The 71228-nt window shown below is 43.3% G+C and overlaps 3 protein-coding genes across 4 annotated transcripts; 1 reads left to right on the forward strand and 2 right to left on the reverse strand.

Annotated features, from left to right (window-relative positions):
• Window positions 1-1095: 1095 nt before the first annotated feature.
• Window positions 1096-6753, forward strand: LOC117042311 (nicolin-1-like). Its single transcript, XM_033141859.1, has 6 exons — window positions 1096-1259; window positions 3379-3567; window positions 4607-4720; window positions 4893-5065; window positions 5390-5461; window positions 6630-6753. Exons 1-6 carry the CDS (start codon window positions 1131-1133, stop codon window positions 6751-6753), a joined length of 801 nt encoding a protein of 266 aa, XP_032997750.1. The 5' UTR covers window positions 1096-1130.
• A 960-nt stretch (window positions 6754-7713) lies between these two features.
• On the reverse strand, window positions 7714-37325 carry IP6K1 (inositol hexakisphosphate kinase 1). Of its 2 annotated transcripts, none has more exons than XM_033140531.1 (6): window positions 37184-37325; window positions 21413-21759; window positions 17938-18148; window positions 17445-17605; window positions 15454-15629; window positions 7714-13329 (listed from the first exon to the last, which is right to left on the reverse strand). In XM_033140531.1, the coding sequence occupies exons 2-6, from the start codon at window positions 21633-21635 to the stop codon at window positions 12823-12825; spliced, it is 1278 nt and encodes a 425-aa protein (XP_032996422.1). In that variant the 5' UTR covers window positions 21636-21759; window positions 37184-37325; the 3' UTR covers window positions 7714-12822. The 2 variants fall into 2 exon arrangements, with proteins under 2 accessions (XP_032996422.1, XP_032996421.1); XM_033140530.1 differs by having other exon boundaries at window positions 17433-17605; window positions 37184-37324.
• Window positions 37326-40134: 2809 nt separating this feature from the next.
• CDHR4 (cadherin related family member 4) lies at window positions 40135-61431 on the reverse strand. Its single transcript, XM_033140532.1, has 20 exons — window positions 61287-61431; window positions 60495-60515; window positions 59383-59564; window positions 58496-58658; window positions 58031-58122; window positions 57597-57692; window positions 56844-56947; window positions 55583-55719; window positions 55245-55428; window positions 54274-54427; window positions 53840-53942; window positions 50805-51011; window positions 50218-50357; window positions 47810-47948; window positions 46440-46654; window positions 45237-45376; window positions 44893-44934; window positions 42803-42887; window positions 42106-42139; window positions 40135-40515 (listed from the first exon to the last, which is right to left on the reverse strand). The coding sequence occupies exons 1-20, from the start codon at window positions 61339-61341 to the stop codon at window positions 40460-40462; spliced, it is 2349 nt and encodes a 782-aa protein (XP_032996423.1). The 5' UTR covers window positions 61342-61431; the 3' UTR covers window positions 40135-40459.
• Between the last annotated feature and the right edge of the window lie 9797 nt (window positions 61432-71228).

Consider the following 71228-nt stretch of genomic DNA (forward strand, 5'->3'; position numbering starts at 1 on the left):
ATACTTAACATGCTTTCCTTCCTCCTCCTCCTGATTCAGCTTCACTGCCAGCCTTTCCTGGGATCTGAATGAAGAACAGTCCACAGTACTTCAGTGACGCATTCCAGTAGCCATGTTAGTGGCACCAAAGCAGCAACAGCAGTGAGTTTTGCACCATGTTAAAGGTTGACAGATTGTGGCATAACCCTACTTTCGATAAAGCTGTCTTTATGCTCATTCAGGCCATTGGTCTTCTGTCCAGAACTGTTCGTTCTGCATAGCTTTCCACAGTCTCAAGCAGAGGATTCTCAAGGATCCTTTAGTAGTCAGGAAAGCACACAAAAAACCTTCTGTGTGCAGGAGCAGAGCCTGCCACTGCCCAGTTAGAATGGGGTGGGGGTGAGGCAAGATTTGCGAGTGAAGGTTTTTTGTGACTAAAATCTTCCCCAAAAAGCCACCTTCCTATACACAAACACACACACACACTTTTTAAACATTTGCTTATTTTATCTGTTTTTCACTGATAACTGTCTTTTTGTTTTTATGTCCACCGCTTAGAGGGTTTATATTATTATTAAGCGGTTTATACATTCTCCTAAGTAAACGAATAAACTCTCCTCATAAAATGCCGCTTCAAAGAGCGCAATTCAAGGCGTATTTACTGTACTGAGAATTTGAGAGGCGGTGTATCCTTCCGCCCATTCACCCCCTCCCCCCAGGTAAAAGGAGCGCCGGCTCGCCGCTTCCGCACTTCTATGCGCACTTCGAACACCGCAACCTGATAGGCGGTCGGGAATTCCCCGCAACCTCCAATAGCCTTTCCGGCCTACTCTCCCTTCTCGGACAAAGAACCAAACCGCGGTCGTTTCCATGGAGATTTCGAACGCCTTCGCGTCACGTCCTCCTTTCCCAAATCAGCGCTCGTTTGTGGACGAGAGTTTCGCGCGCTCCCAGAACGCTCCCCCCACCCCCACCCCCACCCCCAGTGTAGGGGTTATAAGGGCGCAGCGCCCCCCCCCCCCAAAGAGGCCACTGGGTGGGCAGGCGCGCCCGCTGCCGCCATTTTGGCCGTGGAGGCGACGAGACAGGAAGCGGGGCCGAGGTTGTCCTTGCCGTACCCACAGAAAGCCTGCGCTGCTTTCGCAGGGGACATGGCACGCGAGGCTGCTCAGTGCACGGTCAGAAACGCGGTCGCCGCGCAGGTGGACGGGCAAGTGTGGTCCTGGCGATCCGGAGCGTCAGTGATCGACGTGCTGCTGCCTCGCCGCCGGCCCTTCTTTGTAAGTGCGAGGGGCGCCTCCAGCCTCCCGAAGTCCCATCTTGGTCCGACCTTTCCCTCGTGTCCCTGAGTAGGGAGCGAGAAGCTGAAGTTGTTTTCCGTTGGAGATTCCGGTGGATCCTGGACCTTCTGCGCCCAAAGCACGGTCTTTCTCGCTCTTTCATCAAGCTTACGGCCCTGCTCATCTTAGCAGCCCCCCACCCCGCACATTACACAGCATTCAATGGTGATGGCAGAGGGAGAGGAAACCTCATTTTCCCAGAGACAAAATATTAAGGGGGGAATGTCATTAAAAAAAAAAAAAACCATACAGGCAGGAGAGTGCGAGTGGAGCAAATGTCTTAACAGATGTATTGTACAGCAAATGACTTAGGAAGGCCCTCAGGGACACAGAGATGCTTGCCTTATCAAAGCATCCTCCCTTCTTCATAGCACTCAAATCTGACTTCATGTTCAGGAGTGATACCTGTCACTCCTTATTTTCCTAATAAGCTTGTGAAATTGGTCACTGCCTTTCACAGTGTAGATGCGGAATTGATGTTGACACTGATTTGCACAAGACCCCCACCCCCACCCCCAGTGACTCCACTGCTAAAGTTCAGGGGGGAAACAGCAGTTGGGTATACATTAGATCAGCAAAGCACAGGAAGTATTACTGAGAACATGTCTCCCCACCGCCACCTAGTCTGTTGGCAGAGTAGTGCTGGTACAATGACAAGTCACACTTGTGGCAACTGATGCTGATAATAATAATAAATTAATAATTACACCCCCCCCCCCTTAATAACACATCTCATGCAAGAGGTTGATCTCTCAGAACCATCTCCTCTCATCATTCAGTTGTGGATAAACTTACTTGACTATGAGAAGATAAAGGATGGTAGCAGCCGCAGGATATTGTACTTCAAAATCAAATGACCACATATTTCAGGTTATTTTCCAAAGCAGAACTGGATGACCGAGCTCCACAATTAACCCACCACCCTGACCTGCAGAATTTTGTACTATCTTCCTGGTCATCAGATCTATTATTTAATGTGCAGAGAGGTTTCAATAATGTCCTTTCTCAGTTGAGCCACATGGATCAGCTGGGGCTGTCTGTTTGTATAATGTGTGTGTGCATGCTAGAGTATGTGTACAAGACCATGGGGTGGCTACATCTACTTTTCATGACACCCACCACTGGCCAACGGCCAGAGGGTTAGCCAAGGGTAAATTCAGCTCCTATGGGAAAATGTTGTTGTTGTTGTTCAGTCGTGTCCGACTCTTCGTGACCCCATGGACCAGAGCACGCCAGGCACGCCTATCCTTCACTGCCTCTCGCAGTTTGGCCAAACTCATGTTAGTAGCTTCGAGAACACCGTCCAACCATCTCATCCTCTGTCGTCCCCTTCTCCTTGTGCCCACTCCTATCCTAAGAAAAAGAGTTTACCCACTACAGCTACTGGCTTGTGAATGCAGCAAAGATTACCCATCCTACCTGAAACAGTAGACCCAGGAATGTCCTCTTCCACAGAGTTGTCTGGTTCAGTTGAACAACCATCAACATAAGCATTAAGAATTGTCAAGTGACATTTTTCTGAAATTGCTTCAGCAGCAAAAAGCCCTCAAGTAGCTGACCTTGTGTTCTTGTATTGCTTACCCTCCACCTCTTCTCTCAAGAAGGTACAAGTCCTGGATAGAATGTTTGGGGTGACTGGAGGATGGATATTTCTGCTCTAGCACCCCCTCCCCAGGTTTTCACCATTTTAAGCCCAGTAGAATGGAAGTTACAGCATTAACAAAGCACAAACTATGCTATGTATCTTTGCTATTTTCATGTATTTTTGTAATCTTTATTATTATTATTATTATTATTATTATTATTATTATTATTATTATTATTATTATTTTTCTTTGTAAACTTTGAACTTAAATAAAGTCTATTTTATTTTTTTTTTTAAAAAAAAGAATGGAAGTTACAGCAGAAAAGCATTTCCATAAAATTCTGCTGTTACTCTTTGAACAGTTGGTTGCTGTTTTGATTTTGATTTTCTAAATGTAAGGCACAGGCTGCTTGCTTGTTAATTATTATTTTATGCAGAGGGAGCTGTGTAATTAACTGACAGCCTTGTTTTCAGTTACAGGAAATTGTGTTCAGGAATTATTACACAGCTTTCTTGACTGTGCGGATGCAGCAACAAAACTTCACAAACAAGGGAAGCAAAAGCCGTTCCAGCTGGGTCACCTGCTTACGTAATTATTGCCTGATGCCCAACCCACACACAGAGGAAGGCTCCCAGGATTACTTCTGTTTCTCCAGGAATCAGGTTAGGATAACTGGGCTCCCCTGGGAGCTGGAGGTGAAAGGCCAGTGTATCGCTTCCTTTCTATTCATTTATAAACAGCTCACTTGGCAGACTGCAGTCTCTTTTTCTCTAGGGAGCAATCTCTGTGGAAACTGATATCGCACTTGAAATGCAAGATCTAAAATCTGACGAAGCTCTCTTTTCAAGACAGTGCTCTTACAGGAGGATGCCTCAGCTGTGGCTGTTACAGAGGTGGAGCAGTTGGGAGCAAGTGCTCATTGCAAAGTGCAAAGTTGAGCCCCTTGAGCACTACTTACCAAGCAGCTTTTATTATGAACCTGTGTTCCTTTGTACTTTCTCTAAAGCTGGCTCTCGTTCCCCACACTTATAGGAACTGTACGTTAAACATCCTCAAAAAATATCAGTTTAATTATTAATATGGGATAAGTGCAGTGTTTATGTCCAGATTTCCCTCTCCTCCCCCACACTACTTAGTAGATGGGGACTGCCAGTGCCACTAGTAGCTACTCCAACAACCCTTTGGCTTTAAGAAAAACTTGAGGGAATGGTGAAGATAACAACTTACAGCAAGAGCTTCTCCCTTGAAAATGTTTTCCAGTTCTATTCTTGAACAAGATATTGTCCATTAATGACAACCATTTATAACTTACTAGGCCAGGTGGTTTCTGATACAGCTCTTAGGACTATGTACTAGTCAACTGAAGGCTTATCAATGCATCTATTTATTTATGAAGTGATTCTTACTGCACCCCAGCATAAGTGCTCTTAGGGCAGCTAATAAAGCCAAGCATTCTCTCCATCCTCACAACAGCCCTGTGATGTAGAGGATGCTGAGAAATAGTCATTCTCCCAAGGTAACCCAGTGAGCCTCATGGCTGAGTACAGATTTGAACAGTCCTAGTCCAGCACTCTTACCACTTCGTAAATGGAAAGGAGGAACTCCAGCACCTGCAATGATTCAACACATTAGTCTTGTTTCAAGTGTCTTGTCAGCAGTTGTTGCAGGTGCTTGTTTTTTTAACAGCATATATTCTTTTAGATGCTTTGCAATGTGGATCGGGCGATTGCCATGCGGCTGATTCTGCGCCAGCCTTCTCCAACATGGCTGCGTTTCAGTATTGAAGAGCTACAGCTCTGCCCTGGAGACCAAGAGGTGTGTGAATTGCCATCTCCTTCAGGTACTCTTTCCCAGATCCACAGGGCCAGTGTTCCCTGTGTCTTACGATAACAGAACTAACAGCAGAGGATGGGACTCAATATAATATTATTCAGAGGGAGCCAAGATGATTAGTTAGCTGATGTTAGTCTCTCTCTGCAACACCTAGATCTCTAGCTGTGATCCATGGTTGCCAGGCCAACTCTCTCTCTTACCCACACTGGATGGTATCAGCAAAGATTTGCAGTGGCATCAGGAACATCAAGCAGCTACATCAGAGCACCCAGCAATACCACTTCTATGTATTTCTGATACTAGGAAAGACAAGAAAGGAGTTTGGAGGTATGTGTATGCCTGTCTGCGAGTCAAAACTTGCAGATTTCCTGCATCAGAAGGGAGCTGGATTTGTTGGCACCTGAGGTCCCTTCCAACTCTGTGATTTCACAAAATCATTTCCAAAGCAGCCCTCATTGATCTTCGGCGCACATACATAAATTAGGTTCAGGTTTTGTTAGACACATGCCTGGAAATCCCTTTCCCATGAAAGCAAGCTGGTCTGCAAATCAAGATGAAGATTGGCAGTAGTTCGTTGACCTACCCAGGGTGAGGGGCAGGGGGAGAGGAGGCTTTCTCCCCAACTTTGTTTTGTCTTTTAACCCACTGTAGAACTTGCAGAAAGGTTTCTCTGTCTGACTCCCACATCCATCACCCAAAGTCTGGCCAGGAAACCTTTGTTTGGTAAGTAGAGTCAGTAAAAGGACACTGCAGCTTAGAAAGGAGGTCCCAAAATGTCTGGACCCAGGGACATAGTTGGAAATCTAAGAAACTTGTGGGCACAAAATGTCCATTGTGTGGAAGAACATGCAATGCTCAGAAACTTCTCCCCCAGCAATAGGCAAAAAGCCTACAGTCCCCAGATGAACATAAGACAAAACAACAGGCTTCACAACAAAAATGCAAAACCCCCTCATTTAATATGAGGGGCATGGGCACCAAATTGGAGACCCCAGCTGTAGAAAGACTAGAAAAAAACTGTGTGCCATATAGCTCAGCTGTTAGTCAGGACTTGACCATTATTGATGGGCTGCATAGTGTGCAGGCCTATGAATACTCTGCACTAAAAAAAGTTCAGCATCCCAAGAAGGTAACTCTTTTAACCTGCATAAAATATGTATATTTGCATGAAATTTTATTTTTCAAATGCTGCTTTATATTTTTTACTATTTTGCATAATGTATCCTGTCTTTGTAAGTAAGCTAAGGAACCATGCAATCTACTAGAACCTTAACCTGTAGCTACTGGAAATCTTGAGTTCTGAGATTTTTGCAAGCATTGCCCACACACTTTCAGAGTGTATCTTCACAGTCATAAGGGTTGGAAATTTATAAGAAAAAAAACCCAACATTCTCAGGAAGCTGAACACTGCATCCCATGTGACATGCTGTATTCACACAGAATCATAGCAGTAATGCAAAATGCATCAACTGTTGGGGTGGTAGTTGAACCAGGTAGGAGATAAATTGCTGCCCTTTTCAACAACAGTCTCTTCCTTTCAGGAGTTCCCCAATGCTAACCAAGAGTTTTCAGAAGTCCAGTAAATGTGGGTGCTAGCGGAGATACTTCAAACCAGCCAGCAGTGCAGATCAGGCATTTCAATGTTAGTTGACAACTGTTTCTATTTTCTACCAGAAAAGTAAGGTGCAGCAGGTATTCATTGAAGGGATTTCTGATGTTGGCTGGGCTTTAAGTGGCAACATGTATAGCTGTGAAATATGTGACTGAGCTTCCTAGGAATCACTAAGGAAAGATTCACAAAGGGAAAGGGAGAATGCTCAGCTCCTACTCTTTAAACTTGAGGTAGTGCTGTGTTTTTGCCAGAAACTGACTGTTTGTGTTTTTGTTTCAGGTGGATGGCTGTTATTATAGTAGCCTCTTCTACACCCAAGGAGATGTGCGAGAACCTGGCACATTTCTTAGGAATAGCACTGTTTTATGCAGATTGGTGCAAAGATGCTACTAGAAAAAGATGAGGAATCCATCCATGTTGGTTTCCTTCCCCTTTTAGAGCTGCTAGATGTAGCCTCATCCAGTGGATCTGGAGGACCTTGTCATTTGAAATGTTTTATAAGTTAGTGCAAGAAGAATGAGTTGTATCTTATGCTCCTTTCTGGGGTTTCATCAGCTGTGCTCTTTCTGACTACTCTTCTGGATATGCTTTTGCAGTTCCACAAAGTCCCTTACTACAGCAGAGAGATGCGTCCAGCTTCACAGAATAGATCAACATTAGCTGATTTATCCCACGTCTTCCATCCTTTAGTCACATCTTTTCCATCCTTTAATCACATCCTTTGTTCTTTTCTCCTCCTAATTTGAAAGCACTTTCTTTTGGTGCAGCCACAAAAGTAGAAAGGAATGTTAATGGAATGAGTAGCTAAATAAATGCATATATTATTCCAGACTAACTTTTTAAAAAAGTTTTGAAATAATAATGGGAATTGATCGAACATAACTTCAGTTTAGTAAGGCTGTATTGCAGTTGAACATGGACTAAATATTTACATTAAGCAACTGATATTTGTGAACCATTTTTAACTCAGCTTTGTGTGAGATGAGCCCCATTAAAATAACATTTTTCCCAAGGGCAAAAGAACTACTAGTGCCTAGAAGTAATCTCCTCAAGTCTTACAAAACTGGAGGAAGAAACAGAAAATATGCTAAAGTGAAAGAAAGCCAGCCAGAGATTTCATGGAGTTCCCTAGACAGTCAAATTAATTCACATCCATCTTGTACCTGTTCTCCCCGGACACAGCCATACTGGGATGGATATGCACTTGATTATGTATTTTGTGATTTTACATTTTTATTTATTCTGTGAACTGCCCTGAGACCTCCAGGTATAGGGTGGTATATAAATTCAATTAATAATGTGAACTAGGTTATTAAGCTCGGTGGAGTGGAAGAGACCCATAAAAGACACTTGCCCCCTCAGCTAAATGTCTAGCAGTTTATTTATATACACATAGGACTTTTTATACACAACAAGAGAGCTAGGGATGCAGTGTATGGAGTACAGATACTGTTATTTCTCATGCCCAAAAGCTTGACTTGGCCCAACAAAATGGCACTGGAATAGACTATGAAAAATATACAAGTTTGTAATGCAATGCTGCGTCCCTCCCAGACAAGTCAAAATGGACAGATAGGAACCATTCCTGTAGGGTGCAGTACTGCTCCCTGCTCTCATAGTAACATTTCTTCCCTTTCTGGCAGTTCTCATAGAGACCATTCTGCACCTAGACTTTTCAAAGTATAAAAAACAACATTTTGCTCCTGAGATAAGCATGCAATAGTAAGTACAAATACAACCAACCAAAGTTTGAACCTGACTTGGATGACTCTTTCCAGACTTGCTGTAAAACAAGCAAAATACATAGGCCTATAGTCTCTCTCTCCCGCCCCGCCCCCGCCAGTCAAAAAACAGTCCATGAAACCACCAAAGCTTCTGTCTCCTTTTAAACCCAAATGGTCATAATATTCTGTGGTGACCCTTTCACAGCAAGCAATAAAGCAGGTTCCCTTGCACTTGTGCAGAGCAGCATATGCCCACAGATTGCACCTCCACATTTTTATACCAATAGCAGCAAAATGTGTTTTCAGGTGCACTCCAAGGGTTCATGGCAAGTTGCGGGTGTAACTCTCAGTGAGATAATTGGCTAGCTAAAGCACCCCCCCCCCCAAGCAGAAACTAGTATTTCTGACCTAAAACTACACCATCAAACCCAACCTGTAAGCAGCAGGCAGGCAAATGTGATCTGGTCTAATTTGTGGTTTGGTCCTCTGATGAGGGGCAGGATTGATATGGAAACTTAGCTGCACGTATGTTAGGCTAGGGAAATCGAAACTGACATTCAGCCTCTTTCAACAGAAGCCAGGCTACATTTCTTCCACAAAGTTCCTTCAGGTGCAGGAACAGATATGGTAAGAGTTGAATACCTTCCCCCTGTGACACACAGTGAGCCTTCTTTGGGGTCATCTAGACTGAACGTTATCCAAAGTGCAACTCTCCATCATTCATAGGGAAATATTTGAGCCGATATTTCTGAAATGTCATGCAGCAGGTCCAGGCTACAAAGGTGCTAGTAAAGAGAAGGTGGCTCCTATTCCAACTGAAAGGGCAAGATCAGTTATTGACAAAAAGCACAGTGCAGTAATAACCTCTAGGTGAGAGGAGGAAGAGACACTTTCAAGGCAGCAGCTGCCACCAATACAAAATAAATCCAAGTGCTTATCTGGTGAACTCTCATTTGGCCCTTAATGATAAGGAACCCCTTACAGTGTGCATTCACCAACACTAGCAGTTCCTATGTATTGCTAGAGAGATAGCTGGCTATGTATTCCAGAAGGCTGAAAAGCTGATTCATCATCTACATGAAGGCAACTACACAGTACGTGCAAAGTCCTGCTAAAGGAATCAACACTACTGGACATAGTGTCAGCAAGCTGTAAGGGCAACAAACAGGATGTGCTGCTCCAGGAGGAACAGACTGGAAGGATTATTTACATGAATGTCCAGCAAAGGACCTGAATGTATACAATGCATACAAAATGGCTTTGTTGGACCCAGCGTCCAGAGCAGCACCTGCTTTACAAAAGCCGTATGCTCAATCTCTCACCACTCTCACCCTTGTCTAGGCATTTTAACGAGCTAAAAACTACTAAGAAGCAACATCCCAGTCTGAAACTACAGGTGGAAGGAGTCAAGTTGCTTTATGTTTAGTTCCTCAAAGCTAACCCCATGTCATCTTCAGCTATTTTATTTTGCAAAATTATTCTAGAGAACTTCATGACACTTGCAATATAGCTTCCAGTTCTGTAACAACACCCCTAAAATGACATTAAAAGCCTAATTATCTTGAAGGATTTTACAGATAATGAGGTAGAACAGGGAAGTGGCATGTTTGCATGATTGTGTCCAATGACAGGTGCCTTTATGGCAAGGAGAATGGCTGCAGTGTAACAACAAATGCTGGGTAAATACATTGCCCCATTTATATATCAAAACAGAGTGGGACAATGTACTGTACAAAAGCTATTAGACTAGCTTTGTTTTGGGCAGATTCAATTCCTTTTGTTTCAGGGCAGAAGAGGGCAAAGGGGGATGCACTCAAACATCTGTGACCTGCTTGCCTGAGACCTTTTTCTCAGGCAAGATGCAAGTTTGAACAGACAGTTAACCAAACAGTTGGAAGGAGCTGCTGAAGGCAAATATTCTAGTTCATACCTTCTGCTCCGTCATGTTTTTCTTGGTGCCTTTTAGAAGGCACTTTTACTCAGCAGAGTTCCTTTCAATCGAAAGCAAATATCAAGCTGCAGAAACTGATTTTTGCTGCACGCCCAAAGGGATGGCTTAGAAATAACTCTCTACAATGAAATCCATTTAAATTTATCTGCCCTGACAGCATGGGTACTTCTCTAACAAACCCTCTAGATGCTTCCGTACACAGTTTTGCCAGTACATTTCAATTTCAGCTACTCTAACACTGACAGACTACATACAAGCACGTGTGCGCACATGCAGGCACAAACAGCCCTGCAAGAGGCAACATACAGGCTTGCATCAAATAGAGGAGGATGTTAGTCAAATTAGTTCAATTTGTACTCTGAGCTGGTGGCAAGCAGATCTCTACTAGGAAAAGGCAAATCCCTTCAGACATGCAAGGTGCTCAAGTATGAAGAACAGTCACATCCACGTCCCGTTGCTTAACTTGAAGTTAAAGAAATGAACTTGGAAAGCTTATTGCTATTGAACAAGACTGTGCTTTGCAGTTACACTGTCTGAAAACTAACCACAATGCTAAAATACCAACAAAACCAAGTCCTTTAATATTTTTGGTTCCTTACGGAGCAAACAGTTACTAGCAACATGAAAACAAAACCTGGCAACAGGAAGGAGAAATGCTATTTACAAGCTCTGGAACTTATGATGAGAAGTTCAGAATGGTCCAGATTTTTTTTTAATGGAAAAAAATCAAAATGGTGCAGTCATTAGAACAGGAAGAAGAAGACTCTATAGAGTGATTTCCTGTATTTTCAGTGTTACTTAAGTAGCTGGTAGAGGGATAAAGATTACAAAGTTAAAAACTTCAAAACAATATTGAAAGATCCTGTTTAACCAAAACAATACCAAAATTGTGATGCCTCAAAACCATTCTGAAGACTTAAAAAGCTGGGCTCAACAGAAAGCAAACCCGTTCCCTTAAATTCTGGGAATCAAAGATAATGTTGGGGAAATGGCATTGGAACTGTGAAAATGCCTCTCGTTACAGAGGCAATATCTAATACTAATTGCTAAATTGGTCAATGCACAACGGTTGCTCCCCGACACACCTGCCCTTCAGAACATTCAGCACAGAGTCAACTGCAAATACCTGTTGGCACGAGAGGGGGTTCCATCAGCAGCTCCTTGATGTAAGAGCCAATACTTTCAAGACAAACCTGTGAAGTTCATACTTGCCCAAAAGGGAGGCACAGATTCAGCACAGGAGCTTTGGGGCAAATGCTAACCCATTATAAGAGCATCTAGTAGTAGAGGTTTACGACAATTGTGCCTTGCCATTAGTTCCCTATGGTAGTAAATCCCCTCCCCAACAAAGTGCAAGCCCAAGAAGTCTAGTGCATTTGTGTATACTAGGCCTGGTCCTAATTAGAGCAACTAGTCTCCAAGGTCCATAGAACAGCATTTAGGGCCACCACTGCCACCAAGATCTGCAAATTGTGATTAATCACACAGTGGACCAATGCTGTTAAGATTAATGCTACAAGCCACCAACACCTCAGCCCACGCAACAGAATCCCATATACGTATGTGGGGCCAGAACGTGGCACAGCTGCATTCAACCCGTCACAAAGTGGAGGAACAAGGCTGGAAACACCAACTCCCTGAGGTGAAAACAAGCACAGGTGGCAATACATTAAAAGCCAGACAGACACTTCCCTCCACAAATCAGGACAGTTTCTGAAAATAAAGACGCCTACTTTTCTCATCAAATTACCCCACGCAAGTATTTTATTATTGTGGGCGGAACATGTATGGAAGTGTGCTGTCTTGCTAGGAAGCCTCCCTAGAAGGAAGGAAAAAGGAAAACTGCAACCAAACATCATGGTGCTTGGATCTGAATGAGGTCGGAAAAGAGACTATTTTATCTACTAAATGCAAAGATGCATGGGTGGGGTGAGGGGTAGTTGGCATCTGATAAACATCATTAGTCTCACAAAAGCATCAAGGGATCAGCATGAATGTGCTATTAACACTATCCTTAGCCAGCTGAACTCTCCCATGAAGTTCTTGACCGAGACAGCATTGTGAACACCTGACTGGGCCTTTCTGGAATTTGGAGAGTTTCTATCAATGTGCAGGAAATGGTGAAGGGAGGTAGGCCAGCTTCATCAATGGGGTGCAAAGCAAAACCATTAAAGCACTGCACTAGTTTTCCTTTGGTCATTTATTTCCCCATTTGGGATGATCTGATAATGCCCAGATTGGAGAAGATAAATGAAGTATCATCTGTACCCTCTAGAAGAGTCTCTCACATCTGCTCAGGGGCAGCAACAGCAGAGAGGAGTATGTGCAAATCATGTGCCTCGATCAGCCCCATAAGTAATGTTAGCTTGTATGTGAATGCCCTTTCCAAACAAAAGAAGAGAGGTTCAAACCGCTGGTTCTCAATGGAAGGCTGACAAGGAAGAGGGACACTGGAATCCCAAAATCTACACCACTAGGCCATCACCCCTCTTCTTTCCCATGGGGTCAGTCTCCACATTCCTAACAGACATGATCACAGGGCTGTATTGAACAAATGCAAAGCCCTAGATATAAATGCCCAATGCTGGGGTCCATGGGGTTTGTTTCTCCTGCAAGAAGTCCAGGCCATGATAGTCAAAGCCATTTTGCCAGGATCATCCAGGATATTGTGTCCTTTGATATTAAACACACTGGAGCAACAGAATATTTTCAAAGCAGCAGCCTGCTTTTTCTGTAGGGGTGGTGGTCCTGTCTGTTTCTATCAATGAGGGACAAAGTTGAGGAGTCCAGCCCAAGGCTACTGGTTCTCATCCCGCATCTGTTCCATTATGTTGATAAGGCTCTCTAGTCCAAACACATACCCCATGTCGGGGCCATCATGTACAGTGGGATCATCTCGAAAGCCTTTGAATGTGCTGTGTGCAAAGTCTATCATACGTACATCTACCTTGGGCTGGAAACTGACTGCCTCTGTGCTGCTGGCATCTTGTAGGTTCTCTGGGAGAGAGATGTCCACTTGTTTCAGGCGCATCTCTGCCCTGCGCTCCATATATGTCTCCGACCGGTTGTCCTTCCCATCATAGATGATGAGCAAGGAGCTGGAGTAGAAGCGATAGGAGGCCTGCCTCTCCAGTACAGACTTCAGGCTTTGCAGTTTGCTAAGGATGGGCTCAAACAGGTCCTTTCGTAGCTCTACTCCATTGTGCAGATATTGGCAGAGGGCATTGCGAAAACCCTCAATGGAAAGACCTCTGCCGTAATATTTATTCCTGCACAAATAATGGCCTGTATCCAGCTGATATACCTATGACAGAAAAAAGTCATACGTTAGTCTACAAAGAACACTCAAACGTGTACTGCATGAAGCTAGAAAGCAGTAATGATCAGTTATGCTTTTCTGCAGTAGCTCATGGAAGCCTTTGCATTGTCATGAGAATTGTTAAAAAAAGAAGCACCAAACTAGTTCTAGTCCCTGCTGTGCTAAATTAAAACATTACAAGGACATGGTTCTCCATAGGTTAGGACACATTCCAGAGTCAGAACAACCAAAGTGGAGCAGGACTTCAGCACATTTAAAGAGGAAAAAGTGGACTAGCAGCCAAATTAAAAATGGCAAACCTCAACAGTGTGCCTTTGTTGTATCCTCAAAGAATTCTGAAAGATTGTACATTATTCTGGCAAGGTGTTAGATATGGGTGGAAGCTTCAGTACTTCCATAATAAGAGAAAAGTCTCTTCAACTTCCTTCCTAAATATGATACAGTATAACTGGATACAGTACAACACCCTGCTGGATAAAGTAGCCCCCCCCAAAAAAAAATCCAGGCTGGCTAAATGCCTTACGTTAAACAATAATTGTTTGGAGCACCCTTGTTGCTGAATAAAACACCCTAAGCAAAATGTTATTTATTTATTCCCTGCATTTTTCCCTGATGCGACTCAAGGTGGCTCAAGTCACAGAAATCAACATTTCCTTCAATATAAGTTAAAATGCAGCTTGATGCAGAATCATGGCTGTCAGTAAAATTAAAAGGATATTTTAATAAAAGCAAGGTAAAGGTAAAGGAACCCCTGACCATTATGTCCAGTCGCAGACGACTCTGGGGTTGTGCCGCTCATCTCGCTTTATGGGCCAAGGGAGCCGGCGTACAGCTTCTGGGTCATGTGGCCAGCATGACTAAGCCGCTTCTGCTGAACCAGAGCATCGCACAGAAACGCCGTTAACATCCCACCGGAGCGGTACCTATTTATCTACTTGCACTTTGACGTGCTTTCGAACTGCTAGGTTGGCAGGAGCAGGGACCGAGCAACAGGAGCTCACCCCGTCACAGGGATTTGAACCGCCAACCTTCTGATCGGCAAGCCCTAGGCTCTGTGGTTTAACCCACAGCGCCACCTGACCCCTAAAAGCAAGGTACCTATTTCAAATGACCACCATCCAGCAGGGGGCACCAGCATCCATGCTATGAAGGCATGCTAAACCAACAGGAGAGTATCCACAACACTCAAAGCAAGGGACACCTATCTGACACCCTGACCAATATAGATGTTCTGTGCTTTTTTTGTGCAAGGTGTCACCACCCATTTTGAACAAGAGAGCCCCATACGGTTTCAAGATAGATGAAACTTCTGTTCATCCTTGCCCATTAGTGGGTTTCAAATACATACAGTATGTATCTGAGAAAGAGAGATATTTTCTTATGTCCAAGCCTACTATCCTAATACCACCTTGGTTCCTCAAGGATCAGAGGTTAATAATCTCAGAGTAAGTCTTAAACTCCAAGGAGTGCTATTCCCTTCACTAGCATGTGAGCACTACCAGGTGAGCTGCCTATGTGAACCACAGTTCAAAAGGACAACACATTTAGCTAAGGAAGCTCACTATGACACATGGAGATTGTTTGCTATTAAGCAGCTGGTAATATTCTCCCACCAACTCCACACACCGAAGTGCAGCCCTATGCTTACCTGGAAGTAAGGCAGCAGTCCTATACCCACTTATATTGTAATAAACCTCATTAAAATCAATGGGATTTACTTCTGAGTAGATCTGCATAGGATTGCACTCTAAATCACTTTACGCTAATGACTGCTAGGCATTGCTCCACTCCCCCCCTCCCCCGCCGGCTTAACTGTATACCTGAACTGGGGGGATAATGTCACACTTTGACAAAGAGGGCAGATATTGAAGCCTTTTGCAGTCAGTGCTGGAATGTTTTCAAACCTCTCTATGAAGACTAGAAATGTGCATTTGTGGGAGAGAGACTATATTATTATAAATTACACACACAGCTTTTAAAAAAAGGAAGCAGAGATTCTCTGTATTCTAAGCAGTTGCCAAATACTATTACATGCTCCCTTGCACAGGAAGGTATCAGCCCTGGCTATAAATCATGCAACCAAAGTTTTGCTAGCAGCTTATAAGGTACCTGCATTCCACAAACCCGCACGCCTAGTGTAGACGAGGTACTCTGGGCACACTTCTTCATCTGTCGAGCAGCTTTCTCCTCAGATGCATCATCCCCGTGCTGCCTGGTCCCCATTTTCAAGTCAAGCACACAGGGAAATTTGAAATGGTGTACCACGTTCTCCAGTAAAAGGAATTCTAAGGAGCCAGTAAAGGTAAATTTGTTTCTTTAAACTCAGCATTCCTAGACTGCTTTGATTGGTTTCTACAGAAATTCTAAGACCCCCCTCTTTCATTCCAGAAAATGCACTGGTAAAGTTCTTAATACAGGAAAGAACAAAAACAAATACATTAAACCTCCACCCCTAATGATAAAAGGAAGAAACAAGCATTTCATCTTCAGGAGCAGGGGACAAGCCAAGGAAGCGAAAGCCTAGTTTTAATACCATAAGAAGAAAAGCTCCCATTTTTAAAGCAAGAGCAGACATTCCACTCCAGAACTGATATTCGGGTCCTAGTGCTGGGCTAAAGGAGGTGGCCAAAGAAAACGGTGACTGAAGTAGGGTTACCAGACGTCCCCGGATTCACCAATCTGTCCCCAGATTCTAATTAATGTCCCCTGATTTATGCCCAGAGAGTGGCAGCTGTTACGGTGTCAGCAGCTTTGACAATGTTTGTGTGCGCAAGGTGAGCCCTAAGCAGCAAACAGCACACGCCCAAACTCCACTCGCTCCCCACCCCCTCATCACTCACAACCTCCCGGAGCAGCTGATAGGCACTTGGGCTGAAATTTGGCACACCTCGCCGCGGCCTCTCCGCTCCTCTGACCTCGTGGTGGGCTGTGGGGCCTGTCAATCATGTCCCGTGCTCCCTTCTCCCCGGACTCCAACGCTCCCCCCCCAACTTGCACAGAGCTGCCCACGGCAAGCGGGAACATTTCCCCCTGCTTCCACCCTCCTCCTCCTCCTCCTGCTTCCACTTCTTTATTGCTGTTTTGGCGGGAACCAATGCCGGGGATGGCCTTGCCGCGAGGGCTGAGGGGAGATGCGGAGGGTGCTGGCATATGGTTTACGACGCTCCTTCTCAAACGTCCAAATTTGAGAGGGGTGCGGATGCAAGGAAAGGATTGCTGGTGGCGGTCGTAAAGGCTGGGCGCGTTTATTGCCCGACCAAAGGAGACACCCCCCTCCCGCCTCCTTGCTTGTAAAATAAAAATAAAAAATACTTTGCCACATGGCTCCACCCTCTCCCCACATTTTCTCCCTATTGCATTTTTCTCTGCCTGAAGAGTCAGACAGAAAATGGGGGAAGTTCATATTAAAATAGCTTTGGTTATCTATCCGTTTCTATTCCTCATGTGCCTTTTTCTGGGACGACCTGGCTTTCTGTCCTCTCTCTACCCCCTTCTTTTTTTGTTCCTTCCTTCCTTTTGGGTGCCGCTTTCAGGAATCCCAGAAAAAGATTTTTTTTGGGGGGGGGGACAAACACACACATGCTCGCTCACACACACACACACACATACCTCCCTCTGTTCCATCCATCCCCTCCTAATTTTGCTTTCCTTTCTCTCTTCCCACTTCCCCACCCTCCATCCATAACCAAGGAACCTGGCTCTGGTTGCCATGGAAACTACATATGTTTACAAAATGATGCTCCCCACTAATAATCCAGATGCTACTGTCTTTTAACCCCTTGGTTGCTGCAATAAAGTGTCCCCGGATTCATTGGAAAAAAATCTGGTATCCATAGACTGAAGGCCACAGAAAAACACTAGTTATGCCTAGAACTCACAATTCAGCCTATCAGGGCAGGGTAGGTCTTTTAAAGATGAAAATGCTCCAAGCAGGGTTTACTGGCAGGGTGTCAGTCACCCCCAAAGGCGCACTCTTCCATTGCCTCCCAAAACAAACAGATGACAGTGGCAGTCAGCCACTCCTCTTAGTCCCCATCAAAGACCTTGTGAGCATGCAATCAGTATACACTATGTCTTTGGGAGGATACTGTAGAGCTTACGTTCCTTGGACTCTGAGCGCATGCGGCTCAACTGTTGCTTGTGGCAACGCAGACTCCACGGGTTAAATGTGATCTTTTCAGAACTCACGCTGCTATTTCCATCTAGCATCTGAAATGGAACATCTGAATGCCAGCTCTTGAGGCTCTTCGTGTCCTGGAAGCTGTTGGCACAATATGGTATCACAAATAAGAGCTTTGCTAGGAATTAGATTACAACAGAGATTAGCATTTGGGCTACTAAATTTAGTTGCTTTGCAAGAGTAATTCTGTAGGAGAGGGGGGCATTCTGCACCTTTCTCATACTTGCAGTATGAGAGCCTTCTCTGCATAATTGTTAAGGTCTCAGGAGATAGATGTCACCCAGCATGTACAAGATTACAGTATCTTTACTGGGGAACATTTTGCCAAAAAAGGGAGTGAAAGGTTGTTTAAGGGAAGCAACTTCTGAATAGCTATGTCTGAACTAATGAAAAACAACTGAAATACATGGTACCTTTCTGATGTGTCACTGGCCAGTCCTGCTCTCTCCTCTTTGTGCTCACTGCCACTGCCAGACCTGTTGAGGCTTCTACGAGAGTGTTTGCGACGTGGCTGGTCCCTCTCTGGTACATCTTCCTGCTCCAAGGCTTCACTCTCCACGTACGGGTATGCTACCAGGTTAATGTAGCCATCACTGTCTCCCTCAAAACAGACAGACACCACACCTGCCAAACACAAGCCACATTTGGCATTCCTCACATGAAATTTCTTAGTAGCTAGGTAACAGCCACAAAAACTAGGACTCTAAGAGGTTGTTGCCAAGGACTATGTAAAACAAAATGAAACCCTAAGATGGAGTGAGTGTGTGTGTGTGTGTGTGTGTGTGTGTGTGTGTGTGTGTGTTTAAAGCAACTATTACAACAATGGTGTATCCAGAAGATGGCTCAATTATGGTGTTTGGGCAGGAGGAATTGGCCAGATGCACTTTTGGGAGGGGTATATGTGCAAGAAAAAAATATTATACACTTTATAAAGTTACAGCTCTTTTGGATTTTGTATGCAACATGTATGTAACAGAGTGGCCCTTGAGAATATATGACTGTCTCTGGTCTACTTGATGCAACAGCAATAGTTTCTATAACTAAAAGCTCACTACACAGATAAATAAAATGAGCATGGAATAGTATCTTGAAAGCACTCAGTTTCAAATTATAGACCACCTCCATTTCAAAAAGGAGAAATACAGGGTAAAAATGACATTTTGATGGTAAATCAAAATACCTGTGAAATGTATTTTGGAGTCAAGAGTTTGTCCCATGAAGGCACATTAAGTATTTGAGCACATCTAGTACAGGCTTAGCTCTAGCCATTATCTGCACAGTCTGTGCCCAAAGAGTGCATTCACAAGTCACACTTGTCCATTTTCTGGCACAACTTCTTAATATTAACTGGAATGACTCCAGTTTGAGATGCAACAAATTTTCTCTTGTGAGACAGGAGGCTATTTCAAAATAAATTGAATTTTGTTGTATGTGAATTGAAATTAAGACTGGCTTTCCTTGTTACATTTTCCCAATAGCAGTAATAGAAAAATGTGCATGATCTTCTGATCCATTTAAGAGTAATATATTATTAAAGAAGAGTCACCCTCCTTTGAGGAGTCACATGGGGCAGATTGTTTTCTTCTGTGACAGGCTTTTTCTGTACAGCTTCGTCTATAAAGAATGCTGTGCCTATTCATGACAGCCCATCTGCTTTCTGTATGAATTTAAGAACATTAATTCTTTCTACTTTAGTTTTATTAAACATATAATTTATTTAGTATCAACAGCTTTATAGTCTCTGCATGAAAAATACAGCAGCAGACTACTACAATTGCCCCACCTTCCAAACACCATTTCCAAGCCCTCACAACTTTTGAAAATAACAAATGCTTGGTGTTAGTTATCACAGCTGCAATCCTATAAAGCATTACCTGTAAATCCCACATAAATCAATGGAGTGACTTGGAGTAGATATGTACAGGATAGTACCATAAGGCTGTGCAAGGTGTTCTCAGGGCTAAGTAGCTTTAAAGAACCAGACAGCCAAAACAGAGGCGGAAACACAAGTGAAAACAGTTAAGATTATAGACACATATACAAAAGAAGGGGGGCAGGAATTAAAGAAGGTGCTCAAGAGAAATCAGCAAGGTTGGGAGCAATATCAGATGCATGCAAGACTTTCTCAAAGGCAGAACAGAGATGCTACAATGCACCATGTCTTTGCATCTCATGGTGCTGAGTCTGCCTTTGACAACTGACAGGGCTCTAAAGCCCAACCTGGCAGCTTCAGTCCTATTGTGGGAGATCTAGACTTGCTAATAGCAGGAGTAGCCAATATGGTGTCCCATGTGAAAGAAACTCTAGAAAGGCCTAAGCTCCAAGTGGCAGCTACAAGGAAAACTTACTAAGACGGAATGGTTACATTTTAAAGTTAGAAAATTAGCTCTTTCAATATATGGCAAAAGAGGTTGTGTGAAAAAGAAATTTTTCTCTTAAGACTCATTTGAAACTACACAAGTAAGGCCTAGTTAATACACATCAGAATCCTCCATGCAGAACAGTTCTGTGTCCAAAATTACTGGGAGGGGGAAATACACATTGCCTCAAAGTCTTGTTTTTTAGTTGCCATACTTGCACAAATTGCCACCAGAAGCATGGTCTTAGTGCCTCATATGATACTTTCTCCAGGAGACGGTGGTCACTGGATCACTCCACTATGAGATTCAGAGGATATAAGCCAGACTTAAGACTAGAATCCTGAGCACAGTTACCGGGAAGTAAGTCCAAGTGAACTACAGTGGTACCTCGACTTATGAATTTAATCTGTTCCAAATGCACATTCGTAGGTCGAAAAATTCGTAAGTCGAAAAAGGTGATTTTCCCATAGGAATGCATTGGAAACAAAAAAATCGGAAAAATTCGTAAGTAGAGTAAACCGCATCTAAAATTTGTAAGTCGAGTAAACCCCATCTAAAACCGCCAACGGATGTCCTTCAGATGTCGAAAAATTCGTAGGCACACGGGCACTTTTTTCATTCGTAAGTCAAAAAATTTGTATGTTGAGTAATTTGTAAGTCGAGGTACCACTGTATATAGAGCTTATATGACTTTGAAACTAAAGCCAACTGGGCTTTAGAAGTACAGACATACCTCGGGCTACGGCCACTTCAGGTTGCATTTTTTCAGGTTAAGAACGCAGCAAACCCAGAAGTGTTTACTTCTGGGTTTTGCCGCACGCACACGCGAAGCGTTCTGTGCAGTTTGCACATGCGCAGAAGTGTTCTATCACGCTTCGCACATGTGCAAAAGCGCTGCTCTGGTTGCAGAATATTTGGGGTGCGAACAACACCCTGGAACGGATCGTATTCGCAACCAGAGGTACCACTTTACTGCCAGCCAGCAATGCCGTTAATAAGATCTTATGTCAGTATCGTATATAAACACCCAAACTGCCTAAGCATATAAATGAATTGTTCTCATCCATGCATTGTCCGCAAATAAATGGGAAAGTTTCACAGTGATCTTATGCACAGTATGTAATGACATAGTTCCATTAGATTTCAATTTGTGCAATGGAACTTCCCTCCCTCTTCTCTCCCTGCACACCCTCAGATCAGATTGCGGGAGCCTTCAGGATAGTTTTATGAGGCACATGGGAAGAAGAGGGGACTGTTCTGTTGTGCAGCCAGAAGTACTTGCACTAACAGAACTAATTTGTAGGACCCTATGTATACATTCACAGCACAGTTGAAGTTTTTAATGTTTGAAGTTTTATTCTGTTTTTAAGGTTCTTGAAAGCCGCCCAGAGTGGCTGGGAAACCCAGCCAGACGGGCGGGGTAGAAATTATTTTATTTATTTATTTATTATTGATAGACGAGTGCCCTCCAGTTACACTAAAATGCTCTGAATTTAAATGAGATCCTCCAAAGATTTGGGGAGCTTACCTTTGTACTCAGGTGTGAATTCCTTCATTTCTGGAGGCAGGGACTCATAGAAGCGCTGTTCTCTGGTGATGAGAGGCTTGCACACAGTGTGGTCATCGTAGCGCATCATGCTGCTGTGGCCGCCCACCTGATGGATGAAAGGCTCCAGAAGGACCCCTCGGCCTCCTGTGTGGGATGCGTTCTTGCCATGCTTCCCCACCTCCATGGTTTGACAAACACACATTGCGTAGGGCACCAGTTGCACACTTGGGGCTGGGGGTGAGCTGCATGGGGTGGAAGGAGCAGTTTCTCAAGGAGCAAAATCTCTACCACTCAGATGTCTTAGTAAGAAAGCATGTGCCAATGGTCTGCAAAACAGAAAAGATTGCATAAAACTTAGCCAGTCGCCACTTGCATCAGCCCCAGTACAAAGTCTACCAAGTACCGGTAGTTACGAGTTATACACACACACATGCAGTACTCTTTCCACACTTCTGTATTTCATCAATGATCTTGACAAGACAATAATTTCTTAAGAGGTTTGTGACCAAAACCAAGAAAGAGCAATGACCTACCAGCTATTCAAGGCAATCTAGATCTTTTAATAACGTAAGCCCATCCTTTACTTAAAGCATTACTCCTCTATGCCAGCAAGGAATTAGTTCAACAACAACCCATGCCTTGTGTTTGAGCCATCTCATGTTCTTGTCCCCAATAAAGCATCCTTCAATTCACGTAAAAGTTGAACTGACAGTTAAGTTGAAGAAAAAGTTCCTTGAATAACTGGAAGAAAAGGCATTTCAAAATAAAAAGTAGGCTTCCATCATTGAAGATGCAACTATTGCATGTTAGGTGATGTGATAAGGGAAACACTAATTAGTCATGAGGATAAGGGGAAGGGTCAATGTTTTAGGGTTACCATTTGCTACTAACAAGGAAAGCATAAACACAGAAGAGCAAGGAGCTTGCAAACTGCCTCTCAAGCCTTGGTTTATAATATGAATTTCATGAGTATGTTTTTGACAAGCTTCTGATATAATTTTCGAAAGTCCCCCACTTTTTACAAAACAGATTGAACCAACTGTGCCCCAAAGTTGCCCTGAGAGGTGCATGCTTCATCTCCCCTTTCACAGTGAGGGCATACTTTTGATATTTCAACAGGAGGCTAAAATAGAAGATGACTGAGGTAGACAAAAATGATTTCAGTCTAGTCTAACTGCCAAACAGATTGGTGGCTTCTGCAGAGCTCTAATTTGGCCAGTGATCTTGTGTAAAGCCGATTAGTAAGGGCACTACTTTGGAAAGTCTCATGGTCTCAGGCGAGGATGCACTTGTGATAGCTGTTCTGTTTATCTATGGCTTATATTAAGCTACTGGACACAGTTTGCATTCTGCAAGCATAGATATGTCCCTCTTCCCTCGTTGCCAGGTAGGGAACTTGTTAAAGCAAATGAAGAGGGACATATGAAAGGCCTGTTCCATTTTTCAGACTCACATGGTTGGCTAGAACCTAAATGCTCCCTTCCCCCAAAAGAGGCTCCTTTCGAGTATGTGATGAAAAAGCTCCCATAGCTTCACATTTCATCCATCTTCTTAGCTCACTATGTGAATGACTACTGACCAATATTATGAGGTAGGCTTAACCTCCGAAGTTTAACAATAGTGGTTTGTATGCCATTTTTAGGTTTCTCCAACAATTAAAATGTTACAAGCTATATGTGTACCAGCTTTTAGCTGGCTGTCAGTTGGTGAAATATCTTAATACGACTGATACGAAACAGTGAATGAACAAGTCAATAAGCACATTTACAGAATAAGTGGCAATAGGGATGAGGGGGTCATTTGGCACTGGCATTTTCTACATGTCACTACATACACGTTAGCAAGTGCTCAGTTGTTTATCAAGTATCATAATACACACACCTTCCAAAGGAGCTTAAAGAACCTGATCTACTGAGCACTCAAACATTTATCCAATGTTATTCAACCTCGTATCCAAATGCTGAACCACTACCCTCAACTAACTTAGCCAACTGTCAGTGATGATGGGAATTGTAGCGCAACACCATCTGGCGACCCAAGATTGAAGAAGACTGTTGTAGTTGAATAATCTTTTTTAAAGGAAACATTAATACAAGTAATTGTAATCAGTACATGCTACTTTGCAATCCTATACATATAGCTACTGTAACAAGCTTACAGCTGATACATTTTGCACTTTGGAATCGCTTTTTTTAAAGGGTTACAAGACCTAAAAGCTGCCTATGTGAACCAGAGGGTTGGTTCTTACATTACAGCCACCAAATGAATACCACTAGATACATTACAGCACCAAGAGTACTACAAGAGTATTTTAACATCGTTAAAGAACATGGTTAAATGAAATGGAGTATGCTTCATCATACTAAAGCATTTCCACTGACATCCATTACATAAGAATCAGTCCAAGTGCACCAGAATTGCACGTTTCTATGCACAGAAGAAATTCAAAAAGAGCTGGTTGGGGGTCAAATGGAGCTGTAGTTTTAGGCCCTTCTCTTGACTGACATTTAACTGAGCTTGCCAGTGAATTATTACTTTCAGACAAATGTTAACTGAATTTTGAGGGGGAATTGCTTATTAAGAAACACACAAAGCAACAGTACCTGAACAATCTGACGAGGCCACAAAAATGTATGATAAGCTTGGGGGAAGAGAAGCTCATGCTGTTTATTGTGTATGAGAGAAGAAAGAGAAACATCTTAAATTATTCTGGTTTTATAAGATATCTACAGTTGTATAAGCAGAGAAAAATTATCCCCTCTCAAAAAGAACCCCTGTACAGTATTTCTATTCCATGGCCATTAAGATAACATGAACATCAGCCAATAAATTCACATCTATGTTTACAAATTAAGAGCCCAGATTAATCGTTTCAGTACTTACCATTTACATAAGCAGTCTAAAGTGTTTGTAACTCATAACAGATAGTACAGAAATGATTTTCATTATTTGGCAATAAGACTTTGAGTGAGAGTTAATGTTTGGGAGTTGAAGTGATAAACCTAGGAACTTCCATTAACCCTTCAACTCTCTGATCCAGTTGTGATGATATATATATTTACAGTTTTCTGCAGACTGCTACATTCCCCCCCCCCTTTTTTAAGAAAACCTATTTGCTACTGAAAACACCAGCCTGCCTAGTCAGTGGTGTCAAAACAGACCCAAAAAAGCAAAAGAAATTGCAAAAGAAACTAGTTGGCTTGGCAACTGTATCAATTGAACATGCCCAAGCATCACCAGAACCTGACCTAAAGGAATTGGTAACAAACTTTGCAGAGGAAAAGGCACACAAAGTGAGGTTTTGATGTGCCTAAAATGAAACTTTTAAAGAGACTTAAAATTTTAACAATCTAATTCACAAAATTATTCACACTGATTTGTGTGCTAAAACACCTTTTTTGTATTTGAGCAAGATAATCAAAGATGGTTGCATTACTTATTCTTGCAATTTAAAATAAATTTAGCAGTTTCAAGTTTTATGCTCTTCATTCCCTCCACCGTTTTTTGAAAACCGAAGTTAACAATTGGTGTGGGTGTGTGGGTGTACGTGCAAGTAGTTAGTCTTGCCTAGGGCGCAAAATAGCCTGGCACCGGCACTGTCTCAACTACATCTGAAACAGTTTATGAGTATTTATGTGTCACAGGAGATCAAATTCTACTTTAGTGGATCATAAGGCTGTCAACAAATAATTGGTAACTGCTGACAGAGCCCATTCCTCCTGACATCTAAACATAACTGAAGACATGAAGTGTTAAGCGGGTATCATCTAAAACCTGAGATAAGGAGGTTATGGATTAGAAACTGGTGAATTTGGAGTTTTGGGGAAAGAGGGAGAACACCTGATGAGGGGGGGGGGGGAAAGAAGAGAGCATGGTATGTTAGCAAAGTGAGGCTGTCAGTCAAACACAGTTTTCACCATTTCTTAAAGCAAGAAGAACAAAATTTCCTCCAAGGTCCCATTGTCTATGCCAGTCACCTCAACCTTGCACTCTCCAGATGTTTTGGACTATAATCGCCATTAACTGTTGCCAGCACTATTGTAAAAGGGACAAAATTGCATCAGCTTACCTCAAAGACTATTTAAGAAAACACAGAATTTGAAAATTCAGTGTTAGCAAATAAAAAACAACAAGTGAATTTTATGGGAAATCACTAAACACTCAGAAAGTGGTTAGAAAAGTTCATATAGGGAAGTGGAATAGGAAACATGGTGACATGCCTTTATACAAAAGGCTCACACGTCTCAAGTGACAGTCTGGTATAAAGAAAACTGATTCAAAATCAATTCACAATGGTGTTTAGCAGCCTGAAAAATTTGGAAGAGCTATAATGGAGACTTCTATCACATGTGGTGAGAATATGCAAAAAAACCCAACAACCGCCAAATACTAGAAGGTCTCGCAAGTAACGAGGCAAGAGTCCAGCCTGTCTTTTAACAGGTTTATTGTGCATGCTAGGTACAGTGCAGAGCTACAATTCCATGTCTGTATCAATCACTCGCAGAATCTGGGAGTGGCCCCTTCCGGTTGCGACCCTAACATAAGAATTTCGGCACCCCCAGTCTCCGCCTCCCCTCCTTGCGTTTCACCCCTCTGCGCGGTTCGGGCGACGGAAGTGGTGTGCCTCCCTCGTTGCTCGTTGGGCGAGGGAAGTGCAGGGTCTCTACAGCATCCCCAGAGCCCCTACGCTCATGGCCCATGGTTTCCTGCCCTTCCCCACTGGATACAGGTGGGTAGCCGTGTTGGTCTGCCATAGTCGAAACAAAATAGAAAATTCTTTCCAGTAGCACCTTAGAGACCAACTGAGTTTGTTCTTGGTATGAGCTTTCGTGTGCATGCTATCTGAAGAAGTGTGCATGCACACGAAAGCTCATACCAAGAACAAACTCAGTTGGTCTCTAAGGTGCTACTGGAAGGAATTTTTTATTTTGTTCCCCACTGGAGACATCGCTGTTTCCTCTGCTGGAGGAGGTGCTGCTAGTCAGATGGGGTCGGGGCTCCCTGTAGCCTCCCGAGAACCCTTCCACCACCTTGCGCTGAACTGGGGACAGTTCCCTGACAAAATTAGTATTGCAAGGACTGTGCAGACAAAAATTAATCATATCAAGGAAAATAAATTCCATTAATTTTCTTTTAAAGGCTGGACTGGATGAATCCCAAGCCAGAATTAAGATTGCTGGAAGAAATATCAACAACCTCAGATATGCTGATGACACAACCTTGATGGCAGAAAGTGAGGAAGAATTAAAGAACCTTTTAATGAGGATGAAAGAGGAGAGTGCAAAATATGGTCTGAAGCTCAACATCAAAAAAACTAAGATCATGGCTACTGGTCCCATCACCTCCTGGCAAATAGAAGGGGAAGAAATGGAGGCAGTGAGTGATTTTACTTTCTTGGGTTCCATGATCACTGCAGATGGTGACAGCAGCCACAAAATTAAAAGATGCCTGCTTCTTGGGAGAAAAGCAGTGACAAACCTAGACAGCATCTTAAAAAGCAGAGACATCACCTTGCTGAAAAAGGTCCATATAGTTAAAGCTATGGTTTTCCCAGTAGTGATGTATGGAAGTGAGAGCTGGACCATAAAGAAGGCTGATTGCTGAAGAATTGATGAATTATGGTGCTGGAGGAGACTCTTGAGAGTCCCATGGACTGCAAGAAGATCAAACCTATCCATTGTTAAGGAAATCAGCCCCGAGTGCTCACTGGAAGGACAGATCCTGAAGCTGAGGCTCCAATATTTTGGCCACCTCATGAGAAGAGAAGACTCCCTGGAAAAGACCCTGATGTTGGCAAAAATTGAGGGCACAAGGAGAAGGGGACGACAGAGGACGAGATGGTTGGACAGTGTTCTTGAAGCTACCAACATGAGTTTGACCAAACTGCACGAGGCAATGGAAGACAGGAGTGCCTGGCGTGCTCTGGTCCATGGGGTCACGAAGAGTCGGACACGACTAAATGACACAACAACAACAACTGAAACTAATTTTAAAGCTTTGTAACAGAGCACTGAGACACATAATAATAGGAAGTAAGACTTCAGGATTATTTTGTTTCAATTCATACACCAGTCAAAGTTTGTTTGTTGTTTAATACCGAAGTAAAGTGGAAATCTGCTATAGGAGGCAGTCTCAGAAAATAATTTCAGGAGCCAAATGCAAAGCAGCAGCAAACATCTTCTTCCTGTCTTTACTAATTTTTAGAAACCCAGAAAATATGTAAGATTATGTTTCTTATTTCCTGCAGAAGAAAGTTATGAAGTCTAGAAGTCAGTATTTCCTGCAAATATTAAAACTGACAGAAAATGCTGGACACTGAAGAATAGACTAGATAAAACTGTCAACCATTCATACAACATGGCAAAAATAATGTTCAAAGCAGTCACTTATTGTATAGCTGACAAATACCATTCAATCTGTCAATCCTATGGTTCCTAAAGGTCTACCTCAATGCAATCTGAAACACAGAACACACAGTTCCGCATAATAAAATGAGAAGCTTGGAGACTGGCTCAAGAGAGGTAATGGAACAGATAAGTGTCTCGTATTTCAGTTAGTTAAATTCAGCAGAGCAGTCCGAATCCCAATATTCAAACATCATCTTATTGGTGGAAGAACACTACACACCAAGTTAGTTTATAGTCCTTAAGCTGCATTTTTTCCAAGCACCCCTTTCACTATAGACACATCACATGTCAACTGACAATGTATGGCTCTCTACAGCAATCTTTGTAATTTACAAAGCATTTACAAATTTGATTTTAAAAAAGAAAGAATTTTCACCACAGCTGCAGAAACTACTACAAAGAATTACAGAAGACCACCAGTACTCTTTTTACTTCAAGGCCAAACATGAAGAAAACCCAACAGCAGAAATGACAGTGCAATTCACCATTTAAGTGATTGTTGTTCTTCTTCTAGTGCTTACAGGTGAAACTCGAAAAATTAGAATATCGTGGAAAGGTTCATTTCTTTCAGTAATTCAACTTAAAAGGTGAAACTAATATATGAGATAGACTCATGACATGCAAAGCGAGATATGTCAAGCTTTTATTTGTTATAATTGTGATGATTATGGCATACAGCTGATGAGAACCCCAAATTAACAATTTCAACTTTGGAGTTTGCCATCCCTAGCTAACAGGATCAATGGTCAGGGATGATGGGAGTTGGTAGTCCCAAAACAGATGGAGGGCAGAGTTTGGGGATGTCTGTAAAAGAAAGTATAATACAAAGCACACTTCAAGCGACTCATCCCACCTGCCCTGCACGCAGGTACTGTTTGCGCCAAGGTTTTGCTGCCACAAATAAAGTGCAAAAGCAGAAAGAAGACTGCAACCAAAGAACTGGCTGGTTAGTCCAAATCAATATGAAATTCATTCATTCATTACTTTCAGGCGCATGCTGCCCACTTAGGGTTACCATGTTACAATGCTACAGTGACAACTGAAGTCATAATTTGAAGAATTCCCTTATTCAGGTTTAGGCTCTAGAGCCAGCAACTACTTCTTTTATCCACTGTGTGTCTTGACCTAATGTTCCTCTCTCCCTCAACAGCACAGAGTGTCTCCTGGCCTTAAATGCTGAGTAGTTTCTTTAGAGCTGTCTCTCTGATCAGTCCCTTCTTGTCTCAGGTCCCAATCTCATCTAACATAGCAACCTGGTTCTTCCTGCAGGTTCCTCTTTCTCAATCCATTCCCTGATCGCCAACATTCTTAAATCTAGCCTCTACATCCCAATAACTCAGTCTCTCCCTTGTAAAGTTTGTAATTACAGCCATATTGACAATTCCCTCAAAGGAACTGAACTGCAAACTGTTAATTCCCCGAACGACTAACATTCTGTGCTTTTGTATAAGCTCAGAAGCTTCACTGGGCACAATGAAATATATGTACACATTTACTAGAGTAAAGCAAAACACAAAACAAAGAGGAACTACTGTTGGCACATACTTAAGATACATTAGCATAAAACTAATGTGCTGAAAAAATGTGCTGAAAAGCTCAGCTTATACTCGAGTATACAGTGTTACCTCAGGTTACATACGCTTCAGGTTACGTACTCCGCTAACCCAGAAATAACGCTTCAGGTTAAGAACTTTGCTTCAGGATAAGAACAGAAATTGTGCTTTGGTGGCGCAGCAGCAGCAGGAGTTCCCATTAGCTAAAGTGGTGCTTCAGGTTAAGAACAGTTTCAGGTTAAGAACGGACCTCCAGAACGAATTAAGTTCTTAACCCGAGGTACCACTGTATACGGTAATTATAATTTGAGGCAGTGCTTGGAAGCATTCTCTTTTCAGAGATAACTGTACAAACATACAGAGTGGCTGGGGAAACCCTACCAGGTGGGCGGGGTATAAATTATTATTATTATTATTATTATTATTATTATTATTATTATTATTCCCGAGGAATTTGGCATACTTATGCTTGCTAAAAGCAAAGAGGCAAAGGGCAAATTGCAACTGCAGTCTGACTGCTCCAGGCCTTGGTTAGCAAGATGCTGTTGCCCTTTTACGCTGGAGAAACAAAAGCTATGTTTGCTGTGTGTATGGTTTCAATTTCTCTTTGCCTTAAAAAAACCAACTGCCACATGTGATACCCCACTTTTTGTACCTCTTTGTCTCTTTCCTACTGGAAAAGTTTATGACAGCCAACCTTACCATGCACTTCCACAATATGTGGCAGAAATTTTTTTTAAAAGAAGCAGCATGGATCACCTCTCAAATCACACCACAACCGCAGACAGAAAACTGACACCAGCCAAACACCTGCTCAAACTGGAACCTACCGGTATTTTTTTCTTTTAGGAGATTCCAATTCTGGGGATCTATAAAACTTACGCTTCCAGTTACAGTTATGGAAACTCCTGTGCTCTTATTCTCCTCTCTGCCCTGCTCCCACCCCTCACATATAACATTTGTATTTTCTTATTCTTAAACTAGTCAAGAACCAATAATATTTCAGAGGTCTGGTCTCTTTGCAAGTATGAGCAGAAGTTGTCCTTAAAGTAGTCACAATGCATCATATTTATACAACAGCCTTTGAGCCATGACATAGCAAAGCCATTGTGTGGGAAGACCCAAATTTTGCTAAAGGGCAATGCTAGTGACTTGGCATAACTCCTAACAGGAAATGAAACAATTTTCTACTGCTCTTGCTTTCCACAGAAATGTGTCTCAAAACTCCGTGCATAATATTCACTTTTTATAAGATTCCTAAGTTACATATATTGTGCCAGATTAACGGCAGGGAAGCAGTGGAAGGAAGAAGAGGCAAAGAGTCCACAAGTTTCACAATCTTCAGTGAGTACTATACAGGCTTATTCAAAACACTAATTTGCAATAATTTTCAGTAAATTTCCATCCTGCAGTCCAAACAATACTCTAAGTATAGATTCTGCTCCTACGCTTCTGGGGTGATGATGGATTAAAAGCTTAGATCCTTCCATAAGGAAGCTCAGTAACAATATTTTGGGAAAGCTTTCCAATAGAACTTTTGTTTTTCAGAAATGGCGCCATGTTACAAATGTTCAAATAGAGAGAGGCTTGTTGTCAGATAACATTCAGCCCAATTCTAGACATAGTTACCCAGAGATAGGTCCTCACAGTATTCAATCAGTGGGATTCAACTAAGTTGTTGCATGTACAGAATGGGAGCTGCTTGCGCTATGCGACTTCGGAGGGTTGGGAAAACCCCTGGAACAGAATTAAGAGGTACATGGGGGCAGTGTAAAAACAGATATGAAAGCTAGGAGCTAAATGGAACCTTAAACCTAGGTTATGGGCAAAACAACGGAATGTCTAGGCACACTTTTTTAATAACAAGAATACAAAGCTGAAAATGAACTGCAGCTAAAATCTTATGTTCATTTTTCACATTGTCTAGTCCTCATCTGAAGACTACAAAAAACAAACCCATGCTTTCCTTGCCTGCCCCCCTAATATTCTTAGGAGGGTCTCTTCTCCAGACTTCAGAGAGTGGCTGGAAGTGGGGAGGCAGAAAAGGGTCCTCTTTTCCTTCAGCACTGTGCAGTTTTAATCTGAAATCTTAAGCACAGTACTGCACCCAGATCTTAGAAACTGTGCACTAATGTAATTCCCTTTTACAAAACGCACCTATAACAATGTCAAATGTTGATGTGGGGCACACAAGGGGAGGAGTGGGGAGTGTCACTGTTCATGTGGAACTCATTCTATGTCCCCATACCTCACTTAGCACATCATTGAATTCTACCTAATAGGCTTTACCCAAAGACAGGTGTGCACAGGATTGTAGCTTCATGTACACCAAGAAGAGGTATAGGCACTTCAAGAGCCTTGCACTGAGTAGATATCCGAGAGCAAATTTTATATATTTTACTCAGATATTATCAACAAAAGCACGCTGTGTCCAACAGCCGGTAAATTCTGTTTTGATATTTGCCACACTGTTAGTAAACAGAGGGAGCAGCCTAAGATTTATGTTAATTTTAATTAAGATTTATCCTATCTTACAAGTCAGTCCAAGGGCAGTTTACAATTTAAAAAAAAGAAAACTGCAAAAAGAAAAAACCCAACCTAAACACGATGGGGTATCCACGTTTATCTGGCACCAATTATTTTCCCAATAACCATGTCTTGTCTGCACTGTCTCCAGAAACCAACCTCCAATGGATCTTCATTTAGGTGTTCAAACACTAGAAAGTTACTGCAAACTTCTATACACCCATATAATTTACACTTATTTTTAAAAATATTTGAGTACCACCCTTTATTACATTCAAACAATAAAAACAAAATTCAATTAACAACAGATAAAAAAGCAACAGATTAATCTCAAAACAGACTAAAATTAACAGTTATGGGTTCTATACATAAGTACTCATGCCTTGAGTAAACAGGTAGCAAACAGGTAGCCAGTGGAGCTCTTTTATAATTGGTGAAATATCAGCAAGATGAGACATACCAGTCAGAATTTTAGCTCCCATATTCTGTACCAATTACAGAGTTCAAACACTTGATTCAGGGAAGATAGAAGTGGCATCACCAAGGCAGAGACTATGACTGAATTACTGTTGTGGCCAATTATGTAAGCAATGTCACTTCTGCACTACTTCAGACCCTTTCAGGCATATATATATATATATATATATATATGTATAATGAAAGCAAAAACACACAACAGTGGAAATTTAAAGCAAGCAAGAAAAAGCTTAAGATAGTTTAGGCTAGGATGCAGCTTTTATCAAAATTTAGGGATGCTATACAGGTAGGAACCAATGCTTAAAGCCAATCACAGACAATTTAATGTCAACAAGAACTCAATTATACTCACATTTCTGCCTCACATTTCACTCACAGGGTACCTAACTACAAAAAGATTCACCTTTCATCTGACCCACTAAAACACCAATGATTAATTTATAGTTCATTCTATCACAGAGGCTTGGGAAGTTTATCAATATATTAAGAAGCACAGACGTCTGCTACAGTATCTCAGGCAAATGCAATTAAGATGCACCTTGGTTAAAAACAGAAAATGATAATCCTACCTTCCCACCACTTTCCATAGCCAGCCAAAAGTGTACACTCCTGAAATATGTTATTTGGCCCTGATAAATGTTCAGGAATTCAAATTTGTGAAGGAGCAACACCATCAGCCTTCAATGCTCGTTTTTTGTTCCAATGTGACACATGGATAGTAACAAAGAGAAGAGTTTTTAAATGATACCAGAGGTAAACAGAATATAATGGTTAACATGCATGGGTAGGTTTGGGGGTTTTTTTACATAAAGGGCAGCCACAGAGGAACCTAAACTACCTTAGGACCACGGAGAGGAGTTTAACTCTTCCTTTGCCCACCACAATTCTGACAAGTTGCTATTTGCATGTCAAAGAAAGTTCCCATTGGCTAACCCATTGTGATAGAACACATGGGTTCTGGCAACCTGTTTAGCATGTGCTCTACCTATTTAGTATGTAGATTTGAACCAGCACCTTGAAATCCACTTGGAAAATTATGCTGTGGCTGCAGAAGCACCAACATATAATGCTACCAATCTTCCATCCCATCAAAAAGAGGGATATACTAGTTCAGAGGTTTTCAACCTTTTTCAGTCCATGGCTCCCTTGACCAGTTACATTCTTCCTGCCCCGTGGGGCTCAGGAGCCCAGCTTGTCACCCCTTGCCTGCAGAGCTGGCAATCTTTCACCCTTTTTCAAACTCCTTCCCTTGTGGAGTGTTCCCTGAGCCTTCTCTCCTCTCCCCTCTCCTTGGAGTCCTCTAGGCAGCAGCGGCAGCAGCTGACCCTGGTCTCTGAGCTTCCCTCCTTCCCCAAAGAGAGGAGCCTCCTCACACTGCTCCAGAGGGGTCTGGGAAGAACCCCCTGGTCAGCCCCAGAGGCACCATTCGCCTGGGGAGCTTGTAGCCAGGGCTGCTGCACTGGAATAGCTGTGCAAGCCTTTGGGAGGCAGATGTGAGAGGTCATCAGTGGAGGGAGGGAAGGAAAGAGGGACGGAGGACAGTGTTGCCCGCGGCACCCCTGACGATCATTCAAGATACCCCAGGCTGCCATGGCACACTGGTTGAAAACCAATGTACTGGTTAATCACTAAAGGCAACTCCACGCTGAGCATATTGCAGTCATTCATCTTACGTTACAATGGCTGGTTTGTATCCAAAAAGTCTGAGTGTAACCTTCATATCAAATCCAAGTTGATGAAAAGCACTCATATTGCTGAAACCTAAATTATTTGCCAAGTTATCAACCTAACCTAATTAAAATGAGTTTTGAGGATGACTAAAATACAAATCGCAAGGTACCCACTGCACTAAAAACTGCAGATCATAGTTAATAACTATGGTCGTTGGGCTGCAAAGGTTATCTTAAAAGAAATAATAGAATCATGGAATTGCAGAGTTGAAAGGAACCATGAGGATTATCTAGTCCAACCCCTGTATTGCAGAAATATTTTGTTCAACATGGGGCTCAAACCCACAACTGTTGAGATTAAGAAGCTCATGCTTTACTGACTGAGCTGCAGCGATCTTTCAAGCAGCATTAAATATTTCCTTGTTGGTGTATTTTTTAGTGAAATATACTTTCAATCATCTTAACTTTGATTCCTGACATAATCATTTACTGAATGCATGTATCTCTGCAAATTTAACACACACAGCTAGTTATAAATAGGTTCCGCTGTAGGCATTTTCTTGCTTGTATAACAAAATTCATCAGCTGATTTTTGGTGAACTGACTTCCTCCTGTAAGAAAACTAAGTATTAACTTAAAAGCTATACAAGAGGGTTGGAGTATCCATGCAAAAATGCTTAACTTCAGTGTCACCTATACTGTGCAAGCTCCCCTGCATCAACATTTTGAATTATGGCTCATGCTACTATGCTAAGTAAAAACAACAGATGTTATAGCAAGTGAGAAAACACTAATATACTAGAATGGAGACTGGGAACCTTTTTCAGACTAAAGCCTGCATTCCTTCAGACAACCTTCCAGGGCCCATATGCCAGGAGAGGAGCCAGAGACAAAAGTTGGTGGGGAAATTTATTTATCATAGTTGTTAGTTACTCTTTTCATGGAAGGATCCAAATAGACTTACACTGAAACAAATTAATAACATCCAATAAAAATCTAACAACACAGCTGCCTAGATAAAGCAGATAGGGAGTAACAGATCCCACCACAATGCCATCCTTCAAACAATGTTATAAACTCGGATATCGCCAAATGGCACCTTAAACCTTGGCTACGGTCTCCACAACAGAATGTCTAGGCACCATTCTTCCCCCAGTGAAATTTATTATTATTACTATTCATTTCATTTCTATAACACTTTCTACTTGAACGAAAAAATTCTCAAAGCAGTTTACAACACATGGAAACAACAAATAAAACAATTCAGAATAAAACAAATTCAATCTTCAAGGAAAATATTTCAGATCCTTCTCTAAGTAACATTTTGCTTTTCCCATATTTATGTACCTACTGGTACTTAATTTATATAGCTTCCCAATAGTAGAAGTACTCTAGGAAGTCAGGGTGGTGCAGTAGTCAGGGTGTCAGACTAAGTCCTGGGAGATCAGGGTTTAAATCCCCACTCAAGTCATGTAGCTCACTGGGTGACCTTGAAGTCTGTCACAGTCTCTTAACCTACCTCACATGGTCATTGTAGGGATTAACTGAGGAGCAGGTGAACCATGTAGTCCTTGGAGAAAAAGGTGGGATATGAATGCAGTAAATAAGCTCTCCTGCTTACCTGCTTAAGAAAGCTAGAGGGGCCAGACAGATGATGTTAGTTGCCAACCTGGCATCCAGAGATCTCCACATGGTCGCAATTGGACCAATGCCAGTCACAAAACACGCCTGGTGCCAGGGGTATTTCAAACATTGCCTTCAAATTAAGGGCCAAACACCCAGGTAAAGAGAAAACGTCTTTGCCTTGTTCCCAAAAATAAAGACAATGCCAGTTGTGTCTCCTAGGGAGAGCATTCCACATATGTGAAGGGGCCACTACTGAAAAGACCCCAAGTAGTTTTTACTTTTATAAAGTAGGCTACATGTGAGCCACACAAAAGCCAAAGGTTTCTACACACCACCCCCATCTCTCCATCCAGGCAAGGAAAAGGCATAGTCACAGCTCAAAGACACATTCTTGTCAGGCAAAAGCCCTTGAGGAGTGTGCAGAGCAGAGTCAATGTGTGCTGCAGCTTTGAGAGAGGGCCTGTTTATGGGTCTAGCCTGGGGAGAGTCCCAAGGGCCAGTCACAGAGGTCGGAAGGGCCACATTCAGTCTCTGGGACTGAGATTACCCAACACTATACTAGAACAAGATTTGAGTGGTGGGAAGAGAGAAAATATTAAAATGCAAAGCTATTACTTGTCCAGTTCCAGCACAATTCCCTACATGTGGTTCTATGTTAAGGATGATCCATCAAAGTCAGTTGTGGATACTTACTGCCTACAGAGCCTTCTGCTACTCCCAGAGTTCCCTGGATTGGGGCCAACATACTTACTTAGGTCCAGTGTGCCAAGCAGTCGCCTTCTGTTGAAAACCAACACCATTTCCCAACGGACATGGTGACCTCTGGGATTCAACCTGTCACCTCGTTAAAGGCTTTTCCCAGGCAGGGGAGGGGGAGGGAGAGAAAAACGGCTTGAACGAAGCCCCCCCCCTCTCAATTTATCGTGCAGCAGCTACTGTCTCCAAGCTACACCCCTCCAAAAATTGGCCTTGTCTAATGATGTCACCACTAAAAGGAGTAACGCGCCGTGTATTCACCAGAAAGCCCGCTTCCAAAACAGACGGTTGAATGAAGCCAACCTGGCGCCGCGTCTCCATCGAGGAGGAAAGGAACCGGCAGAACATGCAAAAGCGGCAGCCCAGAAGCCCGCCGAGAACGAAGACGACCGGCAGACCGGGCTGCCTGGCAAGAGAGCCGCCTCCACTTCCCATTTTGTAACACCCTTCGCCTCAAAAAACGAAAGACACCTGCGCCGGATCCCTCCCTAGGGGGGCAGCCCCAGAAGCCCTTACGGACCCACCACACCCACCAGGGAGCCCGGTCTCTTCTCACGCGCCGCTGCCTCACCTCAGCCCCCGACCGAGCGCCTTCCTTCTCCCCCCCCCCCCCGACCGGCCTCCTCTTCCCCCTCCCGACACTCATTCAGATGCGAGCCGAGAGAGGAAGAGAGGCGCCCTCTCCTTCCCCTTCGCCTCCCGCGCACAAACCCCGCTTCCGAGACCGGCACTTACCAAGGGAAACTTCTCCCTGCCCGGCCGGGGGGCGCTGCTACTCGGTCCCCCCAGGCCGGCTTCAAACACTGCCCTCACTCGCTCCCTACGGTTCGAATCAACAACAAGATGGCGGCGCCGGGAAGGTGGGCATTCTGCCGTCATAGCAACCGTGTTGTCCAAGGTCCGCCTTCCTAGTAGGATAATCCAATCACGTACCGACGTGTTCCTGGCGTTTCGCTGTTCCTCATTCTGATTGGATGGTGTAATCGTCACTCTTCTTAATTCTCCACGCCTCCTTCGGCAGGAACCCCTGTCTTCAGTTTTCCGACGCACGCTGCGCAAACGTGACGCAACCATCCTCTTGTGGAGGGGCGATTGTCTATTGGCTAACAAGTCATGGCCTATCAACCAATTGAAGAAGCCTTTCACTGCTAATCTCTACCTCCACCTTGAGGCAGCTCTTTCAGGACCTGACCTCTGCTCTTTCCGTGGAAAGTGGTTCCTAGATTACCTTTCTATAACTTAGCTTCTGACCCCTGCTGCTGAAATAGTTCTCATTCCACCTTTATGAGTTAACGCACGCTTTTGCTATTCTACTAAGTCTGCTGTTATCCGGAATGTGATTGAAGGCCTGCCCTCTGACCTTACCTTACCAGGAAGCTTGCAGCAAGTGTGTTAACACCCTATATTTATCACACACCCCATCCTTCCACACTTAATCTACATTTGACAAAAAAAAGAAAGAAAACTCAGCACACTTAATTTCTAGAACACTTAATCTGTTTGCGCCAGAGAGTGCCCCAATCCCCGCTTTGCAGGATTGCTTTATCATAATTTTTTTATTTTTACAAATTTCCGTTCAAGTCTGGAATGATTTGGAATGGAGACAGATGGTCATTTAAAATAAAACTTATTGCTCAAGGTGTGTCTCTGTGTTGCACCTCTGCCTCTGGTTGTGCAGGTTTTGATATTATTTGAAAAACCTGCAAACCCTGTTTGACCAAAAGAGGAAAAAAGAGGCAAAATATACATGTGCTTTTATAATAGGAAGTGACGCCTCCTTCAAATTTGTTTTTTAAAATCTGCTTTGCTCCAGCACTACAGAATTTAATCCCTTTGTCCAAAGACAGCTACACCCACCTTCTCACTGATTACCGTAGTTGTTGCTAAGTCAGACAAAGATAAGACTGAGGAAGGTTTTCACAAACCCATTCCCTTCAATGATGTGAACTGCTGGTATTATTATTTGAGGTCAGTATTAAGGTACCTATATTATTTGGGGACAGTATTAGGGTACCCATATGCTGTATGCTCTTACTTTACAAATATAAAGGACCCCTGGATGGTTATGTCCAGTCAAAGGCAACCATGAGGTGCGGCACTCATTTCGCTTTTCAGGCAAAGGGAACTGGCATTTGTCCTGTGCTGTAGCACACATAAAGTGGAACATTCTGGGATCAAATCATCAAACCAGACGACTTTTCTAAATCAGGGATGTCCCTGGAAAATAGGGAAACTTGGAGGGTCTGTGATACTAGAATTTGGGATGCCAGAATTTGGGTCCCATTCAAATGGAAACATTTTTCTGAAATCACAGGCATCTTTGCCGTTGCAATTGCATCTACATTCACTTGCCAAGTGTTTTCACGTATCTGACAAAGTAGGCACTGTTCCATGAAAGCTTATGCCGCAATAGTGTAGCTAGTCTTTGAGATGTCACAGCAATCTGTTGTTTTCACAATGGTTCCCACTCTTGAATTTATATTTCCAACACCACAGCACCAAGCACTCTCTATTTTTGCTACAGCTTTATTCCTGTAATGTTTTAACACTCTCAGGTCAAACCATATCATGTGTACAATATGTTTAGCCCATTGCCCCCTCCTGACCCTCTCCCTTACACAGGATTACACATGGCTTGGTAAAAAAAACCCATATAGTAAATTACATTACTTGCCCAGAATTAACCACAATCTCATGCTAACTAGAAGTGGAAACAGTCTACCAAAAATTTACTAACACCTCCAAACATAAAACTAGACGTATTGTTGAGAGCAGGTACCTTTTCAATTTATGTGGATCCCTGCACCCAGATTGCCTGTACAATATAGGTATGCAAATTGCATTGCCAATACTAATTCTGCAAATTGCCATCATCTACAGTGGATTAGTATATACGCGGCATAAGGTTAATATTCAGCCAATACAAATCTTCCCCATTTCAAAACATTTGTGGCCCCCTCCATGTCCTTTTTATTGCACATTTCTGATGGTTTGTGCCCATGCTATTGGGTTGGCCATATGTACTTCTGGTTTCAATACTGTTTGTGCCTGAATTTTTTTTGGGGAGGTCACACTGCTTCATTCCCAGTCTGCATGTCCTGTAGCATCCAGCTGAAGACTTTTCATACCACATTCCTGTATGACGGGGGGGGGGGGGTTTGGCTCATTGCACTAGAGTGCCCTTCTAGACGATAATAGTGTGATAACACTGGGAAAGCATAAAAAACAACTACCGGTAATAAAGTGGAATGATGTGCCAAGCATAAATTCACTACAAAAGCACTGTTACTGTGTTTATGCCATGTTGCAGAATATACCTGCCAAAAACCTGCTCTAGTCTGCAGAGGTCCTATGTGAATCTGCCCCAAGGTGCTCACAGCTTTCTAGCCAGTAGGGCATCTTACAGCTTGGCAACTTATGAGCAGTGAGGAAAAAGAGAAATAGGGAAAGTATGCCAGGTGGCCTCTGCTCAGCAGAGGTTTTGAGCTCTAGCTTCTTGTTCCATTGCACTGCTCTTATGTGTGAGAGACAAGTGTGTGGTTCTGCATAGCTAATGCAGAAACAATGGGGGCTTTTTGAAGCTAACTGGAACTAAAAAAAATCCACTTCCAGCTTTTACTTCTCTATTGAAGCTTTCATTTATTTGTCATTCTGGGGTAACCAAGGCTAGCTCCAGGTTGGGGTGTTCTAGAGCAGGGTAAGAAACAAAGGTGGCAACCCAAGTTGTCAGATCTTGAAGTTTATCAGAGGAAGACTAGCCCAGAGGAAAACAGCTTGCCAGTGGAGAGGCTCTTAGAGGCTTCTCCGATTCCCCAGGAACATGCACAAGTCAATGTAAACAATTAGGGGCACGTGATAGGAAAGGCTAGTTGCCAGCCCAACATAAACAGCAGGTAACAATTTTTTATATGTATATGTAAATAATAGTATTGGTGCTGTGCAGAAAATCCTGTTTCTCCTTTTTGTCTGTGTACACCTGTGCCTCAGTCCTTAAGATGGAACAGGGCATGCTCACACCCAGCGCCGTGCTCCAGTGCTGCTGTCAAACAGGTAATATTGGCCAGTGACTAGGGACATAAAGTAAGGAACAACATTAGGCCTTTGTCCAGTTTAGCTCCACATCCCCATCCTTTGCCTTCTCCATCTGCCCAACAACAATCCCACACTGCACACCCACACTGTCTCTGCTTCAATACTTCTAGCCTGTTTTCTGCAATAGTTTCATTCATGCCTGATTTTGTAAGAAATAATTTTTTTAAGCTACAAACGTGGAGGTTATCAGTGGCTTTGCTCTGTGGCATCTGTAGTTCATTCCTAGTATTTGTTTCATTTGGAACCTTAAAGCCAAACTTCCCAATCCGGAGTCATGGCATCCTACAGGGATCTACAAAGCCTGATAATATCATTAGACACACATGGTTCTCAGTCTGTCATCCTTGCCAGAGAGCCAGTTATAGATTGTGGGTTCGCTGACTGCTGTGACATGTAATCTTTCTGTCTTATTGCAGATCCAGGTCATCAAGCCTGAGCTTTCACAGCCGCCAGCTGCCATGAACCACCATTGGCAGGATTGGCAGCAACAGCAGCAGATATGTTCTGTGCTTATGATAATATTTCATGCTCCTGCTAATTGTGCTGTTTTAATTGTGCATTTTATATGTGACTTTCTTTAGCAAGGTTTTATTTTAAATCTTACAAGTTAATATTTTAGTTTCCTGATCATTATGCTGCTTTGAATGTACAGTATACTTGACTTTCTTCGGTAATATTTTATTCTGGATTGTTTTATTTGATGTTTTAATGTGGGTTATATACCACTTTGAGAATTTTTTGTTAAAAATATAAAACGGTTTCTCCTGAAACCATACCCACTTCTTAATCAGGTGGCACCATCCCACTGAACAGCTGGCATCAGCTGATGAATGGGGAAAATTGATCCCTAAAGAAGCAGGACTGGACCACCCACTTTTCAGTTGCTGAACTGCAATGGTATGGCTGCATGTGCCTATTCCTCATGGGGAACTGATGTGTACAGTTGGTTCCTGCAGAAAGCAGGATTGGCTTCCCCAACATCAGTTGATGTGCAAAGAGGTCAGTCCTGCCCAGTTCAGATATGCACCCAACCCCTGCAGAAAGCAAAATTGCTGAGGTGTGGGGAGGTCAACGCTGCACTCTTCCAATGCAGGAGATTGTGGCGTTATTGCCCCTTTAAGACTGGTTTATGGGAATAGGTTAGAACATCAGAAATAATGAGCTTACATACAGCTGTCTCCCATTAAGGCTTCAATGTTGGTGTCACAAGGTAATTAGGTAGAAGAGGTAAATGCCCACCTGTCAACTATCCAACAGTATGATGGTGTCATGTGACTGACCAATGGGTTGCCCCACTCACCTGTCAAAGTTGGCCTTTAGTGTTGTGTCCAGAGAAGGATCTGGCCCACACAGTCTAAAAGGGTTGTGTTCTCACCCATATGCTAATGAAATCAGCTCTAGCTGAGGGAAGCATGGCATGGCTGTTCTTTCAATGACATGAAAAAACTAATGTGCATGTCGCATTGATTGCTTGATGACTGATAAACTGACTGAACTGCTATACTGTCCCCATGCAGCTTGAGGGTGCTTTGAAACAAGTATTAAACAATAGAGAATGAGCTTACCAGGGTCCTGGGCACGACCATCAAATTGGAGTTCCTACAGCAAGAGAGGAAGAGAAATAGATGAACTAACGTTATAATCATAGTCCCAACCTTGGGTACCAAGGGCAAGCAGCACTACGAGGGAAGGAAAGCTGCTTTTGAACTGAGCATTTCACCAAGTAGGCAGTCTGCACATTACTGGATTCCAATGGACACAAGACATGCTAGGCTCTATGGATTGTACACTGTTAAAACAAGTATGGTTGGCCACAATCTGGAAACATTAACACACAGTAGAGTGTCACACAGCTGCTGCTGAGCATAAAATCCCTGACAAACTCATGGCCCCATATCAGTTTAGACCACTCTCTCCCAACCTGGTGCCCTCCAGATGCTTTGGACTATAACTCTCATCATCTCTCATCATGGGTGATGCTGGCTAGGGCTAATGGGAGTCGTAGTCAAAAACATCTAAAGGCATAGCTGTCAAGTTTTACCTTTTCTCACGAGGAAGGCTATTCGGCATAATGGAATTTCCCTTAAAATAAGGGAGAACTTGACAGCTATGTCTAAAGGGCACCAAGTGAGGAAGGCTGCTCCACACATGGAAGTGCAGAATTGCCACAAGGTTGATTGCCGGTGACTGATAGCAAGCACCCTGTGGAAGCAAGCTAAGTACAAACCAACTGGGGATATTGAAAGTGGAACTATGCCGTACCAGACTCAGTGCCTCAGTGGAATCTTTCCCTTTCTCCTTGCTTGGCTCTTCCGTTGTGACGTAATTTCTTTCCACTCCTTTGCCCCTACAGAATGAGAAATGTGGATCAGAAGGAACTCAACATCCTTGTGGGCGTCCATCAAGGCTAATGGCAGACAAAGCAATAATCTGGATTAATCATTAAGATGAAGCTCTGCTCCACTGCAGGCAGACCAGGCTGTGTTATTATTAGGCTTAGTCATACACAAATCTGCCCAATTAACTCTGCCAGCAGCATCTATAGTGAAGGCTTTGGACAGCTGAGAGAGGCCCATTCTTGAGAGCTGCCTAGGCCTTCAGTCTCTTGCTGGCCAAGAAACTGTAGTCACCCTATTGCTTCTGATATCTTAAGGCTGGATACAGGAGTTATAAGAGCTTATCACTGAGAGTGACCAGAGGTGTGTGTATTTGACAGTGAGCACCTCACACAAGCACAGTAGAATTCAAACTTCCCTGTTTGATGAAAGAGACAGAGAGAAAAAGAGAGAGAAAACAAGATCCTATAAAGCTGTGAAACCAGGCTCAAAAATATGCAGAACAATGTCTGGTGAAACTTAAAAAGCTGGGAGGTGTGAGGAAACTCCATAGATTTCCTCACAGCCATATGGTGAGGCTTTGGTGCCCAGCATAGCTCATTATGTCTCTCTCCAAGACCAGTAGAAGCAGCAGAATGATGGCAAACGAGCAAATTTAATGAATCTGCATAAAGCATAAGGAGTGATATAATTTGTTTTCCTTAGTGCAGTTTTTGCATTGCTAAATTGGCACAGAATTTTGACAGTCTGCATTTGCTGTATATACATAAAGTTCCTGAATGTTGAACAAACTATGAAACCCACCTCCCACTATAGCAATGACATCAGCTGGGCCCTTCCAAGTAGTATGTGGTCAGTGGCTGTTATAACTCCATCTTCTTAGCTGAGATGTGCTTCAGCTCATTTCTCTACCTCCTCCAAGCCTTTGCCCCGTAAGACAGACCCTTCCAAGGGGTGGGGTGGAGTGGCTAGCTGGGGTCTCAGCCCCTGTGAAGCCTCTAGAGGGGAGCTACTGAAAAAAATCCTTCTCCCCCCCCACCCGCCCCATTTATTTTTGGAACTGTCTTGTGAAAGAGAAATCCTGAAGAAGGTTGCTCTCCAAGCAAAGATGAAAAGGGGAAGTTCTGTTGCTTTCTTCTTTTGCTTCCCCCAACATCTCAGAAATCAATTAAAAGAGCTCTCTCTCTCTCTCTCTCTCTCTGTGTGTGTGTGTGTATATGTGTATCTAAAGGACAACATACATGTTTGCACCATGTGACTAAGAGGGCACTGCTGCATACAATCAGCTACTGTATAAAAACTGAGTCCTCTTCATACTGAAAATAAAATACCTGCAATGAAAGAAATGTGATGCTGGAATATGAACCACTTTGTATTTATCGCTTCCTGTAATTTGGAAGGAAAATGTAGCCAATCTACTTTAAATTGTTTACTTGCAATGGTTCAGCATCCAGCATTTTTAAGGAAACTTGTGGAGTATTTGTTCTTTTATTTCACTCTTTAGAACCTTAAACTGCAAGCCTTTACTACTCAGAAGTAAGTCCCACTGAATTCAATGCAGCTTACACCCAGGTAACTGTGATTGCAGTCTTTATACTGCAATCTTAAGCATTTTTACTCAGAAGTAAGTCCCACTGAGTTCAATAGGGCTTACTCTCTGGTATGTGCCTGATCATTATCACAGCTTCTATTATATTACTACTACTACTACTACTACTACTACTATACCATATAGTCATAATACTTCTTAGAATTATTCCACAAATGATCTATTACTCTCTGAGGAGATCTACTTAAGGTTGAATGAAAGCCAGATACACACAGAACTACTTTTTATGCTCTTTATGAAGAAATGTGTTGAGGGGTGTGTGTACAAATGCATGTGAGAGGTATGTGACAAACTGGGTCTTTGCCCCGGGTAACAGAAAGCCTAGTTTTGGCCCTGTCCAAGTGATGCCATGAGAACCAACACTCCCCCAAGACCCACGAGGCTCTGTCATGGATAGGGGTTCTTACTTGTTCTGCAGTAGGGGCTGAGATGTCTCTCCTGGTGCTTTCCTGAAATCCAAACAACAGTGAGAGTTCTGAGAATGTACTTAACAAGCCAAAATGTTCATTGAGCTCAAGAGGGCAAGAAAAAGGTTTTGGAGGCATGCAACAGATTGTAAAAGCTCACATTTGTCAAGCTAGCAGAGAGGGCAATTGAGCATTGTCTATATTTGGTTACAAATTTGACAGGTCCCCTTCCAGAATATGCCTGGGTAACAGCCACTGCTAATGAAGATCCCACTGACATCAAAGCTGAGTCAGGAATTGATATGAAATAAGGTATGGATAGAGAGGTTTCACTGGAAACTCACCTCCAGCAGAGCCGCCAGAACAATAAACCCAAGGCAGAAAGGAGGAGCGCTCCAGTGAGCGTAAGAACCACCACGAACCAGGGATCTGGTGCCCAGTACCTCAGAGTTCTATGCAAAGTGATGGGCTCCGTGGGCACCGTCTGAAATCAAAACCACATAAATCTAGTATGCAGAACCACACAAGCTCAGGCTTGTCAGGCTCCACTTGAGAAAGCCCATCAACTCATTGGAACTTGTGGAATTATTCAAATCTAAACTTTCCCATAATTTTATCTCAATGTGTTCCTGCATCAATGTGTGGGGCTGCTCTTAACGTGTAGTAAGAGGCTACTGGCTAACTAAGCCCTTACTGACCTGTTGACAATGTTCTGAATATTTTTCCCCCAGCATGATATGCAGTGAAATAGATTTATTCCCAAGTTATGATTAATGGAGGCTGCATTCCCATGTACCCCTGTTCCAAAGGTTGTTAAAAGCATTTTCGCTTGAACCGGGAGCTGCTACTATTGACTCACAGGAATATTCTTCCAAAATATTTACCACAGCATTCTGCATCAACAGAAGCTTCCAAACCATCTTCAAGTACAACTCTTCATAGAGTGTGTTATTATGAGGATGAAGTAAAATGTCCCATACTCATGAATGCCACTCTCAACTTGGGCACTCTTGCAATTATTTCATCACATCTGCTCTGAAAAAAAAGTCCTGGAGCTGTGTGTTCTCCCTTCTCTCTGCACTGCAAATAATCAATGGATCTCTTTCAGTGACTACTCAGAAACACTGAACAGTAAAGAGGTCAAGGTGGAATCTTGCTACAGTCCATGCAATAATTGCAACTCAGCAGAGCTAGCAGCCACCCATTACTACTCTGAGATCACACAGTCACTAATTTCAATTTCTAATTCCAATGTCTACTTTCAGATGATCCAGGTGGCTTCCAAATGCTGTCAAATTCAAATTCAAGGTGTCAAATGCTGCTAAAAGGTCAAGTCACATTATGAAGGTCGCATTCACCTATAAATGGAACTTATTAAGTGACTTATTAAGCTACCATAATGCAAGCAAGCATCCTATAGCAGACACACTTCACAGCCCAGGGAAAGAGCTGTGGGTCTAGGGACACTGGTGCAAGTGTGACTACTCCTGTGAATCAGATTGACCCAAGGCTTCCTGGCAACAGCATGTCCTTATGTGCTCCCTCACCGTGGTGGTGGTGGTGCTAGTAGGCACTGTCGTGGTCCAGGGAGTCACGTAAACGAGAACGGTGGCAGTGGTGCTGAAGCGAGGTGTGCTCCCACCATCTGTCACTTCCACCAGCAGCTCAAAAGTGAGGGGGTCAAAAATGCCAGGACGGTTGTAGGAGAAGGTATTATGGAGCATACAATTTCCATTCATGCGAAAGCGCCCATTTGTGTTGCCTGAAAAAGAGGGAGGGGAGCACATCTACACTGCAAACCTTACTTATATCAGCTGTATATCACTTTAACTTGTTTTGGCTTCCTACGAAAGAATCATTGGAATTATAGTTTTGTAAGAGTGTAGGGAGGTCCGTTTGAGCTCCAAAGCCTGCTTCACATAACTACAGTTCTCGGTATTCCCTAGGACAGTGGTATAGTGGACTTCAGAATTTAAGTGCAGGTGTTCATTAATAGCTGTCATAGACTGGGGGTAGGGGATGCATTGCCATGACCCAAAGTAGAGTATTTTTTTTTTTTTTTTGCAACTGTGCTGATTTATTTATAAACACCATACAGAGCAGCAGTTCAAAGCCCAATACCAGTTTATTAGGACAAGTGTGACTGTAGTCCTATGCATAATTACCTGGGAGCGAACTCAGTGGTGCTTACTGCATAGGTTTAACTTGTAAAACACATCCGAGCTAAGATGTAACTTTTAGCTTTCCATTATGAATGCAAACAATCTAACAAAGAATTGTAACCGTTTACCTGCTAATGTGAAGTAGGAACCCTACTCAAAGAAAAAGAAAGTGGTATGTCCGCTGTGCAATTATTTTCCTCGTTCTCTGACCTCCTCCACGGTGATTTGTCAAATTGAAAGCCTCATTATCACCTAGTCCACTTGGCAGAGCAATGAGAACCAGTCAGTTATTCCTGGCACTCTGGGAGGCTGTGCCATTGCTCCAGCTCTGAAAGAAGCTTCAGAACTATGCATTCCCTCCTTCTCTACACCAGTGACCTGAGGAGGAAGGACTATTAAACCTGCTTAAGTGTATGGCGCGCAATCAGAATTTGCCATCAGAAATACAACCTAGAGTAGTCTCTTGCCGCCCTCTTTGCATAGGCTTGCACTCTCAGGCAGACCTTCCCATGTTTTCTGCTACTTCAGTTCTGCCTTGAGAGTTCCAACTTCAGCACACCATTAAGCTCCTGCTTTCCAGCACATACATACATCCTTCCACTGACGGCTATCTAGTTCAAACAGTAGCCCATATCTGCTAAATCCACCCCTGTCCTTCAGCAGCTTTACTCAAGAGTTGAAACCAAAGAATGTCACAGTTTAGGGCAGCCTCTTTGTAGCCTATTCCCTAGTGCTCTGCCTCAGCCATTCCATACCTCCAACAATCCTGTAGGCGAGTTCACTTCGTTCATTCTTTTCCATGCATTGCAGATTAGTGACACACGTAGTACTTGTGGAAAGTATGAAACTTTGATAAAAGGGTGGATCACACACAGGGGGCTCATCATTTATATCCTAGGAGCAAGGAAAGGGGTTGTGTTTATCAGCACAGAAGTCCTGGAAAGGATTGTTCCCAAACTCCCATCTCCCATTTGCAATTACCACCGGTGCTCCAAGAAACAAGGTTCCATGCAGGGACCCCCTTCACGTGCTGGGCTTCTCACATTGCCCAATATGTTAAGACGCGATTATAACCCATGCTTTTGCAGTGTTCTGTGTGAACCGAGCAACAGCCAAAAGATGACATAGAGCAGGTGTCTACAGAACACAGCACTTGATTTTGGCAGGAAAGGGTTTATTTTCTGCAATTTCATTTCCCAAAGTTCATTTCAGATTCTGCTCTGAGCCAATGAAATAATAATTTAATATCTTGAATGCTAGGGCCTTGGTGAGTTGATCATTTCATTACCCATAGAACTACCCATTGGCACCAAGGGGAGCTTCCCTTTTGGGGCAAAAAGCTGTTTTGAGAACCATTGATATCCATTAGGAATAAGACTCAGGAAGAAACAGTTAAGCAACTTTCACTGTATACCGAGGTCAGGATCCTGAGCAGGCTGTTAACAGCTGCTGTATGTACTGTAGTTTTATTTTTATTTTATTTAAAAAATTTTTTTTCAGTTTTTCAAATTTTCAATAATAACCATCAAATACACTGGGGAACAATTTTTTTTCCATTTTCTGTTACATGAGATTTTTCAACTGTTCTTATACAGGTATGTTCTTTCAATGCTGATTTCAAATCTGAATTTGGTTTTGTTCTGTAAGCTCTAGTTTTTTTGCAATTCATATTTTTCACTTTTTACCATAATCTTTGTTTTTCACAATGCAAGAATTCATTATTTTATTAAACACATAACCAAAGTAGTACAATGTGAGTATAAATGTAAGTGACTTATATAGCATTGAACCTGACATGTATAGCATTGAAAATGACATGTATATCTATGTACAGTTGGAGGCATGCAAAAAAATGTATTCCCTTGGGATACACAGTATCTGCAAGCTGTTCTTCAGGTAAGAATTTGCACTTGTAGCTCTTGCGTTTGTGGACTTGCACAGGGGATTCTCGTTTGATGGTCCAACAGTAGTCTGACATCATAGTTTTGTCCCATCGCCCTTGATAACGCTCTTCCATTGTCTTCAGGTCTTGATGGAAGTGCTCTCCCTGTTCACACTCCATTTCCTGAACAGTTACCTAGAACAATTCCCCGAAAACCTTGGAGCAGTCAGTCACATTGTACTACTTTGGCTATGTGTTTAATAAAATATTGAATTCTTGCATTAAAAACAAAGATTATGGCGAAAAGTGAAAAACTAGAGCTTACAGAACAAAACCGACTTCAGATTTGAAATCAGCACGTTGAAATTAGGTTAGAACAACTGCAGGTGTCAATGCAACAAAAATTTTGTTCCTCAGTGATATGATTACATACACAATTATTTATACTTCCCTACTCCCCTTGGTTTTTTATACAAACATTTTCAAACTGCATCTCCTCCTTAACTCCTTTTATTTATTACTGTCTATATTTCTTCCAAGGTCACCTTTTAACTGCTAGATTTTACATTAATCCTGCTAAGGTATTTAATTGTTTACAATATTTTTTTTGATAATCCACCTATCTCCCCCATTTTTTACTGAAGATTCTTTCTTGCTGTATGTAGTTTTAAAAGATTCATGTGACACCAAACTACTCATATGAAGTCCCCTGTAGTTCAAGTGTTCGTTACAAGCACCTACAGCCATTCAATAGCTTTCTCTGCCCTCCCTGCTACAGCTCCTCACTCCCTCAGATTCCAAAGTATTGCTCCTAAATGATTGTCTTCTTATAGATATGGTCAGGTATTCAGTGCCAGATTTAGATATAAGCTAAACAAGCTATAGCTTAGGGCCCCACTCTCTGGGGGGGCCCCAAAAAATTTAAAGGAAAAAACTGGATGTACATTTCCAAAATATAAGATAAAAAACATATAAAATAAAACCTATTAGTTCCATAAGTTACCATATAGCATATATTCAACACAAAAAACAGCGACAATTTGTTGTTGACAAAAGACACTGGACATATAAAGGGCCCCATTAGTTGCAGTGGCTTAGGGCCTCATCAAATCTAAATCCAGCCCTGCGGGTATTATGTGGCACTTGTAAAAAGTGCCAATTCTGCCAGTCAAAGTGGTTGAGTGGACACATGTGGGGTAAGGTGATCTCGTAGGTGACCTAGTCCCACTCAAAGCTTTGCAACAACCTCACTCTACTCATCCACCTCCCAAGTCCAGTTACCTGTACATTAATGGTGATGTTACACAGACTCGTCTTCGACGATTCAGGCTTTACGTCATTATCAAGGTCCCTTAGGTGGATGACCAAATGATATGATTTCTGCTTTTCATAATCCAGTGGCCCCAACACATAGAGCTCACCTGTGCCACAAAGACAAAATTGTGCATTTATACTACTTTGTAATAACAGCCGCCCACCCCCAGGTCCATATTTACAACTGCCAAAGCTGAATCCCCACTTGCATTCTTCCACCCCCTTGATGTGAGTATGGTAGGTACTTAAAAGGGTGCTAAACGATGTGCTTGAGATTATATTGAATATGGGCCTCGGGAAAGTAGAAGGCAAAGTGTTGGGCCATTATTCCCTAGCAAAATCCTCTAGGCTGAGGGAATCAGTCCCAATCTGGGTGAGTGTGAGAGGGAGGAACCTTCATCTGAAGCAAAATGCAAGAAAGCCCAGTTAAGTCAAGAGCTGAAGAATAAACCTAGACAAGTGGTGTGTCATATAAAACCAGGGAAGTGGGGCTAAGAGCAGGTGACATCAGTTTACCTGGATACGTCATACAGGATTCCAACCCCTTTCCTTACCTGAGCGACGGCCAATGTAGAAAACAGAGTCCTCTGAACCCAGGATGCTGTATATGATGTTGTGGAAAGGCCAGTCTCGGTCAGTGCCATTGATGCTGCCAATGAAGTATCCAAAGCCTACATTCTCTGGGACGCTAAAGAATCGCCTTGAGCACTCTGGTTCATATTCATTCACTCGGCTTACTGTCACCAACACACGCACTGTGGCTGCAGGGGACAGAAACAAATCTGAGAAGCCTGGGTGACTAGGGACACTTCCAGACTCACTATTTTACAGGCGAGATTCAATCACATACTGGAAAATTCAAGCTGCACAACTACAGTTCAGTTGGTGCTCTTGCACAACACCCCCACCCCACCCCCGGGGAAAAAAACCCAGATTTTTTTGTGGTAAGGAAAGTGATGTGGAAATGCACTGGGAATTATGGGATAAATACTGCCTGATACGACATCATATAACCTCCCCATTAAAAAAAACCCAGGGAGAATACTCAAGGAAGTGGATGTCATAGCAACTCCCCACATAATTTGTACAAACCAATCAGGATGAATGCTCAATAAATATGGAAGCAATCTCGAGCTTCAGCAGGCATTGGCTAAGCATTGGCTAGGAACTGAGAAACCAGCCTACATAACCATTAGCAAGATGCCCGGTTCAAATTGTACATGATAGCTGCAGGCTTGCAGGTTCCAACTTTAATTAAAACCCAGTTACAGTGGTACCTCAGGTTACAAACACCTTGGGTTACAAATACTTCGGGTTACAGACTCCGCTAACCCAGAAATAGCACCTTGGGTTAAGAACTTTACCTCAGGATGAGAACAGAAATCGCGCGCTGGTGCAACCTGATGATACTGAATATTTGTTATGAGAAAAGAAAATTAAAAAAAAAAAAATTTTTTTAAAGAAGAAAGAAATCGTGCACCACCGGCACGCCGGCAGTGGCAGGCCCCATTAGCTAAAGTGGTACCTCAGGTTAAGAATGGTTTCAGGTTAAGAACGGACCTCCGGAACGAATTAAGTTCGTAACCAGAGGTACCACTGTACATGTAACCAGAGGAAGTGGGGTCTGATTTTTCAAGCAAGAGGGATGTGTGAACAGAGCACTCCATAGGCCTACCTGTCACTTACCTCCCTGTAGCCTCTCTTGTCAGGGTCTTTTGCCGCAGCTGGGAGGTAGCCCTTGCGTAGAGGTGCTCAATACAAAAACCCCACACACATATACCTACCCCATTCACTTTAAATATGATTGGGGCAGATCCAGGTTTAAACCAATAGGTCACCACCCTCGTGTGTAGTTTTAATTATTTAATTATTTGGTGATGGGCAGGGCCAGAATCTGGTGCAGTATGCTCTCACAACCATCCAGTCAAAGAGCTCACTGTTTTGTTCTCACAACCTGCCACCGTGACCCTCATCTAGCCAGTTTATACACTTATATATTCAATGTTTGCAATTATTAGACTGTCTATGAACCCATTGTGGATACCACATTTCTCTGCACATTCATTTTGACTGTTTTTAAAAATCCAGAAAATTTTCCGTACAATTCTCATGTTTGTGTTCTTTAATTATTTCCATTTTATTGGATGTTTGTCAGTTTGCTATTTGTAGTGTGAAGTATGTGTCCCTTTGAGGGTGGTCCGTGCTGGGCTTTCTGTTTGATCCTCTGTTTATTTTTTGACACAGACCACATGCAGTTGTTGCTTGTCCATGACAAATTTGTTTAGTAACAGTCTGCCTTCATGTACCACAGAAGAAGTTTGTGGGACTTCTTCTAAGGTCAAATCAGCCAAGAACTGTAGTACATGACTGCAGTCAACAGCCCTGTAGTATATGACTTACATTTTCTCTATCAAGAAATATCAACACAAGTCATTATTATCTTCTTGATGCTATTGATAAAAGTATGATTATTTGTCAACCAGCCACAACTATAAGGGCAGATGATTTGCAGAATTTCTACAGCTACTTTGAAAGTTTCCCTTATTGTTTAGCCATGACTTTTATGGTATACAATAATTGGTGGTTCTTAGTTGTCTGTGACTTGATTTAACTGTCAGGTGTCCTTTACCTTTTTTTTTTATCTCCCTGTACACCCAGGACACAATCCAATCAACAATAAGCACACTGATTTCAATGCAGGGTGGCAGGCATAGTCTTATGTCATGTTCATTGAATTCAATCAAACTTGAAATACTTTGGTTGGATGGCACCTTTGGTTTTCAGTGGTAACCCGTTAACAAAGTTCATTGTTGAGCTACTACCTGGTTTGTTTTCAGTCAGGGTTTTACAAATTTTTCATTAACCAACGTGGTCAGGCAACTAAAATGTTCAACCTGGAGGCCTCTTCCAACATGTTTTCCTCATTGGAATGCTTTTGAAGGCACATGGAAAATGTAACAGAAGGATTGGTCACTGTCTCAGTATTTGCTGTTCTCTGTAGGGTTGTGGCAAATCAATGTTCACTACACTTTGTTGCCTCTCCAGGCTTGTGCAGAAGTGGAATGTGGATTGCAGCTTAGCACAAACACATCCTTTCCCTGTTCAAACATCCCCAAAGGAAGAGATTGTTTGCAAACCTGTTTCTTTATTCCAAGCAGATGGCTGTATCAAGATGGACCCACAATATGGGTGGCAAAGTCAGGTGAGGTGGTGTGGAGAGGCTGCTCTTAAGAACAGAGCAAAATGGTACAATCAAGGCTGTGTATGTTCTGTGATTCCACTTTTGCACTAAAGAAGCGCAGAATGTGGTACTGGGCTCAGAAATTAGCATCTTAAGGCTCTTACAGCACCAGCCTAACTATGTCTACACAGAGGTAAGTCCTATTAAATTCAGTAGGGCTTACTCCTGGGTAAATGAGGTTAGGATTGCTGCCTTAGATTTTTTATTTATTTTTTTATTTTTAATTAAGGGAGAGCAAGCCAATCCAGGAGAGATCTTGCTGAAGTTCTCATTCCCCATAACCTTCTGTGTTCAGCATCAAGAGAAGACCAAACCCAAATAGCATTTGATTGACAGAGCAGTACGCACTGTTTTGTGGAGGACTTCCATCATCAGTCACTAGAATGGTGGCTTGGTACAGGAAGTTAAGGCTGGCCATAGCTTCGGAGTCATAGTCCAAAGTGGTGTTCACCTGCCAGGACCCAAGGACAGAAAGGTCAGGGCCTTATGGGCACATTAAACTAACAGCATCCTCTGCCAAGGGGAGATGCTTACTAGTCTGGGAAAATGGTAAACTCATTGTTAATTAGAGTTACAATACTCATGATCTCTCAGGTACCCAGAAGTGACTGAATTGGAATTAAGCAGTACCGAGTCACATTTTGCCCTAAATTCTGCCAAAACTGAGAGGATGGCTAGGTATATTGGAAGCTACTCAACCCTTAAGCCTTGCCCACTCTCCCCACTCCCTCTCCTTCTCCCTAACATATCCGATGAAAGAAATGTCCATTCCAAGGGCTTACCTGTAGTGCTGAGTGCCTCATTTGGAAGCTATAGGGAGGGCTCTGGCTGCCCTCCATTATTTCATAGTGAAGCCTACCGCTTCCACTCTCTACATCATTACAAGACAGAGTCCACAGTGTCGTCCCAATGGAGGTCGTCTCTGGTATCTCAGTCCTAGGATTAAGCAGCAATAGCCACAAAGAGTAAAAGATACAGAAGGATAGAAATGGTGAAAGGAGAGAAAGATATCCTCCTCATCCCCCCTTTGCCTATGTTTCTCAATAACCTCTCTTACAACAGATCACTGTTGGCAAGAAAAACAGAAGCAAAAGCATGTCAAGGCTTCTCCATAGGGCTACTGTTCTGTCAGTGGAAAGAAGACAATTCTTGTGCTCTGATTGCTCTGACTCATTAGCCCTTAAGATCGTTCTTACTTCTGGATCGGGGTGGGAGACCTGTGGCCCTTCCAGATGTTGCTGATCTTCAACACTCCTCATCCCTGTCTGGGGTTGATAGCAGCTGGGGCCAAATCACATCTGGAGGGCCACAAGTTCCCACCACCGCTCTAGACCCAATTCTCCTCTCAGAGGCATGGTTAATATCCATGGATCCTCTTAAACCCTAAATACTGCTATACCCTGCTGTGTATAGCAGGTAGGGTTAAAGGTAAAGGGACCCCTGACCATCAGGTCCAGTCGTGTCCGACTCTGGGGTTGCGGCGCTCATCTCGCTCTATAGGCCAAGGGAGCCGGCGTTTGTCCGCAGACAGCTTCCGGGTCATGTGGCCAGCATGACAAAGCCGCTTCTGGCAAACCAGAGCAGTGCACGGAAACGCCGTTTACCTTCCCGCTGGAGCGGTCCCTATTTATCTACTTGCACTTTGACGTGCTTTCGAACTGCTAGGTGGGCAGGTAGGGAGAGACCCTCAAACTCTATATTTCTTTTACTTGCTCAAGCTTGAGTAAGATCCTTTTGCTCTATGGAGACTTACACAATTACAGCAGGGGTGCACAGAGGTCCTTGCAGGTTCTGCTGCTTTACTGTAATGTTGACGGTGATGGTGGCTTTATCTGTGGGATGCAGCATGTTGTAGGCTTCCACCACGAGCAGGGTTTCAGTTAATTCTGGATAGCGTCTCAGATTTAGCTCATATGTGTTCCTGATTATGCCTGTGTCTGCATGCAAGCAAGAGATAGGCTGTGATCACTCAGCTCCTTGAGAGCAAGATGGCTGACATAGTTTGAAGACCATTGTTGATGACCACCATAGAAGGTCCAGCCCTCCCTGAGGCTGTGTGGGTTCCATGCCACATCCCTGGATTCTCCTTACCTGGTTCAATGGTGAAATGACTTGTGGGCAGAGAGGAGATGATCCGGTAAAGCACATTTTCCCCACTGGCATTGACTTTTACAATAGGCTGGAGGGGAATTGAGTTTTCTGATACCGATATTGCTAATGATGACTCCCTAAATCATGAAGAAAAGAGTGTAAGCCCCAGGTGCTATAAGCCACCCCATCTACTCATAGTTGAATATACTTGTTTTGGGATAATATAGGAAGCAGAGCATTAACAGGACAACAAGGACTTCTAGAGTCATGTTGAAAAATAGGAAAGTGAGTTATGGCTGCTCCATGCAACTCCAACAATATGTGTGGCATAAAAGGGAGGAAAGAGAAAAACACACCTGAATGTCCTCCTTGCTTCCTTCAAATAATTTGACACAGTGTGATGGCCCAGTCCCCAATATAACGGTGGCTGGTGGTGTTTCAGAGAAGCTGACACTCCTCACTGCTCATGTTGTGCTGCCCAGGCCCATGGGACAGAGGAGACAGTAAACCTGTCCTGACACTAGAGGGGATTCTGCACAGCTCCCTTATAGCAAGTGAATAATCTCTCATAATTCAGTTTCTGCTCTCAAATCCAGATCATCTGTTGCATTCCCTCTACCACCAGGGATTGGCAGCCACTAGTCAGCAATAGCCTCTCTGGCATGGAACCTGAAGGGATGTGGGTGGGGAAAGTGACACTGTTTGTCTACTCGAAAGGCTGTCAGAGCTAGGGCTTTCCTTCTCTGGTACAAGTTAATGAGAGGGGAAGTGGATGAGTCCCACATGTGCCCTGGACTGGGGAAGCCCAGATCAGTAGCCTCATGCCCTGGCTCAAATCTCTGATGGCCTGAAGGTACATTCATCACATCAAAAGTGACTGCTTTGAGAGGAGGCGATATTATAGAGGTGCCAACAAAGCACTATTTTAATCCTTTGCAGTGTCACAGAAGTGCAGCTCTCAGGTCAAGTGTGACCAGACATGATCTGGGAGCAATGCTCCAGCACACTCTACTCTGTGGTAAGTTTCTTAAGCACACCTTTCTTATGATATTGCATAACCACCAGGGGTGGCAGAACATATTGGAGCAAGTAGCCCATGCCTTAAGTCTATGCTGTGGGGAACTTGGAGCCCAAGAGCCTTTGTATCCTTCTCTCCGCTGTTTATTCCTAAAAGTGCCCTGTACCAGCATATCATAAAATATTGGGACGGCATATAACCATATAACACCATTAAAAACAACATAGTGACAACTCAACTCACGTGAAATTGACTTGCTTGTGGTAAACAGGCAGCACCTTCACTGCCAGAGGCCTGCGGCAGCTTCTCCCACCACTGTCCGTTACCACAATGACCATTGAGAACGTCTGCAAGGAGAAAAGCATGGCGTAAATTTACAAGCAGGAGGGATAGGTCTAGTCAAAAGCAAGCTCTTAGTATGTCTGGGTCCAAGAGACCTAGGGAGGGAAGACTGAAGTGCCACAGAAGCCCCAGGAACAGGAAGGCACAGTACCTTGAAATGGAGAATGTCATGTTTTGTCCCTCCTGCCTTATCATACCAAGAACTGGTTGAGTCAGCTTTCTCAAGCACTATGCTTTTAGTTACAGTTCTGCATGAGAAGCAGAAGCCTGCTGCATGGTTTTTCCCTCCATAAACCATTGTGTGTGGGTGGTTTTTTTTAGCATCATCTGTGCGGCCCCATCCAAATGATGCCTTTTAATGAAAAGAGGACCTGGGGACAGGGAGGTGGGAGTCACAGGGATAGGAGGAAACGTCTGGTGAGACAAAGATCCACACCATACATTTAAAACACATCCAATGCATATTTGGATGTGCAGGTTGTACTCTGAAGAATCCTGAGAACTGTAGTTTCTCCTTCACTGTGCTACAGTTCCCAGCCCCCCTAACAAACTACAGAACACTTTTGAAAGGGGACAGAGCTGGGGAGTGACATGTTATAAGGACAGTGACATTGGCACAACATATGCACATGTACAGTAAGCAATGGAACACACCTTGCCAGCTTGCTCACGACTGAAACCCATGGCAGGTGCCAGTACTCTTCCATCTCCAGTCATGATGAAAGGCAGAGAGGCATTCTCTATGGCGAACTGTATAAAAAGAAAATAAAGTTGGCTGGGGAAATTGTTTCTTTATTTGTTTTTAAAGAAAATCTCACCCCCTAAGACTTACATCCAAAATTGCTATCTCCTCCTCTGCCTGGGGCACTGTTAGAATATGCCACCTCCCAAATTCTCAAGCCTTCTCTCCATGGCCAGACACACTACCCGAAAATTTCCTTTGCAAGACACTGTAAGACACTGTATAGTCCACGACTATAGTCCTTATTTATTCAAAAGCATTTATTTAAGAATAGTTTATAATGGTTTTATTTTTACTTTTTTAAGTCTCCCAACATTCCTGCTTTCCCTGCAACAAAGGTGCTTACAGTCAAGTTGCCTGTGCCTTCCCTCTTCAGTACAATTTGGTAGATGAACTCTCCAGGGCCAACATCCTCTGAAACACCTACTGGGTTCTCTCCTGCAGCAGTAAAAGAGATGGAAGCAGTCAGACTCTTGCCCTAGTTAGAACCTGCCCCTTTGACAGCAATGGAGCCCTCTGCAGGCTAAGCTTCCCACTGGCATGGGCAGCCCCAGAGTCCCTTCTTCTAGCACTGGCAAGTCTGCTATTCAAATCTGCCTCCCCGTGGTTGAGAAAAACAGCATCCTCCTTTGCCATGCAGGATCTGCTCCATGTTGCTGGAGAACTCACTGCCTCTCAGTGCCTGGTGGCGACACCACCACCCCTACCCTCACCACACCGCAGTACAGTACCATATTAAAACTTTTCTCACCATGGCACCCTTGTCTTAGGGCCTTAGGATGAAATACCAGGGCTATTGTGACAGCCTTACCTATGTATTCAGGTCCGCTGCCACACTCCAATCTGTCTGCTGCAATGACTCGAATGAAGAGCTTAACTTCAACTGACATGCCACTTGGGCAACTTGCACTGAATGTCAAAACATACTGATTCACCCGTCTAGCATCCAGGGCAGCACTGGGACTAAGGCTCACCTGGAAGCCAAAAGAAAGAATCTCAGCATGTGCTGCACCTCTCTTCCACATGTTCAATCCTGTTGAACAGCCCAGTGTTGATGATGCCATGGGCACCAATCAATAGATGTCCATATGCCAGATAGGTGCCCAGGTACCAGGCAGGAGTACGTGGCGTGTTGGAATGGCCTAATTAAAGTAGCAGCAGCAACTAAAAGTCTCCCCCTTAGCATCCGTCGGTAACATTTGGGGAGTAGTTTTGCATACTTGTGGAAAGGAAAACAGCTAATTGCTGCTGCTTCATATTGTCCTAATGTAGGCACCAATGCAGCGAAACAGGTATGAAACAGTTTTACATTTGTAGGGAAGACATGCTCTATGCTTCTGCATACTAGTTATGTATTTACATACATTAAAAATCAGGTTACATTTGCTGAACAAAAGCTGTATTCCGTGGCACAATACTGGTTAACAAAAATGACACTTAACCTGTTTGATTCTTCTACGTATGTTTAATTAATAGAATTTATTAAATACTCTAGTCCCACAAGAGGCTAGTTCATCTTGATTGGATTGAAATTTCTGGCATGCAGGACAACAGCATTGTTGACTCACTAGTCCCAGTTCAAAAATGTCCACTAAAATGTGTTTTAAAATGCCACAGAGGGCAAAAGTCCCTGTACTCTCCCCTTGCATACACACACACACACACGGAATTGACTACAAATGTACAGGTCTATTGTACCTCATAGGTATCAGGGGATACAAAATTTGGCTGATTGAAAAAAGATGTGGTGGGGCTTGTGGTCTTCAGATTTACTGTGGGTGGATCGCTGGAGTCTGTACAGTTGCCGGTGAAGTTGGCCACAGTTGTGCCTGGTGTCAAGCTGTCTTCCAGCACCACAGTGTCTGGGATGCCCTCAATCACTGTAACAGAGACAGAGACAGCAATGAGAGTAATGGTCCCATGGCACCATTGACTACAGCAGAGTAAAGCCCCTTTTGATAAGCATGCATACGACATGGGTAATTTCCATGTTTCTGAAATACAGGCAGCTTGCTTTCATAAATGAATAGTAAAATCATAGAACTGTAAGAGTTGGAAGGGACCCTGAGGGTCATTAGGTCCAACCTCCTGCAATGCAAGAATTGCGATATGGCTCCAAGAACAACTCAGGTAAAATGTCATAAACAAGGCTGATAAAAGAAAGAGAGAAGAAAGCAGATTTGCAAGACACCCAAAAATGGAGGGTGAACGAGCAACAGTTACAGATCCTAACAGCACTGATAGTGATCATTCAGCAAACATCAGTAAACTGATGCCCTGTTATGTTCTCAGTAGCGGTTTGGAATTGGGCTGTTCATGCATTGTTATTGCTGCGTATTCATTGTTAATTGGTTATGCCAACTCTTTTAACTAACTGTATAAAGGAATATTTATTATTATTATTATTATTATTCATTCAACTCCAGAGCAATTACAGTCTGTCTCTTCTCATCTATAGTGAAGATCTGGCTGCCTAAGAGCAGCCCCTGTTCAAAGGCTTCCTAGGGTACTACAATATTATGTTTGCAGGAGAGAGGCTGCCTTGCTCTGACCATAGGCAGCTTCCCCCACAGTGTATCGTCACAGCACTTTAGGCACCCAGGTGTCTGTATGCCCATCTGGAGGGGCATGTGTTCAAACATACACGCTTGGCTATAACCCATGTTTGCCTGCATTAAGAACAGCCGACTTTGTTTTAACAGCTGTTGTGCATCAAAGCCTGCTTTTGCACTGCATAGGGTGATCTTCCTTCCCCTGCCACTGGTCATAGGTCTGTTAGGTAGGGAAGTGCTGAGGTTTCCTCTCCTTACCTACGTCTCCGATGGCTGGATCTAGAGCAGTGGGGTGGGGGGTGGGGAAACACAAGAGAAAATACTGTTATTATCTACCAGACATTCAGTTCAATTAGTGAGCAGACATTCCCTCAGAAAACATACTCCCCCAACCAAAAGCAAAGGAGCCTGGGGTTCCCAGATGTTGAAAGAGAGAACTGAGGAAGAGGCAGGTTGTCATATGGAATAAAAAGCTCTGCCTATGGAAATGCCACCTTCTACCTGTTCTCCTTTGCTCCTGGAAGTAATCATGCATATTTCTGTTTCAGAGAGTACTTAGGCAAACGCATGGACCAATCTCCTCAGAGGGAAGGATTGGGAAACCTTTGACGAACTGAGCTGTGGTAATGCTCTTATGGCATCTACGGCTGCCAACTCTTCCCCAGAGCCATGTGCTCAACACAAACCACCCACCCACTAGCTGCTATTCTTCCAAAAACACAATAATTTCTGGCCATGGATAACTCATGCTATGTCTAGGTTGACCTTGACTAGCCAAAAGTCAACTATAACATTTTGTGGTTGAGCTGTGACTTTTAATAATACATTGTAAATGGTTGTAACCTGCCCAGGGGCCTCAGGTGAAAAGCTGGCCAATACTAAAAACAACAACAACAACCACAACAACCACCCATAGGGACACCAATTCTCCAGTTTCTTGGTTCCCATGTCCTAACAGCGAAATCTAATTTGGGAACAGGGATCCTCCACTGAACAGATATGGAGCAGGAGCTTCATGCATGATGGAGCTGAGATCCCCATAACTCTTACCTATAGTACAGATGCTGAGGAGCAATGTGAGATGCAAGGGCCACCCTGGTTCCATTTTGCAAGGACGCTCCAGTCCAGCCTGTGTTCTGTGCCTTTGTCTCTTTAAGTTGCCAGGTTGGGTTGCTAAGGACACCGGGCGGGGCAGAGCCGGGCACAGCGAGGCTCAGCTCAGTTATGGGAATTGCCCAGCCCTTCTCAACACATAGTGAGGAAAACATTTTTTAAAAAGAAGAAGAAGAAAAGAAACCTTGAGGCTATGAGTCTGCCCTGGAAAGCACAAAGAGAAAGAGACTGAGGGCTCATCCATACTTACCCTTGCTCTGCATCATCTAGTCCAAACAGGCTTTTTTTCTCGTTGGCTTTCAAGTGACCTCTTCATTGAGAATTCAGCCAAATTTGTTTCCACAAACATTAGACGACATTGACTATTTGTTTGTGGGGAGGCCCAAGAACATTGCACCAAGTGTTCTTCCATACCTCTCAATGCATTTTCCTGTCACTTTATCCCCAGAAGTCTGGTTTTGGGGGACAATTCTTGTTTTGGTGCATGAGTGCCAAATCCACTTTGATTGTGCAGCCTTAATTTGCCAGTAAGTGACCGAATCTCACCCACCCCAAAAATGCCTTTCCAGCAAAATGGATTTCGTGGCATGGAAGCAGAACAGGGTTGCTTTCAGACAGCCGCATAATCTGCAAGCGGTTCATTGGCAACAGATTACAGCATGGGAAATGATATAATCCAGGAAATGACAGATCTGGATTATTATTTCTTTTCCCCCGGTGGTGGGGGTAATGTCTTGTGGATGCTGCAAAAGGGGGGGGCAAGAATAAGGATAAACGCAGCATTCCGGGTGTCACAAGAGGCAGCCCCTGAAGCCTAAAAGGGAGACACGAAGCCCATTTCTCCTGCAAGAGTTTTCCGAGGGAAAAAGGGGGTTTGAACAACAGATCCCTAGGAAAGGACACGGTGGAGGTCGGGGCCTGTCGCATCGACTTGTGCTGGGCCTCCACCTACTGCGGCCACAAGGGCGCAGCCTTGCCTCATGCTGCCCTAGTTCGCGCGTGCATTTTCGAAACAAAACAGCGGCGGCCCGCGGCCAGGGAGGCAACCCCGTCGCCTGGTGGGCGGCGTCGTCCCCCGCGAAGTCTTCCTTGCCACTCGCTCGTGCCCGCGCCTCATCCACCCTGTGCCCACCAGAACGGCGAGGCAGGTCTGAGGAAGCGCATAGGACAGGAGATATATAACTAGGAATAAATAGGGGTGGGGGCGGTCTGCCGCTTCCTCCACGTCCCGTCCCATCCCACTTTGCACAGGGTGGAATAGACAGAAAGGATCAAAGCCAAGCCAACGAATAGAGTTTCTGCTCGGAGCTTCATTTGTCACTTAGGTTCAGGGCTGGATTTAGGTTTGTTGAGGCCCTAAGCTACTGAAGGTAATGGGGCCCTTTATATGTCCAGCTGTCCTTTGTCAACAACAAATTGTTGCTGTATTTTGTGTTGAATATATGCTATTGTGGTAATTTATGGACCTAATAGGTATCTAAAGTCATTTTGCACATAACAAATAGGAGCCTACACAACACAAAACACTGTTGCTGTATGTAGGTTTTATTTTATTTTATTTGGTTTTTTATCTTATATTTTGGAAATGTACATCCAGGTTTTTTTTTCTTTGGGGGGGGCAAGAGAGTGGGGCCCTAGACTATACCTCGGTTACCTTATACTGTACGTAAATCCGGCACTGGTCAGTTGGGCAGGTTCAGGAGGATACTATAGGTAGGTGCCGCTTCTCTAATTGGCTGCTAGATGGCGCTGTTCTGCCAGTGAGACTAGAAGGGTAGCTGCCCGCCTCTCCTTGGAGTACATCCTGCAGATTCTTAGAAGCATAGAATTGGAAGGGTCCCCGAGGGTCATCTAGTCCTACCCCCTGCAATGCAGGAATAGAATCATCTCAATTAAAGCATCCCTGACAAATGGCCATCCAACCTCCAAAGGCTGATCTAGGGAAGTGTGGTGGGTGCCTTTGGTAGCGTCGCAGTGGGTGCCGCAACCGTGACATCCAATGGAACACAAAAAGCAGGGAGTACCAGATTTTGGCATCACATAACAGGCACCACTGAAATTTGAAGCACAAAGTTCAATCGCTGCAACATCTGCTTGAAAACCTCCAAGGAAAAAGACCACCTCCCATAGGAGTCCTTTCCACTGTCAAACAGCTCTTACTGTCATAAAGCTTTTCCTGTTTAGTCGGGATCTCCGTTATTGTAACTTGAATCCATTGGTTCAAGTCTTGGCCTCTGGAACAGGAGAAAACAAGCTTACTCCATCCTTCATGCGACAGCCCTTGAGATATTTGAAACGACTAGCATATCTCCCCTCAGTCTCCTCTTTTCCCGGCTAAACATACCCAGCTCCCTCAACTGTTCCTTATGAGGCTTGGCTTCCAGACCCCTGATCCTCTTGGTTGCCCTCTTCTGCACATGTTCCAGCTTGTCAATATCCTTAAATTGTGGTGCCCAGAATTGGATACAATATTCCAGGTGTGGTCTCACCAAGGCAGAATAATGTGGTACTATGACTTTCCTTATTTGGGACACCATACTTCTGTTGATGCCGCCTAGAATAGCATTAGCGTTTTTTTGTTGCTGCATCACACTGCTGTCTCATGTTAAGCTTGTAGTCTAACAAGACCCCTAGATCCTTTTCACATGTACTACTGGCAAGCCAGGTGTCCCCCATCTTATATGTGTGCAGCTGGTTATTCCTGCCTAAGTGTAGAGCCTTACATTTGTCCTTATCAAAATTTGTTTTGTTAATTTTAGCCCAGTTCTCCAATCTGTTAAGGTCATATTGAATCCTGATTCTGTCTTCTGTGGCATTAGCTACCCTTCCCAGTTTGGTGTCATCTGCAAATTTTATCAGCATCCCCTCAGTTCCTTCATCCAAGTCATTTATAAAGATATTGAGCAACAACTGTCCCAGGACAGGGCAATGTTTAGGGGGTTTTGTGGGTGGGTGGAGGTTACTGCTGTTTATTCATTTGAGATCTTATTACAATTTATGTGGAAATTGTTTGATATGGTTGTGTACATTTTGATGTTTTATTTATTTTTATGAATGCTTTTGTTAGTTTTGTAATCGTGATTTTTTTCATGTTGTAAGCTGCCTTGAGCATGGTTTTTTAACCATGGAAAGATGACATACAAAGAAAAAGATGTATGCCTGCAGGCATGTCTGAAGAGGGAGGGGGTGTAGACATCCACCCCTAGTGGCCGCTTCTACTACTTTGAGAGCTCAGAAAAAACGAGATACTCAGAGGTATGGAGTAAATTGAAAATCTCTTTTTGGGGATGCATCTCTGTGGTCAAGCTAAATATCTTGCCCAAACTGTTTTTTCCCCCCAATCGATCCCTATTATAGGGAGAACAAGCTGTATTGAGACCTGGCAGAAAGAAATATCTAAATTCATTTGGTACGGAAACAGACCATAAAGAAAGAGGAGAATTGGGGCTCCCTGACTTAAAGTTATATTACAAAGCAGCATGCCTTTCCTGGATCAAAGACTGGTGCCAACTCAAAAACACTGAATTGCTGGATTTAGAAGGGCATGACAACCATTTCGGTTGGCATGCATATTTACATTATGATAAAGTAAGAGTACACAAAGGATTTATGAGTCATATAATCAGAAATGCATTATATAAGGTCTTGAGTATTATAGGTAATGAGATCCTGGAAAAACTAAAATATATTTTCTTAAATGCAACAGCCGCTGCACGATCACCGATAGCGCAGAATTGGAAAGGAGAAAATGCTCCTGTAAGGACGTTCAGTGGTTGCTCATGAGTAATCAGCCAAACGCAGAACTTCTAAAAGCTAAGTTCTTTATTGTGAAGATATTTACAGTGGAGCAAAAGTTCAAACGTCCATCTCATCCCTCCGCAGAGTCTGGGAATGAGCTCTTCCGGTTCTTGGACCAGCAAAAGAGGCGCGGAATTCTAAACCCCCGCCTCCCCCTTCCACGTCTTTCCTGTCTGCAAACTCGGGGCGCGGGAAACTGTCCCTGTTCCCCACTTCCCCCTTGGTGCTCAGGCTCTGCGATCCCTTCACAGCCCCTGCGCCGACTTCCTGCCTCCAACTCCCCCTCCCCACTGGAGGAATGGTCGCTTCCTCCTGAGGAGGGGGATGACGAACTGCTGAACAAAGGGGGTGGTTCCCTGTACTGCAAACGATCCTGGGATGCTACCGGCCGTGGGGAGGGGGGTTTCCTGACAGCTCCAAATATAAAGGAATGGCAAAACAAATTCCAGGAATATGCAGAGATGGCTCAGTTGACTAACAGTATGAGAGGGAACAATAGACAAGCGTTTGTGTTAAAATGGGAGAGATACAGAAAGTATTTACAAAACATCAATAATGGTATAAAGTCTGTGGCCGCCTTTGAATGACCCTGGAGGAGGAAAATATTGATGGTATGAGTTAAGGTAATGTCCAGGTTGTAGAAGGTTTCTGAAAGGTATAAAGGATAATCAAAAAACGTTGAGTACCTTCATAAGCAGAAGAGGAACGTTCATGGGAAAAGATAGGAAGTCTAAATAAGTAAAGGTTTTGTTCTATTTTCTTTTTAGTTGTATAGTTTTTTGTAGTTTTTTAAATTTGTTCTTTTTCTTTTATTATTTACTGTTTATATAATTTATTTACATGAGGATAACATAAAAGGAAAGCCAACAGAAAGACAAACAACAGTATGGATTGTACATATATTTTATTTTATTTTATATCTATTTATCTTGTATAGAGGAACAGTACTGTACAATGTGTTTTGTATGTATTCTATGTTGGCGGATTTTTGAAATAAAAACTGAAATGGAAAAAAAAGATACTATCTTCCCTCTGGGAGAAATTGAGAGGGAGATTAGAGAGTATAGGGATGAATACACACCATACATTTAAAGCTCATGACTTCCCCCAAGCAATCCTGGAACTGTTAAGGGTAAGCTATACTCCCCAGGACTCTTTGAGAAAGCAGTTTGGTAAACACATGGCATTGTAAACAGCCTAAAAATGGAGGGAGGGGAGCCTTCATGGTGCAGTGAGGGTCTGCAGGATGGAAGCTGCCAGGAGAGCGGAAGGCAGAAGAGCTTTGGGGCCTGCATATTTGTGAATAAATTCTGCTTCCATTTATGGCCAAGTTTCCAGCTACTTATTGTTGCACACATTGAGGGTCGAGAGGGGATTATTCTGTGAACCAAATGACAGTCCTGAACACGATTTGATCTTATTTTTAAGAACCACCACATTGCCATGGGGAGCATCTTGTGACTTAACAAAACTTTCTTATGTGTACAGTGAGGTTATTCCCCTCCCCAACCGCCCCAGTCCCTCCCAGGTTTTGCTCTTTTTGGCTTATATGTATATATAGTAAATGCAATTGGAGATGTTTGCAAGCCTGTGATGTATTTTAAAGCTTCTGCGGACTGGATAAATATAGCTGTACAGTACATCTATGCACACATAGCTGTGACCTGAGTTGATGGGCACCACTAAAGCTTGATGTGTAAGAAACACAGGGCCAGGACGATGTGGTTGTGGGGGGCAGAAAAGGAAACCCTGTAGGCAGTGCCGTAGTGAGGGGGGGTGCTGCGCCCTGGGTTCCAGCCTGGGGGGGTGACACTTGGCACCCCCCCCCCCATGAGTGCGACTCCCAAGCCGCTGCCTGGCAGCCCTTCCGCGCGAGCAGCTGCTGCATGGAAGGGGTGCCGGGTGGCGGCTTGGGAGTCTGGATGAACTGCATGTCTGCACATGCGCAGTCCATCCAGGCTGGCGGCCGGGAGTGAGCGGCCCCCCGTTCCGTCCGTGCGGCGGCTGCTCGCGCCCAGCAATTCGCAAGGCTGCAGTGCTGCACTGCAGCCTTACTAGTTGCTGGACGCGAGCAGCCGCTGCACGGATGGGGGCCGCTTGCACCAGGCAGCCCAGCCGGAGTGCGCTCCATAGTGCAAGCATCGTGGCGTCACGACGCATGCGCTACGGAACGACGCCCTGCCCTGGGGGGTGCCGCTGCACTTGCCGCTCCTGGCAGCCAAGCGGCTCGGTATGCCACTGCCTGTAGGCAGTGGTTGAAGTGGACAGAAACAGGGTTCTAGAAAATATGATGGAGCCCTGGATAAACATTCCATCCATATTCATTACTGAGTTTAGACATTGTTGAAGTTTAATAAAAGCATGTTCCAACCCTCTTACATCACTGCTTGTAGAAAGAGATTGAGGGATTCAGCTGACGTAAGATGGCAGGAATATGGGGATGCAAGGAGTCAGCCTAAGAAATGGGTGAAGAGATTGCAAGGCTGGCGTAGAAGTGGGGTGGGATAATAGGCGCTTATGGGGTGCTGCTGTTTTCAGGTGGGATTCACTCTCATCCCAGCAAATTCAGGTTTCACAATTATAGTTGACTGGGAGGTCTTCCCCCAAAGATAAGACTTTTTGCACCCGAAAGTGTGGTGTAGCACCTGCTTTGATGCAACATCATCTAAGCTCACTGAAATCAAATCTGGATGAATGCTCAACAGATTGTCCAGAAGTACCTGCAAGTAGAGCATGAGAAAGGAGGGGTTAATTCAGGCTTCAAAGAGTGAGGAAGTGGGAGAATTGAAATTGACAGCTGATGGGAACTGCTGGCAAGTTGCTGGGGGCTACACTGAGGATCAATTTGAAGGGTCTGTGACTTGCGATTGTTCCCGTCCCCTGCTTCTGTGTGTGTGTGTGCGTTTTAAGTATTTATGTGTCCTGCACACGTGAAGTCGTGGCTGAAAGAGGAAGTTCTCCTCGCCTTGGCTAGAGGCCCTATGGGGGGGGGATGGGGAAAGTCTGCACTGGGAGAGGATTTTGTACAGGAAAAGAACTGCCAAGGAGTGGGGGGTGGGAGAGCTGCATATCCGTTTCTGCAGTGAAGGAAGTGCCCAGCTCACAAGATACATACATACCATGCAAAGTCTGGAAGGAAGACTTGGCTTAGCTGCTAAGCCTTAGGAAGTCAGGAGACTCTGGAGAGGAAAAATACATCCAGCGAGAAGCTGGAGAACTTGATAAAAAGAGGGTGGCTGGAACTGAGAGGCTTGGGTGGTTTGGGAAGGGGTTCTTGCCATGTGTCCCAGGTACATTGGGGGCACCTCCTCACTTCACACGGCAAACACAAGTTCTACATGCACACCAGTGTTTCCCCAGCAGACGTGTAAAGTGTGAATAATTTGCTAGCTGCACTTTCTGTGTTTACTGCAGGAAACACTGGTGTACACACAGCAAAGGTGTGTTAAATAGTGAGAGAAGCTTCCTTTTCTGATCTTCTAAGGGTGAGGAATCTATGGCCCTCCAGATGTCCTTTCCTGAGCATTGGCCGTGCTTGGTGGGAGTTGGCTGATCGGAGTTGGAGTTTAAAAACATAATGGAAGTACACCACTTGAATGAACATCTGCATACTGAGTCTGTGTATACACATGTACACGGCAACTTGTTTGTAGCACGGAAATGTAGTTTTCTGCAATCTGGAATAGTTCGTGTTCAACCTCAAAATGCTGCTTGCTTCCATTCTACATGGATTATAGAGCCTGCCACTCACAAAGGTGGGTGTGGTTACTTGATATGCATTTGAAAACCTTTGCATTGATTAGGTTCTCTAGGTTATTTCCTCCCTTAACATGCCCTAGCTGAATGAAGAAGGAAATGGTGATTGCGATCTGGGAATGCACCTACCCACAATGTCATTGGGCAGATGTGGATATCTCCCTCCCATTGCCAGGACTGCCTACACCTGTTTTCAGACAGACACACTGCAGGGTAATGAAAAATCAATCTGCAAAGAGCTTTTATTTTCAGATTGAAACCAGTTTTTCAAGCAGTGTTTTTCAGGGGCAAATAATTTGCAATATTCTACATTATGTGTAGACAACATAGGAAAAACAAGTACTCAGTCTCCATTGACTCTAGAATAAAATCTCATGTGTATGTTGCCTCTGTTGAGAGAATCTGTGTATACCTAGAACCTAGTCCTACATTACCTGCATGTTATTTTTAGAATTGCCATTTAACTAGGCAGGGGTGGTGGTGGTGGAGGACTGGCCAGTCCTGCTGTTATGCCTTTTAACATCACCTGGATGCACAGAAAACAGCAGATTCACACCATGCAGATAAGTACTATCACTTACTAATGTCTGCACACACACCACACTGCTGTTAAAGGCACCACTAAAGAGGCCAGTTGAAATTTGCTGACCCTGCATTTATTCTGCTTGAATGTGTTACAAACAGCTGTGGCAGGGCCAGAGGAAGACCCATAAACACAGACAAGCTTTGTTGCAAAGTACATTAGCAAACATTTGTTTTAAATGTTTTTAACAGCAAGGAGAGATTTGGTAGTCATGGAAGACTTCAACAATCCTGATATCTGTTGGAACTCAAACTCCACTGAAAATGTAAGGTGCAACATATTTCTCAATTGCCTCACTAACAACCCCCCCCCCAGAAAGTGGAAGAAGCAACAAGGGGGTCATGTCTCTTGTACCTGGTCCTTACCAACGGGGAGGAACTGATAAATGAAATGGAAGTACTGGGAACCTTGGGAGGAAGTGATCATGTCCTGGGTTTCATGATACAGAGGCAAGGAAAAGCTGAGTGTAGTCAGACACACACTCTGGACTTTAAGAAGACTGATTTCAAAAAGCTTAAGGAACTATAGGGTGAGAGGCAATGGTCATAAATACTCAAAGAGAAAGGAGTCCACGGTGAATGGGAGTTTCTTAAAGGTGAAATATTGAAGGCACAAAGGCAGACAATTCCAATGAGAAATAAAAGCGGGAGGCATCTAAAGAAACTGGTGTGGCTGCATATGGAACTTACAGATGAGCTCAGATGTAAGAGGGGCATGTATAATAAATGTAAGAAATGGGAAACCATGAAGGAAGAGTATAAATGAGTAGTCAACTGTTGCAGATAGAAGGTCAAGTGGGCCAAAGCTCAGAATGAACTCAGGCTTGCAAGAGAGGTTAAAAATAATAATAAAGGTTTCTTTGGCTATATTTAAAGCACGAAGAAGAACAAACAAGTAGTATATCCTCTGCATGAAGAAGACAGATAATCAATTTAATAGAGTACCTAGAAGTAAGAAATGAAAAACAGGGTGTGTGAATCTTTCTAGATGTGGATAAAGCTTTTGACAATATTTCATGGTCATTTATGATTAAGGTTTTAGAGAAAATGGAAACAGATAATTCTTTCCTAGCAGGAATTAAAGCAATCTATACTGATCAACCTGCAAATATATTAGTAAACAATATTCTTTCAGACAAATGCCAAATAGAAGATGGAGCAAGATAAGGCCGTCCCCTATCTTCACTGTTGTTTATTATGACGTTAGAAATATTGCTTCAGAATATGAGGAAAAGGGAAATTAAAGGTATTTAGGTGGGACGTTGAGTCTATAAATTAAGGATATTTGCCGACGGTGTGGTGTTGACACTAGAACAGCCCAAAGCATTAGAAGAAATTAAAAGGTTTGGAAAAGTGGTGGGTTTAAAAATAAACTCAAATAAAACCAAAATGTTGGTTAAAAACATGGATGAGCAGTCAAATTTTTTTTATAGAAAGGATGTCTGGTTTAAAAAAAGGCAAAAATGTTAAGTATTTGGGAATTTGGCTGACAGTAAGGAATCTCAACCTATTTGAAAATAATTATATTGTGGAAAGAGGTTAAGAAAGATATGGGGGAGAATGAAACTCTCCCTGTTAGGTAGAATTTCAGCCATTAAAATGAACATACTCCCTAGAATGCTGTTTTTATTCTATTCATTTCCAATTGTAAATAGTTCAAGGCTGCTTCAAAGAATGGGAAAAATATATATTTCTAAATTTATCTGGCAGGGGGGAAAGCCAAGTATTAAACATAAAAGTCTG

Source organism: Lacerta agilis, chromosome 2 (assembly GCF_009819535.1).
Source record: "Lacerta agilis isolate rLacAgi1 chromosome 2, rLacAgi1.pri, whole genome shotgun sequence".
NCBI lineage: Eukaryota > Metazoa > Chordata > Lepidosauria > Squamata > Lacertidae > Lacerta > Lacerta agilis.

What these genes read in the sequence shown, in the direction of transcription:
- LOC117042311 (XM_033141859.1), top strand. Translation starts at nt 1,131, where the DNA reads ATGGCACGCGAGGCTGCTCAGTGCACGGTCAGAAACGCGGTCGCCGCG. An exon ending in CTCGCCGCCGGCCCTTCTTT is followed by an intron (nt 1,260 to 3,378) that starts GTAAGTGCGAGG and finishes CCTTGTTTTCAG; the next exon opens with TTACAGGAAATTGTGTTCAG. An exon ending in TCTGTTTCTCCAGGAATCAG is followed by an intron (nt 3,568 to 4,606) that starts GTTAGGATAACT and finishes ATATTCTTTTAG; the next exon opens with ATGCTTTGCAATGTGGATCG.
- IP6K1 (XM_033140530.1), bottom strand. Translation starts at nt 21,635, where the DNA reads ATGTGTGTTTGTCAAACCATGGAGGTGGGGAAGCATGGCAAGAACGCA. An exon ending in ATTCACACCTGAGTACAAAG is followed by an intron (nt 18,149 to 21,412) that starts GTAAGCTCCCCA and finishes TGTGTTTGGCAG; the next exon opens with GTGTGGTGTCTGTCTGTTTT. An exon ending in TGCGGGTTTGTGGAATGCAG is followed by an intron (nt 13,330 to 15,453) that starts GTACCTTATAAG and finishes TTTCTGTCATAG; the next exon opens with GTATATCAGCTGGATACAGG.
- CDHR4 (XM_033140532.1), bottom strand. Translation starts at nt 61,341, where the DNA reads ATGGAACCAGGGTGGCCCTTGCATCTCACATTGCTCCTCAGCATCTGT. An exon ending in TATCCCCTGATACCTATGAG is followed by an intron (nt 58,659 to 59,382) that starts GTACAATAGACC and finishes TTTGGCTTCCAG; the next exon opens with GTGAGCCTTAGTCCCAGTGC. An exon ending in GTCGTGAGCAAGCTGGCAAG is followed by an intron (nt 56,948 to 57,596) that starts GTGTGTTCCATT and finishes TTCTCCTTGCAG; the next exon opens with ACGTTCTCAATGGTCATTGT.